The sequence below is a fragment of the Rana temporaria genome, chromosome 10, assembly GCF_905171775.1.
Source record: "Rana temporaria chromosome 10, aRanTem1.1, whole genome shotgun sequence".
In the NCBI taxonomy this organism is placed as follows: Eukaryota; Metazoa; Chordata; class Amphibia; order Anura; family Ranidae; genus Rana; species Rana temporaria.
Window position 1 is genome coordinate 68,566,831 of NC_053498.1, and position 72,089 is coordinate 68,638,919.

At 41.6% G+C, this 72,089-nt stretch overlaps 1 protein-coding gene across 1 annotated transcript; it reads right to left on the bottom strand.

Moving 5' to 3' along the window:
• Positions 1-3,958: 3,958 nt before the first annotated feature.
• On the bottom strand, positions 3,959-48,910 carry LOC120915131 (zona pellucida-like domain-containing protein 1). The gene is made up of 11 exons (XM_040325390.1): positions 48,847-48,910; positions 43,598-43,696; positions 38,860-39,086; positions 35,368-35,555; positions 29,137-29,209; positions 28,042-28,139; positions 27,246-27,326; positions 20,428-20,599; positions 18,681-18,807; positions 15,899-15,931; positions 3,959-4,397 (listed from the first exon to the last, which is right to left on the bottom strand). Exons 1-11 carry the CDS (start codon positions 48,857-48,859, stop codon positions 4,216-4,218), a joined length of 1,293 nt encoding a protein of 430 aa, XP_040181324.1. The 5' UTR covers positions 48,860-48,910; the 3' UTR covers positions 3,959-4,215.
• Positions 48,911-72,089: the final 23,179 nt, after the last annotated feature.

A 72,089-nucleotide genomic window follows, 5' to 3' on the forward strand; every position in this document is an offset into this window, starting at 1 on the left:
AAACATAGGATGACATATCAGAGGGTGGGGAGGTAGGTGACTTCCGCTCTGGATGTTGGGGTATATTATATGATTGAGAGTAATTCTGCCTAAAGGAGTCTGAGATGCCTTGAGTGTTACATACCCTCTGTTGGGAAGAGTTATGAATACGTGGTATGGGGCTGTGCAGCGGGCGTGGGTGGAGTACCCTGGCTAAATGTTGGCCACATTCATTAGCTAGGGAGTAATGATAGTTGCAAGGGAATGAGAGTCAAGTAATTGAAGTAAGCAGCAGGGTGCATTGGACAGATCCACATAAACAGCAGAATTCTGCTTATGTGTAGTCTCCAGTGAAGCAATAGTAGATAGCAAGCGCGTAATCTCCATCGTACGGGCAATCTTTGGTCTGGAACCATGCTGAATAGACACCCCGAATAACACATTTCAAGGCTTCCCACTGTGTAAGTGGATTAGTGTTGTCAGTCCAAAGGGGACCTTCAGGAGAATGATCTGGTGCACTTCTGCTTGCCTTGCCATTGCCATTGAGGAAAGAAGGGAAGGCCAGGGATTGTAGGGGAAAATGGCAGAGATACTTGAGGCAGTTCCAGTGAACTGTGATTTATAAGACAAAATAGAAATAATATATTTTTTTCAAAATTTTCAGTATATCTTTGCTTATATCACAAAAAATAAACACCCCCGTCATGATTAAATACAAAAGAAAGCTTTATTTGTGTAAAAAAAAATATTAAAACTTAATCTGCATACAGCAGTGTTTCTCAAACTTTTTTCAGTTGAGGCAACCTTTTAAATTATAGAGAATCTCAAAGCACCTTCCCAAATTATGGACAGTCTCAAGGCACCCCATTCTAAAACCTATTCTAAAAGCTTTATACTGTATAATGAAGCAACATCCACGCATGTAGGATACCTAACGTTAGAGGTGATTTATTCTTCCCAATCCAATACACTTTTGCACACTGGTTCTGACTAGTATTCCAGTGTTTCTCTTCTCCTTCAATTTCTATCCATCAGTCAGCTAATGTGACCCCAGTTCTGATGGAGAGGGTTACAGAGGGGTCAAACAAGGATGCTGTGGTGGCAACAGACATCCTCCTTATTAACTTGACGTCATTTGTGGGTAGGATGCCAGTGTCTATAAAGTTGTAATGGTGCATAATAAAAAAAAAACTGTGGCTTTGGGTAACTAAAGGGTAGGCTTGAGCTTCTGGCTTGAGCTTCTGGCTCTGGTATGAGCTTCTGGTATAAAATTGTCATAATTTTTTTGTCATTTTGCCAAGGCACCCTAGGGTGCCTGGGCACCCTGGTTGAAAAAGGATGGTGTACAGTATTGCATGAGAAAAAGAAAAAATGGCTGCACATCCAAAGTTTCCAAAAAAGCCATTTATTGAAGACGGTCAAAATAAATCACGAAAAACCAGGTGCTAGTCACGTAGATGTGTTTCACACATCTGATCTGTGCTTAATCATTAAGCTGTAATGATTAAGCACAGATCAGATGTGTGAAGTGCATCTACATGACTAACACCTGGTGTCCCTGGTGTATTTTGACCGTTTACAATAGAAGGCATTTTTGTAAACTTTGGATGTGAAGCCATTTCTTCTTTTTCTCAAGTTTTTACAGAGGCGGGCCAGGGCTAGCACTCCTACTTGGTTCCAATCAAAGTATTGCACACACCTGGAGCAGTGGATTCCTTGTTTTTTTGGTACAGTATTACATGACCGCTCAATTGCCAGTTAAAGTAGCGCAGTGCTGAATAGCAAAACAATGCCCTGGTCATGAAGGGGGTAAAATCTTCTGGAGCTCAAGTGGTTAAATAAAAAATCACATTACTCATGGTTTAGCCCCAGTGGGCTCTGTGTAAGAAAGCTTGCCTTTCAAAAATGCATCAGTTAACTTGTATCAACTCAAGATTGATAGAGGGACTTTTATTGACCACCAGAGAACACAAAATTACTGTAGTTTTATGCCTGTTATTTTACTACCTTTGTAAGTATTTTTTTTATTTTATTTAATAAAATATCTTCTGTATGTTTTTATTTTATTTAATAAAATATATTCTGTATGTTTGGTGCTGATTGAAGATTTTTACCATCTGCAAAGAGCAGCAAGGATGTAAACGATTCCATGTCATCATTGGAACTGGATGTGTATAAGAAGAATTTATTAGCCAAGTACAAGACTTATATCCTTTACACTCTAACAAAGACATAGTATTTGTTTTGAATAAATGTATATAGGGGTGGGCGTGAGGTGATAAGGAATCGAAAGCAATTAATTATGACTTTCTTTGCATCAATTTATGCCAGTTAGAAGAATGAAAGATGGCTGCTGATTAGTTACTGTCGGTTAGAGCCCTTTGCTTTTCAAAGTGACAAAACATAAATTGGTTTTGGTTTGGGTAAAGAAAAGTGAGTCATTTTAATTTTGGTTTAAGCCCCTGAAAACTGTATGCACCCTTTGCATCTAGGGACCATAAATTAAAAAACAAATTCTACTCAATTACCGGATATACTCGAGTATAAGCCGACGCGAATATAAGCTGAGGCACCTAATTTTACCACAAAAAAATGGGAAAATGTATTGACTCGAGTATAAGCCTAAGGTGGGAATTGCAGCAGCTACTGTAAATGGAAAAGAGGGTCAACAATGCCCATCTGCAGTCTCACTGTGCCCATCTGCAGCCTCACTGTGCCCATTTGCAGCCTCACTGTGCCCATTTGCAGCCTCACTGTGCCCATCTGCAGCCTCACTGTGCCCATCTGCAGCTTCACTGTGCCCACCTGTCTCATCAGTGCCCATCTGCAGCCTCACTGTGCCCACCTGTCTCACCAGTGCCCATCCACAGACTCACTGTGTCCATCTGCCTCATGTACCTTTAATCTATCACTGTGTCATGCAACTGCAATCGGCGGTGTTCTGTCAAACGTTCCAACTTATCAAATTCTCCAATCGGGTATACTACGCATGTGCGAGCGCATCCACGAGAACATCTTTCTGCTGCACGTCGTCAACCCAGGCCTTCGTTTAACGCGTGATAATCCCCTATCACACACCAAGAAAGATGTTCTCATGGATGCGTTTGCGCATGCGCAGTACACCCGGCAACGGCCACGGACTACAGTTAAGACAGCATGACACAGCGGGACCGAGGGGGGCTTTTTCAGCATAAAAAAAGTGCAGTACAGTGCACATTACATAAATGTAGGGCTGGAGATAAGTATTTCAAGGCAGAATAAAAAAAAAATCAGAGTGGGATTTAGTTATTTTTAATCCAAACTGAACCTTTTTTTAAATTATTGTTATGTTCTAGCACTGCAACCATTGCTGAACATCCCTGGGTCGGCAGCAGGGTCGGTACTGGAGGTTTGAATTGCTGCTGCCATACAAACTGCAGATCGCCAGTGGTCTGACATGTTCCCTGCACAGTTTTGCAATCAACAATGCTCATACTTTACAAGTGATGTTATTGATTGGAGCACTGTGCAGGGGGAGTATCAGAACACTGAAAATCCAGGGAACCGTGTCAAGCCCCATACACACTATCAGTTTTCCTGATGGTTTTCTCTTCAGGTTTACCAAAACCATCTAATATGAGGTCAAACCTTAAGCGTTTCAATTTGAATGCAATCAGGCAGGTCCTTGTACTACATGGTTTTGGTAAACCTGAAGAGAAAACCTGCAGAAAAACTGATAGTGTGTATGGGGCTTTAGAGTAATGATCTGGATCTCCAGCATGCTGCTTCCTGCAGCACTAAAACGGAAAAAATATTTAACCTAGCCGTTACATTTTAGGTAGTCTGACTGCATAATAACAACATGGCTTTAGTTTTAATGTATCTCAATCACATTCAGATTAACTGGTTTTGGATCTGCCTGGACAAACAGAACAATAAAAAAGCATGGGTTCAGCTGGGTTTTTAATAAGTGTTTAAATAATCAGTTTAAAAAAACAAGTAAAGTTGATCATATATTTTATTAGGCAAGTAACAAATAACCAATCCAAATCAAAAGTAATCATTGCAATATAGAAAAATAATTCAGACTAATATGCTCCATGTAATGAACAATCATAACTAAATTATATTATACAGATTACAAGTTTAAACGTTAATTTGTATCACCCTGAGAGATAAATTCAACACTTCCTTCAATTTAAAGTGATTTAAGGAGATAATTTCGGCGGAATATATTACTGTATTTTGTTAAAGTGCTTATTTTCCATTAAAGGTGAAGTTATCCACTCCCATCTTCTCATTCTGAGATGCCCGCTGTCTTGACATTTTATATAACATGAAACCAGCCATTACCAATACAGCCACCAATATTACAGCAATAACTAGTCCAACAATGAGTCCAATCAAAGTTCCCTCAAGCTTCTGTGTGTCTGCCCCACCTAAAAAATCAAATAAAAAAGAAATAAAGAGCACCATAATCATTTATCTTTTTACCTAAAATCCAAATACTAACTATAAATATGCCATTGCATTGTATTGTAGAAATGCAAAAAACATATGTGATCTGAAATTAATAATACAGTATGTTTAGTAATCATACATATTAAAATGATCTTTTTTTTTTATTCATGTAAGCATCAACTTGATAATATTAGAAATGTTCTTTGCAGAGGATTACATGTGGCACTGACTTTTTTATATGTAATTAGCGGATATTGACAGGAATGATCTAATTGCTTGCTTGCATTATGGTTGGTGTCCTTTCGCTGTGGTTTTATATACCATTCCTAAAAGTGTGTAGTAAAATGCTAAGCTTTTTCGTAAACAAACTTATTGCTTTGTCCCTTGGCTTGGATTTTTTTTTATTTTCAAGCCAGTCTGCCTCTGAAACATTAGTGATAACTATAAAGAAATCATAAATGTTAAATAACAGTGTATTTAACGTTTATGCTTGGGCAAAAAAAAATGAAGTATATTCTCTAACCTGCGCATATCCATGCATATTTTGCTGCTTTAAAAATGCTGCTAGTACAGTCTGTTGAACCAGTGAGATCCTAACATTGTGTGCTCTGCAGTAAAATCTAATTTAGTGTTTTCAGTCTTGCCAAGTTCACCTCTGTGGACAAAAGAAACCCTCCCTTCTGTAGACCAAATCAAGAGCAAATAGGCTACCAGTAGGATCACCCAATGAAGACAAAGGATACAAAAATCCTTAAAGGATCACTAAAGATATATATATATATATATATATATATATATATATATATATATATATATAAATGCTATACTTACCTCCACTGTGCAGCTCGTTTTGCACAGCGTGGACCCGAACCTGGTCTTCTGGGGTCCATCGGCGGCTGTCACGGCTCCCCCCCCCCCGCAAGGACTCAACACCTTCATGCGGGCGTGCTCTCATGGCGTTGACTTTGTGCGGGCATGCCCCCGTGATACAGCCGGCGGCAATAGCAGCTCACTGTATCACTCCCCCCGACGCGCCACGTCATTGGATGTGATTGACAGCAGCGCGAGCCAATGGCTGCACTGCTTTCAATCCATCCACTGTAACCAATCAACGGCCAGGCTGAGCGGCAAAGAGGATGTCGGGGGCGAGCACGGGACTTTCGAGGGGTTAGGTAAGTATAACGGGGGGCTCGGGGGGGTGGTATTGTCGGATGTTTTTTCACCTTAATGCATAGAATGCATTAAGGTGAAAAAACGTTTACCTTTACATCCCCTTTAAGAAAAGAAAAACTAATATAGTTACTACCCAGGTAAAATATCATATTTTGTTCTCAATTTTAGATAGACTTTAGGTTTCCACAGCTACAAGATTTCCAGCTATTTCTGCCTCCATTACGCCATTTTTTGGTCAGCTAATACTAACCTTCTTGTGCAAGTTGCTTGGTCTTTTCTGCCAAGGCAGGAATAGTTAAAATGTTTCCGTTATATGTTTGGAATGTTCTGTTTTTGTCTTTTATGAATTGTATGGGTACCTTAAATGTATTGATGAAACTTTATTTACCATAATAGCACCAATTGGCAAGGTCTGGGGCAGAAAAGTTTGGGAGATCCCTGGGTGCCACCAAACATCAAATTTACAATCTATGATGCATACTTTATTCCTTTTCTAGCCACTCGTGGACATCTGTGACTTTAAGTGCAGCAAAAAAACTGTAGGTATAAGGGAGTACAGTGGATGTTGAGAGGTGTCACAATGCTCTTTACTGTTTAGTAACTGAAACCATCTCTACGTATCTTGTTTGGTGTTTTTTAGGGTTTAATCGTAGTTCTAAATTGTTTCAATAATCTAAAGCAACTGTCCCAAACTATTGCCAAAAAGTGTGAAGTATTTGTTAGTTGTATGTTTTTTTAGACATTCTTTATTTAACCACTTACCGCCCGGCATATAGCAAAATGACGGCCGGGCTGTGGTTGCGTTATCCTGACTGGGCGTTATATGACGTCCAGCAGGATAACAGCTGCCGCGTACCAGCATCGCAGCGATCGGGTGTGCTCTTTACCACGTGATCAACCGTGTCCAGTCACGACTGATCACAATGTAAACAGGAAGAGCCATTGATAGGATTTTCTCACTCGCGTCTGACAGGCGCGAGTAGAGGAGAGCCGATCGGTGGCTCTCCTGACAGGGGGGGTCTGCGCTGATTATTTATCCAGGTAAGTCCCCCATGGCCAACCACATGTGCAAATTTATGCCCAACATATGCCAATCAGTGCCTACAAATGGTCACTGACTGGCACCATTATGGCACAAATAAAATTAGTGATACCCAGCAAAGCTACCAATAAGTGTCATCAGTGCCACCTATCAGTGACTATCTATGCCCATCAGTGCCACCCATAAGTACCCATCAGTGCCACCCATAAGTACCCATCAGTGCCGCCTATCAGTGCCTATCAGAGCCGCCTATCAGTGCCTATCAGTGCCACCTACGAGTGTCCATCGGTGCCTATCAGTGCCACCTCATCAGTGCCATCTCATTGGTGCCACCTCATCGGTGCCCATCAATGCTGCCTTATCAGTGCCTGTCAGTGTGCAGCCATATCAGTGCCCATTATTGAAAAAGAAAACGTACTTATTTACAAAAAAAAATACAGAAACAAAGAAAAACGTTGTTTTTTTTCAAAATGCTCGGTCTTTTTGTATATGTTGTGCAAAAAAATAAAATAAAATACTACCAAAAGAAAGCTCTATTTGTGGGAACAAAATTATAAAAAAATGTGTTTGAGTGCAGTGTAGCATGACCGCACAATTGTCATTCAAATTGCGACAGTGCTGAAAGCTGAAAATTGGCCTGGGCAGGAAGGTGTATAAGTGCCTGGTATTGAAGTGGTTAATGATCTACTGATTTATTGAATGTGAGGCCTCGTACTCACGACCAAACATGTCTGCTGAAACTGGTCCGCGGACCAGTTTCAGCGGACATGTTCGTTCGTGTGTAGGCAGTAACGTACAGAATTCCAGCAAACAATCGTCGGCCAGACCGTTTTCCAACGAACAACTGTTTCCTGGTCTTGCTTTAAAACAGTCTGCTGGAATCGTGTCCGTCAGACATGTTCGGTCGTCTGTACACAAAAGCAGCGTACAAAAACCCCGCGCATGCTCAGTCCAAATGAGGAGACGGGAGCGCTCGTTCAGGTAAAACTCGCGTTTCTTTGGGATATGGCACATTCGTCATTAGAAACCTTTTATTCTAGCAAGAGAACAATGTCTTAAAAAGGCGCACTAAACCACATTTTAAAGCCTCGTTTTATTAATTCTTCTCTTGCTAGAATAACCCCGTTCTCTTGCTGATGCAATTTCAATAGAGTTGTCCCATACTGAAATGTCACATTTCTTGCTTGTGATGTAATCCTTTAATAATGTTTTCTATGCCAGACGTGTGTTTTGGTTGGTGGTCCTCCATAATTTAGAGTAGTCATTTTTGTAAAGGAATGTGCATTTTTTTAATTTCTTTTTTTGTTTCTAGTTATGTCACCATTTAAACTTTTTTTTTTTTACATGTTTTTTTAAATTTTTTTTTTTTTTTGTTGGTGTTTCATTAGAGAATATTAAACCATGTTGGCACACCAAATGTCCCCCCCCCCCCCCCAAGGAGTGTGTCCTTTGTAAATTACCCATTGTATATTTATTAAAGGTTTGCTGCCTAATAATCCCCACAGTATATCAAACAATAGACATGTTTTCAAATGAAAGCAAAAGGCCTTTTATTCAGGCAAATGTCATCACAAAAAATAAAAAGAACAGCAGCACTAGAATAGATAGCAAACTATATGCAAACTTGCATTTCCAACATGGTGAAGGATAAACTTCCAAGCCTCAGGAGCCAAACACAAAAATATGAAGCAGCAGCACACAAACAAAGGAACCCAAACTGTGGTAGTACAAACAAGATGTCCTTTATGTGGAAGGAAATGGAAGGCAGAAAATCAACGTTTCCTCCTCTTTCCAGCCTTCCCTCCAGGCAGCCTTCCAGCGGATCGAACACGGGGTCTTGCAGGTGGGGTTGATGTGGCAGCAGGAGGATGGTGTTCCGCAAGCCGGGCCGGGTCACATAGCCCAGTGTCTGGGGTCAGCAGGCCCCTCTGCATCCACCAAAGGACCTGGTTCATCAGGGCCTTTGCCAGTCTTCTCTGGTCCTCCTCCCCTTCATTTAAATCATGGGCCAATGAGGCACTGAAGGCCTCTGTGGGGTTGAGGGGGGCCCTCATGATGGCGCTTGCCTCCTGGATCATGCGGAGGCTTGCCTCCTCCACAGGCCTCAACTGCCTCCTTCGGCCTGATGGCCTCACCTGGGGGGGAGAAGACTGGCTGGTGGTGGTTCTCCTGGCCGGGTGGACCTGCTGCAGGCCACTGGGCCCAGCCTCCTCCTGGCTGCCACTGACCCCGGCCTCCTCCTGGCTGCCACTGACCCCGGCCTCCTCCTGGCTGCCACTGACCCCGGCCTCCTCCTGGCTGCCACTGACCCCGGCCTCCTCCTGGCTGACAGACACCTGAGGATCTGCCACCTCCTGGCTGATCTCTTCTTCCTGTGTGGAAAAAAAAAGAATTTTTTTACAATTTCGCTAAATAAAACCACACTCATTTTCATGTTTTTCGTTCAGTATTTTCTGTTCATTATTACTTGAATACACTCTACTTCTGACCCCTGCAGTTGTCATCCCTGACACCTATTTGTCTGTACACCTTTTTGTTTGCTTTTTTCCAGCTTGGTTTTTTTTTTACAATATCTAATCATTAATCCACCAAGAATTATTTACGCCATAAATATAGAGGAAACTACTATACCTCCTCATCGAAGGGTGGCAGATCTGCATCTCTGTCAGCCAGGCCCTCTTCCTCCGACTCTGCAGGGCTGTGGTCATCTGGGGAATGTCCGCTGGAAGGTAGCATGGAGGAAAGGTTGGAAGAAAGACTGGACATCGTTTTCCTGCCTTCCATTTCGTCCCGCAAAAAAGCCATCTGTTTATAATACCACAGTTTGGGTTCCTTTGCTTGTCTTGCTGCTGCTCCCGATTTTTTGATTTTATTAGCTTTGTATGCTCTCCTGTATGTGCTTCTGAGGTTGGCAAGTTTATCCTTCACCATGTTGGCAGTGCATCCTGGCACCCAAGTTTGCTTTTAATTTGCTAGCTCTTCTAGTGCTGCCGCTCGTACCTCTTTATTGCAATATAACGAGTGTTTTGAATTCCACAGGATGGGCGTGTCCTGGTATTTTTGAAGTAAGGCCTCTATAGATTCCTTGCTTTGTAGGAGGTCCATTGCAATTTTTGCAAAATTATATTTCTTTTTGAGTCTAGATTACAAAAACATAAACCACAGAAAAATAAATATTCCAAAGGATCAGCGTTGACCTTGATCTAATATGTGTCTTCAAATTTATTACCTATATCTAATTCCAAACACAGTCTCTCTTGTTTAAACAATGATTGGCAGCTCGGCCGCATTGCTTGTACCAAACATTGATTTGCTAGATGCAGAGCCATTGTTCACATTGCAGTAAATATTTTAAATATATTAAATTAAACAATGCTTACAAATGACAGTTTTCATCTAGGCACTCTTTCATGTGTAAATCTCATACCCCTGACAATGGATGACATAAAAGACACTTCCTAATGACCTCTGTACAACCAACACTTGAACAATACTTTGCCTGATCTGAATACACCATTCAAAAACTTGTCAATGAGGTACAGCATTGTTCACATCTCTATTTTGTGAGGTGTCCAAAAGCATTTGGATACCAAAATAACATTGTGGTACCCCATAGACAGAATAGCTTAAAAAGGGTGCAACCAACAGCCCAAACCCCCATCCCATGTGTCTACATTTTCAAGGCCTCTGCTGATCACATTTTTAATTTCCTTACCTTCCTGTCTCTCGCTCCTCGTTTCTCACGCTCGCCTAATTACCGCGTAAGATGCGTAATCACGGCGTAAACCTTTTAAACACTCCGCGTATTTATGAAACCCCGCCCTCGTCACCTTTGCGAGGCCCCTAATCAATGAGTTTAGGAAATATGGCGTTAACTGTGTATGTTCTGGATGCGCTCGAAGATTCTCCGCGTAACGGACGTAAACACGTTGTTTGCATTCTCTACACTCCGCGTATGTATTAAACGCCGCCCTCTTCTCCGCCCATGGCGTAAGAATTCATCTTTTCCACGCCCATAATCTCTGTGGGAAAGGAAAGATGGCGATGTCACACGAGCGGGCACGATGCTCTCATGCCACAAGTGAAGGGACAGAGGCAGGGACGTCCCGATCAAGGAAAAGAAGATATAAAGCCACTAATATGCGGTTCCAGGAAATGGTGGAGTTAGTTTACATCATGCGAAAAAAGGACTATGATGGTGAATTAGGGCCATACAAGACCCCTAACCGCCGAAAGGCACATATTATGGACAAGGTGGCGAGGAGAATGCAGAGGATGTTTGGGATCACCAGGTCCAAGGAACAGCTGAGGAAACGCTGGTCAGACTTAAAATTGAGGGAGCCACATCAGATGAAGAAAATACTTAAAATTCTGCGTAAAAGTAAGTAAATATATATTGGGGTTGGGGGGGGGGGGTGGTGATTGTCTGCAATAATGTGTTGCCATGTATATTTCACCATCTGCCTCCTTGGCCTGCTTGTAATTTTAAAGACATGTTGTTATTTATTTTTTAGAACATAAATAACTACATATTTACAAACAGTGTTCTTAGTAAACAACGTAACATCACATAGTTTTTCAGAAAGGCTCGGTTATTCCAGGAACAACACACCTGGACATGGCTCACTGGCCAAAAACTTTGTTTGTAAACATTGTGTAAAAGCTAGTTCTAGAAATAATATGGTAATAAAGCAGATGTTTTCACATCTGCAATGCAGAGCACCTGTGTCTCCCCAAATCAAAAATGGGTTTTGGTAGGGTCTCCCAGAAATACAGTTTAGGGGGGACATCCATGTGTGTCACTTTGCTAAAAAGGGGCAGGATCAGAGCTTGCCATATAGAAGTAATTGCAAAATGTAGGTTTGGTGAAAGATAAAAGTAACTAAATGAAAGCATCTTCTAAGCAATGTGTGCGATTTATGCTCTCCAATATCTGTGTGCTGATGAGTCTACATTTTTTTTGGTTTATTTCAGGGGAAAGAAGTCGCCAGCATTTGGAGGAGGCAGAGAGGGCCAGACAAGGCCAAAATCTGCCATCTCAACATGTGGAGGAGGAGGAGGATGTGGAAGGAGAAGAGGATGTGGAAGGAGAGGAGGATGTGGAAGGAGAGGAGGATGTGGAAGGAGAGGAGGATGTGGAAGGAGAGGAGAATGTGGAAGGAGAAGAGGATGTGGAAGGAGAGGAGGATGTGGAAGGAGAGGAGGATGTGGAAGGAGAGGAGGAAGGAAGAAAGGAGGAAGGAAGAGAGGAGGAAGAAGTAATTTTGGACTTAGAAGTCATAGCAGATGAAGGGCAAGTGGCGGAAGAACAATTTGGCGAATTGAAAGAAGGTGGATTGATGGATGAAGGAGGAGTCCAAGATGATGGGGAAGTGGTGGAAGAAGGAGGAGTGATTGAAGATGATGGGGAGGTGGTGGAAGAAGGAGGAGTGATAGAAGATGTCGAAGAGGTGGAAAGGAGAAGCCCATCAGGTCAGTGTCACCCTAGCTTGATTCAAAAAAACATATGTAGATAGGCCTCATTGAAAAATAATATTGTAAATGCCATTTTTTTTTTTTGTTTTAGGGGAGGAGGATGGTGTGCCAATATTTTCACGTGCAAGTGCTGCTATAATTATTCAGCAGGTAATGGAGTGCAGCACTGAAATGCACAATATGCGTGAAAGGATGTTTCTCATGGAACAGAATGTAACAAATGTCCTTTTGGAATGCAGCACGGAAATGGACAATATGCGGCAAAGAATGATGGTCATCGAATCTAATTTTAAGAACATTATTGACATGATGGGCCGTGTCAAAGACTGAAACACCCCCCGCCCATCCCCCGCCCCCACAAACATTTTTACAGTTTGAATAATGAATACGCCAAAATTTGAAGATACACACACAGTGTGCCAACATGTGCTATCTGCCATCACAGAATATCTAATGTCTGTGCTTTGTGGGTCCAACCCCCTCCTCCATCCTCAAGTAGTTGAGAGGAAGGGTTTGCTCCCACAAAACACAGACATTGATCACCCATGATGTCAGATAGCACATGTGGCCATTTGTCTGTTGAACCAATGACATTTGGCGAGTTTGCACTGAATGTGTGTATCTTCCAATTTTGGCGTGTTCCAGTGTGAAAGCACACCATGACTGACTGCTGTTGTGAGTTTTTATATTTTTGGAATTGGATTTTGTTACTTTTTGACCATGTTGAACATTTTGGGATACTATAAAGTTTAGACCATAAAGAATAAACAACGCCAAAAATTTTTAAAAATATATATATAGAATTATAAATCTCTCTAATCACTGAATTTAGTGAAGTAGAGATTTGACTCCAAATTCTCACCTAAAAATTTTCTTTGAGAAAAACACACCAAAAACAAAAAAAATGGTTAAAAAATTATTGTTTTTTGTGCCTAAAAAATATGGCCAAAAAAAAATTTAAGGCGGTAAACACCCCACCAAATATAATCTATATATATATATATATGTAAACAATAAATCTAACTATATTTGAGTAAAAAAAAAGTGAACTTGTTAATAAATGTATAATCTGCATAATATTTTTGGTTGAATTACCTGAAAAAAAAAAAAAAGTTTAAAAAATTTTTGAAGACTCCTAAGTACAAAAGCAGGGAGTAATGAAAAAAATATAAAATTATTTTTGGGGTCATGAACAAGCAAAAATTAAAAAAACTTGACCTCAACATTTACAAATGGAGTTGCTTCTTATTTCTAGACTCAATACCCTGTTTGTAGATGAGTGAATACTGTGCAAAATGTGGTTAGTTACTAAAAGTGGAGAAATCAATTATGCATTACAATTGAAGAAGTTAGTTAGAGAACCAGGAAGACAGAAAAAGAGAAAAAGCATTAATGACAAACAACTGTATAAAGTCCAATGGTCTAATTATTTATTATTTTTTAGAATATTCCTTTCTTTGGGGGCCGAATTAGAAAGAAATATGATCTGGCATAGCAATGGCCCCCCGACCCATGAAGTACTCAACATATTTGTCGCGTACCTCACGAGCTGATTGGGGGGCCAAGCCAGCGCGACCAGTGTCCAGCCCGGGAAGGGGATCTGAGGGTAGTCTTGCCTCAGAACCGATGTCGGGTAGGTACGTCTGGGAGTGCCTGCGTAAAAAGTTGTGCAAAATGCAGCAGGCAAATACAACGGTGTCCAATTTATATTCCGCCAGATGTATCGATGTCCTGAACAGGCGGAACCGGTTGGTGAGTATCCCAAAGGCATTCTCGACTACCCTCCGAGCCCTGGCCAACCGAAAATTAAACACACTCCTCTCTGAGGTGAGGGTCCTCTGGGGAAAAGGCCGCATGAGGTGAGGACCAAGCCCGAAAGCCTCGTCCGCTAGGAACACAAACGGAAGTCCTTCCACATTATCTTCATCTGGTGGCAATGCCAGACCACCAGCTTGGAGACGATCATAGAAATCAGTCCGTGCGAACACTCCCCCATCAGACATCCGGCCGTTCTTCCCCACGTCCACATATAGAAACTCATACTGTGCCGACACCACCGCCATCAACACAATACTATGATAACCCTTGTAATTATAATAGTAGGACCCCGAGCGGGGTGGGGGCACAATGCGGACGTGTTTCCCATCTATTGCTCCACCGCAGTTTGGAAAATCACACCGCTGGGCAAATTGGGAAGCCACAGACTGCCATTCCTGTGGTGTGGAGGGTAGCTGTGGGGACAAACAAAATTAGAGATTTAGTACTTTGTAACAAATACATCCTACAAGCATCCTTGTGACAGTTCACAGTATTAAAATTGCATTAGAAAAATGTGCATGGAGAATTTGGGAAATGAAATATATAGGGCCACTTCATTAAGAGACTCCACAGCCCTCTGATGGGGACAATAAAAGTTTGAAGGGGGGGACACAAAAACCAAAAAGTCCTGTTTGAAAAAATGGCAAGGTGGGTTTGTCCCTAGGATAGCATGCTGGACAGGTTAATATTGGGTAAGGGACAAATATGCAGGTAGGCCAAGAATAAAACATGTAAAGCTGATATCAACATGCATAGGGAGAAAAGGTAACGTTAGTTAAACACACAGCATATCTGGGAAAATAAAAATAAAGTTAGTTGGCCACATTATTAGAGCCAGGAAACTTACCTTAATATACTCCTCATGCATAACTTTGATGATGGCAGCACACGTGTCCGGTATGATGACCCCAAGCGCCTGCGGAGAGATGCCTGTCGAGAACTTGAGGTCCTGCAGGCTCCTCCCAGTCGCCAGGTACCGCAACGTGGCAATAAGCCTCTGCTCGGCCGTGATGGCTTGGCGCATCACAGTGTCCTGCCTCGTGATATAGGGGGACAGAAGATCCAGCAGACGGTTGAATACGGGGTCCGTCATGCGGAGAAAATTCCTAAAGTCATTAGGATTATTCTCCTGGAGTTCCCTAAGCAGAGGCATATGTGAGAACTGGTCACGCTGGCGCAACCAATTCTTGGTCCAGAAACGCCTCCGCCCCCTGTTTCTGGCCAAAGTACTGGACAAATGAACATATCCAGCAGCCATCCCATAAACAGCACCAACTCGCGAAAATTGACGCTGCTGCTCCATCATGGCTTCAAACCGGCCGGCTGGTCAGTCAAGAACACACTGAAACAGAAAGCACTCGCAAATCCAGCACTACCTGCGACAAACGCGTGACAAACAGATACGAGCGCACAGGATGCAACTGCTAAAGCAGAAACAACCTGCTTGCCTATAGCCGAATGACAACTACGTTACCGCAAGCACACGCACTGAACCCGTGAATACACGCTGTCAAAGCCTGGAGACCGAGAAGCGCGAATCAGCTCTAACCAAACCTTCACTAACACGAGCAAACACGTAACTAGCAAAAGAGGAACAGAGGGCGGCGCCATTAACTTTGGTCTTCCCCTTTATAGTGACGTCGTACGTAGTTTACGTGCACGCGTTCCGGTACGACGGGAATTTGGTCCGCTGGTGTGTACACGCCAGCGGAACAAAACACAAATCAGCCTTGTACGCCGGAAACTGTCGGGCAGACAGTTTCCAGCGCACAGATCCGGTCGTGAGTACAAGGCCTGAAGTTCTAATTCTTAAGTTCATTGCTATAATAAAAAAAAATAGAATTCACTCTGCAAAGAGGAGTTTTTTAAAATGTGAATCATTTATAAAATAAAGCCAAACATGCATGTTTAAAATTGTTGGTATACAATTAACCTCAATAAAATAAGCAAACAACAAATAAGGGTACTCACTACTTGACTGACTTGAGATTAGGTCTGTTAGTGCTAAAAGGAAACCAACAAAATTGAAAATGATGTAAGCAATACAATACTAATTATGAGAACAATATATTTGATGAACTTCACAGCGAAAAGTTGAAATACAAACAGTACAGTATATAAGGATCAAATCACTATCCAAATGGTATGTTATCCAAGTATCCCTAACAGACACCTTCCTTCCCCAAGTCTGGACAGTAAAAGAGGACCAACACATTTTCAACTTTTAAGTTGACTTACAGCAACAACAGAGCTATCAATGACCCATTACTAACCCTGTTTGCAGTAGTGTTTACAAAAGCCTAATATCAAGACAGATTTATGTACCTATGTTAGTTTAAAGCAAAAAAAATAAAAAAACATAAAAAAAAATGTAATAAATCATGTTTTGTTTCTTTTATGAATACATGGCTAAATTAAAAATTGTGCTTTAACATTTAAATCTTCCTGGAGTTACTAATACGATTTGTATAGACAGAGTGGGAAAGTAATATTAGATCTAAAATATTATTACTGCCTTTTCCCATTAAGGAGGATTTCTTGCCTTCCTTTTTTTTATAAATTATTTTTTATAATTTTCATATTCACATTATAATTTTCACATTTTTATACCATCTCATTTTACCATTCTAAATATCATCATCTTCTGTACTCTTATCTCCTAATCGGTTCTTTATTTCAATGAGTTGTCTTTACCTCCAATGTCTTCCTTATTCCCACCCCACCCCCCCCTTGTTCCCTCCCCAAAAAAATAAAAATAAATCTAACTCTCTCCTCCTCCCATCCCCCTCGCTCCATCACAATTTCCCTCTGTTATCCCCTCACTATATCTTATATAGGGAGCCCATATCCTCCGGTACCTCTCATCTTGGTCTTTCATTGTCATAGTAAGATTCTCCATTTGTTGAATTTCAGTGATTCTAACGAGCCACTGTATGCTGGTTGGGGGACTCTCCTTTTTCCACATGGCAGGGATACATGCCCTAGCAGCTGTAAGAAGATGTCTGAGCGCTGAGTTTTTATATTTTTCCATTGATATAGGGATATCAAATAGTAAAATAGCTTCCGGTCTGTCTTCTAGAGACATTCCTGTTATTCTTTTGGTGGTTTCTATCACCGTTGTCCAGAATTCTCTAATTTTCTCACACTCCCAAAAAATGTGTATTAATGTTCCCTCTGCTGTTTTACACCTCCAATAGACATTTGTCGTCTGGGGGTAAATTCGATGTAGTACAGATGGTGTTCTATACCATCTGGTTAGAATTTTGTACCCTGCCTCTTGCTATCTACTCGCTACTGAGGCCTTATAGTTAATTGTTTCTTGCCTTCCTGTCTAAATCAGGGGTCTCCAAACTACGGCCTGGGGGCCAGATGTGGCCCTTTGCCTGCCTTTATCTGGCCCTTTGGGGCACACTTCATCCCACTGATATGAGACATTATTTTGCCCTCTGAAACCAAAAATGGGGTGAAATTTCTCCCACCGACACCAACAACGGGGTTCCTCCCCTAATAATTCCTCCCCCTAATACCAAAGATGGGGCATGGTTTACTCCCAATGATATCATATGTTATGTTATGTTTATCATAATATGAGGTGATCCACAGGTCATTGTATATTACCAGGATGTGTTATGTGGGAGAGGGGTGGATTTTTCACTTTTTGTACTGTGGATCACCTCATATTATGATAAACATAACATAACATATGATAAACATGTCCAAGCTAGATATGTAAATAACCTGTCACTCAAAGCAAGGAGAGAGGAATGGACTTTGTATTTAGACAGGGTTTTATCTGGAAGTCTGTTAATTTTCACTGAACAATAAAAGAGTATTGCTCAGAGCTGGATTAACTCTGTGTGGCAAGACTGGGCACAGATGATAGAAAATCTTATACTCTACATTGTGACATCAAAAAAAAAAAAAAATTGGGGTTTACATCCACTTTAACAGGCCGGGTGACACTCAGGTTCCACCCCCTGCTGACAGTCCAACCAGGACGTAACAGCGCGTACAGGAAGAGGAGCTTATGCACGGACGTCACCCACTGCCATCTCATCGCTGGATTGATATATTCAGCTTCCACGCTTGTTCGGTATTTTTGTTTTATCCCTGTACTACCATCAGCGTATACCTTTTTATATGTCCTCCTCCTTTTATTCAAATAAACATACGGAGGCCATTTAGATTGTTTCCTTTATTTTTTTTGGTCATGCATTCCAATGCGATTTCACCCAGCATCTTTTAGTGGAGACTGCAGACCAGCCCTGGCTTTGCTGCTCACCTGTTTGGAGACACTCCTGCTGCATGGATCATTTGGTATTATCCCTTGTTGGATACATGCTCACATGACCTTCTCCCACAGAGAGGTGCATCTTTTCTGGTAAGCACATTGTGTGTGTGGTGGAGGATTCTGTTGTCACACTCACCAGCAGAGGATTCAAACTCACCCTTTTCACGAGGGACTTTATCCTTACCTTGGTCTTACTATTGGGACTTTATATATATATATGTTGTGATTTGCATATCACTGTTTCATTTATTACTTTATTTGCGCTGCACATACCCATTGTTTTTGTAATTCATATGTTCTAAAAATTAAAAATGTACCAGTAATTTTTGTATAATATAAAAGTTATCAAATAGGTTTAATTACCCTTTGGGATTGCATCAGTAAAAAGTCCAGAACTGAAATTACATCTAAATCTAATGAACATTTTTTAACATTGATAAATACATATTTGTCTTATCCAACCTGCATCACTTAGGGTAATAGGTCCAGATGACACAGTGACCTGTTCTGTGGTTCCTCCGGTTGCGGCCCTGTCTGCATCTCTTCTCCTTCTTGCTCCAGGGGTTGTTTGGTTTACATTATTGCAAGACTGTATGTTCGGATTGATATAATATAGTTATTTTCTTCCAACTTATATAGTGTTATCATATTTGAAAGTGTTTACAGCAATTATAAATAAAAACATTTCCTTACGCATAATAGCTTTTTACCCAGAATACAGTCATGGGTTTTTAAACACAAAGGCCCGGATTCACAGACATCGGCGCATATTTATGCCGCCGTAGTGTATCTCTTTTACGCTACGCCGGCGCAGCGCACAGAGGCAAGCACTGGATTCACAAAGCACTTGCTCCCACTCGCTGTTAAAGATACGCTGGGTTTCCTCGGCGTAAGCCAGTGTAGGTGGAAGTGGGCGTGAGCCATGCTAACGAAGCGTGACCCCATGCAAATGATGGGCCAAGAGTTGTAGAAGTACTTAAAACGAACGGCGCATGCGCCGTCCCGTGGACGCACCCCAGTGCTCATGCTCAGAATCACGTCGGAACTACTCCCTAAGATACGACGGATCACTGCCTACGACATGAATGTAACCTACGCCCAGCACTATTCACGTACTACGTAAAACAACGTAAAATATGACGGCTGTGTTCCCTGGTCCATACCTTAGCATGAGTTGCGCCTCATATATGGGGAATTACTTTACGCCAGACGTACGATTTACGCAAACCACCTATATGATGCGCCGGGCGCAACTACGTTTGTGAATAGGCTTATCTTCCTCATTTGCATATGTGCATAGAAAATCTATGGGAGCGGCAAATGCGCCCGGCGTAACTATGCGCCCACAATACGACGGCGTAGGCAAGTTACGTCAGTCGTAGGAAGCCTATTTTCAGGCGTATCTAGTTTTGTGGGCATGGCGCACAAATACGACGGCGCATAGTTACACTTACGCAGCGTATCTCGAGATACGTCGGCGTAAGTGCTTTGTGAATCCGGGCCAAAGAGTACAAAGTTCAATTATATATTGTAATGTAGAGGTAAAGCTCAAAGTTTGGATTTCAAATATATAGCCTTATTTTTTCTTTTTAACATTACATAGTGATGCACCCACACAGGTAAAACAAATCTATATGTGTAAGCTGACATGCTGACTGTTGGGGCATTAGTAGGATGAGAAACAGAAAGATAGAAAGGTTATCTGACACTTTTTCTGTCGGTATCATTGAATGTGCTTAGTTTACTCTTATAAATATATGTTGGTTAATCCTTATGTACTAGTCAGTTTAGTTAAACTGTGCACATCGTAACTATGAACATGTTTACACCAAAATACCTTCTATGTGTCTTTGACATGATTTTAGTGTCCAGTGGAAAGGGTATGGCATTTCTCAATATCCTAGATGACATTTTTGGAGACTGGTAAAACTTGTAGCTCACCTTTAAACCTGTGCATAGCCTATTAAAGCCATGCTGGAGGTAAATGGAAATATAAACAGGCAGCAGGGCCAGCTGTTATAGAACCTAGCTCCACCCACCAAGAATGTAGAAGTTATTTCTGGATGTTTTTCTCTATTAAAAAGCCACATCGGCTCCTATTAAATCTACCAAATAACACAATTTAAACATTATTTCATTCATTATGTTAAGTTTCCAATTTGGGGGTAGTTGGGATTGTTTTCTGTATGTTGTAAATTAATAGACATACCTGCAAAAAGTTTTGACATGTCTGAGGTTGGCACAGCCTTGTTATGCAATGAATGTAGATGGTTGATGCTGGCAGGCCACTGTGCTGCAAAAACCGGAATGTCTGAAAACTGAATTGGGCTGATTTATCAGCACCATTTATAATTATTTTGGTCTTGTTGTCTGAAGAACACCTTAACAGAGTATAAAAAAAAATGTTAAAAGATTATCAAGGCAAACTGTAGTACTCGATCAGAATTCATCTTTGGTCCAGCTGACTATCTGAATAAAACCCTATTGGTTTCTTATCCACTTTACAGTGTAGCTTTGTTGTTTGCATTATTAAATATGCCATTGTAAGTCACAAGAGTTCATGCACACTGGACGCTCCCTAGACACTGGATGCTAGTAAACATATGTACTGCTTCTAGCTCAGTATACCCGTGTTTAGCAGGGCAAGCACTTGGGTGATAATTTACTTCATTGTCCAGAATAAATTATTATGGAAATTGAAATGAATTAATGCTTAACCTCCCTGGTAGTATGATTCTTTCTGGTTTAAGGTGCTGAAAGCGGTACCATTATTTTGCATGAAAATTTGGCGTTTTATACTGTAGGCCTGTAATTCTTAGGAATAACTCACTTAAATCTGTCCAAACAAGAGTCTAGTAGACATCTTGGGTATGATAAAGTTTGAAAAACAAAATCATAAATCATAATATAATAAATAACTATAATTAATTATAACAAATAATAATATAATTCTAATAAAAATTATTCAATAATGTAATCAATTCAAAAACACTGACATTTGCTCAGTTGCAGAATTGTCGCTGTCATTACTTTTATTTTTTTATGACGAATTTCCTCACAAATTGCTATCGCTCAATTCTGCAAGTGATTATAATTTATTATCGCTGTTTTCTAGCTGCTCTAAAACCACTTTTGACATAAAGGGACACTTTTTGGTTGCTATGGACAATCTACAGTTTGCAGGCAGAAAGAACAGTTTTTATTATACAAAAGTACATGTAGGACACTGGGCAGACCACTAGGGACAAAGGGGGTGTGTATTTTTTACATACAGTACTGTAATCTGTAAGATTACAGTATACTGTATGTAATGTGTTTATTTACTTTTTTGAATTTGGCGCCGTTCTCCACCCCCGTTCGTCGTAACGTCGCAGGGAACGGAGATCGACAGCACACAGGCACTGTGGGAATCGAGCGAGGACGCCGCTCGCTCACACAGCGGGGAGGCATCGCAGGATCCAGGGACAAGGTAAGTAACTTTTCCTGTGGCTGCAGCGAGGCGATCCCGAGTCTGGCTCGGGGATACCGCTTTTGGTAAAGAAATCTTACCCCGAGCCAGATTCGGGAATACCGCCAGGGGGGTTAAGCGCTAAATGCCCCTACCCTTACACATGAGTTTAGATGCGCTTACATGTGTTTATGCCACGTATAGCATTTTTCTGTCAAAACTCTCCTCTCCTGATTCTTCTGTGTTTATAAAAGTAGCTGCCTCTAAACACAGCTGCTCCAAAACTCTGGTAAAAGCCTATGTGTGCATGAACACATAGGGGTTGATTTACTATAACTGGAGAGTGCAAAATCTGGTGCATCTCTGCATAGAAACCAATCAGCTTCCAAAGCTTAATTGGACAAACTGAAGATAGAAGCTGATTGGCTACAATGTGCAGCTGCACCAGATTTTGCACTCTCTAGTTTTAGTAAATCAGCCCTAGTGTTTTTTTTTTTGAGTTGTGTTAACCCCCCTGACGGTAAACCCGAGCGTGACTCGGGGTTGGTTTTCAATGCTAAGATTGGTAACCCCGAGTCACGCTCGGGGTGGACGTGCAGCGGCGCGGCTTACCTTTCTCTGGATCCACAGGCAAGTTACTCACCTTGTCCCTGGATCCAGCGATGCCACCCCGCTGTGTGAGCGAGCGGGTCCTCCTTGCTCGATTCACAGTCCCCGTGTCCCGCCGATCTCCGTTCCCTGCGACGTTACGACGCACGGGGGCGGGGAAAAGCGCCAAATTCAAAAAAGTAAACAAACACTTTACATACAGTATACTGTAATCTTATAGATTACAGTACTGTATGTAAAAAATACACACCCCCCTTGTCCCTAGTGGTCTGCCCAGTGCCCTGCATGTACTTTTATATAATAAAAAATGTCATTTCTGCCTAAAAACTGTAGATTGTCCAAAAGTGTCCCTTTATGTCAAAAATGGTTTTAGATCAGCTAGAAACCAGCGATAATAAATTATAATCACTTGCAGAAATGTGCGATAGCGATTTGCGGGGAAATTCGTCATAAAAAAAAAAAATAATGACAGCGACAATTCTGCAACTGCAAATTTCAGTGATTTTGAGTTGATTACATTATTGAATAATTTTTATTATAATTATATTATTATATGTTATAATTATTTATAATTATTTATTATATTATAATTTATAATTTTGTTTTAAAAAACAAAAATCATACCCGGGATGCCTACAAGACTCTTGCTTGGTCAGATTTAAGTGAGTTATTTCTAAAAATTACAGGCCTATAGTATAAAACGCCAATTTCCTTGCAAAATAAATGTACCGCTTTTGGTACGTAATTCCAGACAGAATCATACCGCCAGGGAGGTTAAGGGGCTTTGGCAAAAAACACCAAAAGCTCAAAAAACTTGGGTTTAGGAGCAGCAGTGTGCATGAGGCCTAAAAGACCTTTAGGGGCAGATCCACAAAATAATTACGCCGGCGTATCTATTGATACGCCGGCGTAATTTTAAATTTCCTGCGTCGTATCTTTGTTTTGTATCCACAAAACAAGATACAACGGTATTCTCGGGTCGATCCGACAGGCGTACGTCTTAGTACGCCGTCGGATCTAAGCTCCAATTTTTCGGCGGCCGCTAGGTGGCGTTTCCGTCGAATTCCGTGTCGAGTATGCAAATTAGCTAGTTACGGCGACCCACGAACGTACGTCGGCCGGCGCATTTTTTTACGTCGTTTGCGTTCGGCTTTTTCTGGCGTATAGTTAAAGCTGCTGTTATGAGGCGTACTCAATGTTAAGTATGGCCGTCCTTCCCACGTAGAAATTTGTAATTTTTACGTTGTTTGCGTAAGTCGGTCGCGAATAGGGATTTGCATAGAATGACGTCACCGTCGGAAGCATTGGCTTGTTCCGAGTTAATTTCGAGCATGCGCACTGGGATACCCCCACGGACGGCGCATGCGCAGTTAAAAAAAAACGTTGTTTACGTCGGGTCACGACGTATTTACATAAAACACGCCCCCATCACAGCCATTTGAATTCTGCGCCATTAAGCCGCCAAAAATACACTACGCCGCCGTAACTTACAGCGCGGATTCTTTGTGGATTAAAAAAAAATAGGTTACGGCGGCGTAGTGTAAAAATGCGCCGCTGTACGAGGATATGCCCCTTACTATTAAAGTTTGTGGATTTTGCTATTTTTATAAGTATGGTATAGCTAGCTTATCCATGCAGTATCTTCAGTTCTAATAAGTGCACTAGACTCAGCGCATACCACAGTATTTATAGCCACATGGGTAACTCAGTCATCTTTATTCAGTCATGATGGTACAGGTCACGGTAGATGTTGATTGTCCAGAAACATTATGGAAGATCTACATATCTGTGAGACAACCATGCTACAATTACACAACCCCATTCCCTGGTGTCAGAGGTTTGGGTAAGCTGTGAAATATCTTCAACAATACAGAATAAGTCAATGTGAACCTTAATAACTACTGCTAGCTTTACTACTTAGCTAAAAAAAAAAAATCATCCAGACAACATGGGCTATTGGAGTGCATTTTACTGCACTGCCATAAACAATATAGTGGTGCACCATTTGATTGCCACATTTAGTAAGTGCCACAGCAAACAGCCCATTCAACTGGTGGTGGGGGTACTAAGCCATAATGAAATAGTTATGATGGAAGGAGTGATATGTCTAAGAACTGTCCTGTTGCTTTAAATGACATACAACATAGTAGTAAAAAGAAAAATCTAACAGCGGTTAGTAAAGTATTGCAGCCATACAGTAAACCTAAATGACAAACTTGAAATAAAAACCTGTAGTAGCTCAACCAACCCTGTGGTAGCCCATATCTATGGAACTCACTCACCATACAAACATAATGATTAGCAAAAAATGTTTTATTGGTGTCAAAAATAAGAAAAAGACATTTAAAAAACATCATACATACATTAGCATTGAATCTATAAAAACAAAAGGACCATCTCTGGACACGTGGTGCAATTCCACCCAAGTTGCAGGAGTTGTAAAAAATGCTGTGGTACAGCTGGGATTATATCCCCAGGTCTAAACAACCTATGAACAGTGACCCCAGTGTTAAATCAAGGTTGAACTGATTTTCAAAAAAGGGAGGATGAAAGAAGTCAAACCACAAAAGTGGAAGCTGTAAGATGATATCAATGGTTCTCCCTATCTGCATTGGGAAATCTGTGGACTAGTAGATGATTGTATTAGGGTAGAAGGTAGCTGTGAAGAAATGGGGGTGCATTACTGGGTTACAGTGGTCAAGAGGAGGTGTGCCAATGCGGGCTCCAGCCTCCCCAGCCTCTGACGCAGCCGTCAGGGATCGGTGAATACTGTCAGGCCAGCACGTCCTATCTCTGGACTACATGCTTTTGACCCATATATGGTTCTGCATACTGCTGTTTTCAAAGCGATCTTGGACCTGTGGACATGATCACATTCATTCTTGGGAAAGGACTATTACTTTCTGGAAAGGATTACGTCTTCACTTTGCTGTTTTATTTGGGGTGTGAGAGCAAGTCTTCATAGGGACTCTGATTGGTACAGTGAGAGGGAGGTCAAGGAGGACTATGTTCTTATGGTTTCAGTGAGCCATACATATCTTTATTGGACACTTATACTCATTACCATTCCACTTGCACATCTCCTTGACCACTGTAACCCAGCAATGCTCCCCCGTTTCTTCACAGCTACCTTCTACCCTAATACAATCATCTTGTTGTCCACAGTCTTTCCAATGCAGACCGGGAAAATCATTGAAATTATCCTATAGTTTCCACTTTTGTGGTTCGACTTCATTCATCCTCCCTTTTTTGAATATCATTTCAACCTTGATTTAACACTTGGGTCACTCTTCATAAGTTCTTTAGACCAGGGGATATCATCCCAGCTGTACTATACTACATACGTTTTACAACTCCTGCAACTTGGGTGGAATTGCACCACCTGTCCAGAGATGGTCTTTTTGTTTTTATAGCTTTAATGCTAATGGATGTTTTTTTAAATGTATTTTTCTTATTTTTGACACCAACAAATCTTTTTTGCTAATTATACTTGTATAGTGAGCGAAGTTCCATAGATATGTGATACCACAGGGTTGGTTAAGCTACTACAGGTTTTTATTTCAAGTTTGTCATTTAATCTTTATACCGTGAGCTCCCACCCTCTCCTTCTCCCACCTGTTTCATTTTGTCATTTTCAAGGGTATCCAATCCACACATGTTAGTATTGTTTCACCCCTTTTGACATATTGAATAGGTAGGTATCATACAGTAAATTTAGCACCCAGTTCTGAGGCTTTAAAAACTTAACAGACATTTTTGCAAACAAAGAACATGCATTAAAGGCTTGGAAAGATGATCAGACAAGACACAATCTATGTAGTGAACAAATTGCAGCTTAGGCTATTGCCAGCCCTTTCCTCCCTCTAAAGCTCCCAAATTGCTGTTTCTGGTAGAGCACATTCTCAAAATGTCTGGACTGAGCTGATGGTTAGGTCATGGAGCATTTAAATGAGTCTTCAAACCCTCTTGCCAATATACAGTACTTGTGTACCTAACCTGTGCATTGTGTTCACTTCACCTAAAAGGTAAAGTTACAAATCATACCCCATACCTGTTATAAAGTAGTGGGTGCTCTAGTGACTGGGGGCCAGATTCACAAAGGAGATATGACGGAGTATCTCAGATACTCCGTCGTATCTCTCCGAGTATCTATGCGACTGATTCATAGAATCAGTTACGCATAGATAGCCCTAAGATCCGACAGGTGTAATTGTTTTACACTGTCGGATCTTAGGATGCAGTACCGTGGCCGCCGCTGGGGGGAGTTTGCGTCGTAAACCAGCGTCGGGTATGCAAATTAGGAGTTACGGCGATCCACAACGGTTTTTCGCGTTTGCTACGTCGCTGCTAGTCTAGTTTCCCATTGCAAATTTAGTCATCGTTTTGGGTGCCCTAACTTTACACAGCACACGTATGTGCTGTATAAAGTATGGCCGTCGTTCCCGCGTCGAAATTTAAAAATTCACGTCGTTTGCATAAGACTTCCGGGAATACGGAAGTACGCTACGCACGTCGCCGTTCGAATAAATGACGTCACTTCGCGCAAAGCACGGCGGGAATTTCGAAACGGAGCATGCGCAGTAGGTCCGGCGCGGGAGCGCGCCTAATTTAAATGGCACACGCCCCTTTAAATTACGCGGGCTTACGCCGGAGGCCGCCAGCGTAGGTTTTCATTGCAAGTGCTTTGTGAATCAGGCACTTGCGATGAAAACTTGCGGCGGTGTAGCGTATCTACGATACGTTACGCCGCCGCACTTCTACGTGAATCTGGCCCTGGATAATGAATGCCATGAACAACTCAAAGAACCCCTTCAAGAAAGGCAACAGTTCAGCAGACAAGAGAACTCATGGGCATCACTTTACTGAACTAGTCATTGCTTCCATACAGTTGAAGCTATAAGGAGCCCGCTTATTGTGAACATACACCTCTACAGCAGGCCTTTGGCTGAAGCCACTGAAGCACAACTTACCCGGTCAATAAGCTAAATTTGTCAGTAGTTGTTGACAGTGGTGATGGAGTTGCAAAACACTCATCCAGGAGAACGTTGAAGCTAGATGAAAAAGCGGAAAAAACATAATTAGAACTTGATTTTCAGTTATATGTTTAGTGTGGAACATATAAATACATATTTGAATTTGGTGCTAGTATTTTCTAATTAATTTATGCTAAAATTATAAATTAGGTATGTTTAGGATCTCCTAATCTGCATGATGGTTGTATAGGTGTGCTTCAGTAACCTCTTACAATCCTAAAACATATAGGTGGCTGAAAGTGACTTTGTCACTATGAGGTTCAAATTAAAATAACCCTCCCCACACACACACATACACCCAAAAGCAGATACTTTGTACATACTGTTCTGGAAGACTTATCCATCACATAGCATATCCATGGCTAATGCAGGTATGTAACACTTCTGATGCCTGGTACACACGATCGGGTTTCCTGACGGGAAAACTGGCCGTGTGTACGAGGCTTGGAGTGTGTTGAATAGCTGCTCCTCTGTGGTTCCTCCAGATGGAGAATATGTCTTGTCTTGTAGTGGCATGGATAGTGGAAAGTGTACAGCAGGTATTTGACACAAATCAAAGTCTCGGATACCTGCACTGGCAGAGGATCTGCTACACAATGGGTTTTAAAGGCATGGTCCACCAAGTAAGTATACAGCATCTCCTTATAAAGGGTGTTTTTTTTTTTTTTTTTTTTGTACTGGGGGGCATTATACTCGAAACACTTTCAGGGTAAGCAGCGAAACAAAACCTTACTTTGCTGTTAAATTTGTGGCTTTCACTTGAACATATACATTCTGTTTTAGTGGAAGTGCCGTTCCATTAACTTGCAGTGGTACGGTAAAATTTGCATCCTGTAAAAAACATATTCCTTTAAGCAACATAGAAATATAGATGTGTATACTGAATTGCTTTTATTTTTACAAGCATAGCGTTGCACTTAATGGAAACGTAAAATAATTAATTATTTAATTAATTCATTAATGGAAACTTAATGGAAATAAGATAAATCTGTAGGCTGCCATTGCTAATTTTCCTTATGAAATGCTAATTGCCTGGCCATCATAATGATGATAACTTCACCAATCTCTGAGCTACTCACATGTTTGTTGCAGATAGGTGACACAGAAAACATAAAAGTCAATACCAGCCAGGCAACCAGCATTTAAAAAAAAGTAGTCCAAAAATGGCAGCCTGTGTGCTTCTTTCATTAAGAATAGGAGTAGTTGCTTTTATTGGAAGCAACTATGGGATGTTGCACTTTGCAAGGGAATTTGCCCCAAAGCTTAGGGAATGAAGTTCTGCCAACTTTGATCATCCAATCACGTGCAAGCAAAAATGTTTATTTATTTTTTACTTGCACATGATTGTATATTTTTTACAAAGTAAACTTCACCACATTTACTAAGCTCTGGGGCCAATTCTCTGCAAAGTAAACTGCCTATTTGCCTTAGTAAATAAACCACTATATTAGTCTGATAATGAGAAATAGGATCAGAAGGATTGCACTATTTTGTGCCTTGGGAAGCAGCAGTGGTAAGCCCTGCTCTTTCTGGTTATTATTGCTTCTATTACCAGTTCCAGAATGGGAATTGTTCAGACAATACAGTGCAGACAATAACAGGAGGCACCCAAAAGGCCAACAGATAGGGAGCTCCTTATACTATTATCAGCCTTCAATATTAGACCAACACCAAGTAGAATTATAAATTAGCCCACAATTAAATACTATTTTACAAAGCAAAAAAATTACAGTTCTAGACTTCCATATACAAATATAAATATTGCTATATTATATAGTATAGTATATTATATAGCTTAAAATGCACTGTTTATAATAAGAATACTTACAGCATATAGTTGCATACTTAAGGTGCTGATGAAGCTACCATTATTTGTGTTGACAGCAACATTTGCTGAAGATCTGAAAGTAAATTCATGTTGATATAATTAGTTAAATAAATTAGCTTATATTTTAAATTACAGCATACTAATATTAACATATTTTATATATCAATAACAGATTTTGTCTGCTTTTAATTGAATTTCTCAGGATGCTGTACATTTTCTATATTTTGGGGGTGTAAAACTGTATTACTTGACAGAATTACATTGGGGAAATCTTTTCTAACCCCTGAAACCCCAAACAATATTGTGGAACCCCATTTGCAGTCCCAGCACAGATGTTGTACAACCGCAGTCTTGACAATTTATGCTACCAGGGCTGTATTTAAAAGGATAACTATACTTTTAAAACATGTTACATTTTAACATATCCAAGGAAACAATGCCATTTTGCAAATACAAATTCTAATGTTCTTTTTTTTACATACAGTTATAAGTGGGCAGCCCCTGTATGTGTTTATAGTGATGATATTATCCTTGTTCTTATGTGATGTCTAAACTCATGTAGAGGACGCCTGCTTCTTCCAGTGTTTGATATCCTGAGATTACTGGAGTATTTTGCAAAACAGAAATAATCATACAGTAAATGTCTCCTGGCAATAAAGGCATTGAATCAAATAGGTGTGTGGAGCAGATGCCTCCTTTGTTCTTATTGCTTGTCTACAGGCACATTGCAATGGGCACAGAGCTCCACTTCGACTCATATGCCAGTAAGCTGGAGGTGGGATACTGGTATGGGCTGGTATTAATACAGATGAGCTAGTTTGACCTTTTCGGGTTGAAGATTGACTCAAAATCAACTCCCAAACCTACTGCCAGTTTTTAGAAGACACTTTCTTCAAGCAGTGGTACAGGAACAAATCTGCATCTTTCAAGAAGACCATGATATTTATGCAGGACAATGCTCCATCGCATGCATCAAAGTACTCCACTCCACAGGAAACCAGTACACCTCTCTGAACAGTGTCTGGGAGGCTGTGGTTGCTTCTGCACAAAAAGTTGATTGTCAACAGATCAAGAAACTGACAGATTCCATGGCTTATTCCATGATTTATGGCTGTTATTGAAAAGAAGGGTGACTATATTGGTCAGTGTTTTTTTTTATGTGAAATGTTTATTTGACAATTTTGAGCTGTTTGTTATTCTCACTTTAACAGATAAAAAAAAGTGATATGGGATTTTTTTTGTTTTTCATTAAAGTGCATAATAATTGTGCACACTAAAAGTTGCCCAACAATTGTACACACATTGATATCAGTGGCGGCTGGTGCTCAAAATTTTTAGGGCACAAACATGCTGAAAAAAAAAACATCAAATGCAGCCATTGTGCCTATCAAATGCAGCCACTGTGACATCAATTGCAGCCAGTGTGCCCCTCAAATGCAGCCATTCTACCATCAATTGCAGCCATTGTGCACATCAAATACAGCCACTGTGCCCATAATATGCAGCCACTGTGCCCATCATATGCAGTCACTTGTGCCCATCAAATGCAGTCACTTGTGCTCATCATATGCAGCCACTTGTGCTCATCATATGCAGCCACTTGTGCCCATCAAATGCAGCCACTTGTGCCTGTCATATGCCACTGGTGCCCATGAAATGCTACCACTTGTGCCCATCATATGCATCCACTTGTGCCCATCAAATGCCACCAGTTGTGCCAATCAAATGACACTGCTGTGCCCCCCCACCCACCCACTGTCTGCCCAGCACTTACCTCATCTTAGTGGCAGGTCAGGCACCGGGTGACGGCAGCGAGCTGTGGGATGGCTCCTGTGTCCTCCATGCTTCCCCCTTCTGTCTTCTTCCATTTTGATAGGCGTCCAATCGGAGCACCTCTGTCTTCAGCCAATTAGGTTAAGGGGTATAAGACCCAGGCTACCTTTTTGGCTGAGAGGCGGTTCAGTGTTATAATAACAAATAATTATACGCTTTTCAAACACACCGTGGTTGAAAGCAAGGGGAATGCTCTGCACTTGCAGTCCACCTTTTTTGAAGCCTATTAGAGCCATAGGCTCTATGGCTTCTATGGCTCTTATCAGATGCTTCAAAAAATACCCCGCCTCTGCAATTCAGGCACCCGACATCAAAAAAGGGGCTGAACGCCTGAATAGGGTTTGGCAGCGGCAGCCATGGATAGATTCATGCTAACCATGGCTGCGGTCATGGATATCCATCTATCCATTAGTTATAAAGGGGGTGGCTGGAGAGAGGGGCTGGCCAATACAGCCCAGGAAGAATTGGCTGCTCAATGACCAGGCCATTTTTTTGCAATACAGCACTGTGATTAACTGACAATTGCATGGTCGTGCCACACTGTACCCAAACAAAATTTACGTCCTTTTTTTCCCACAAATAGAGCTTTCTTTTGGTTGTATTTTATCATCTCTTCGGTTTTTATTTTTTGCACAATAAACACAAAAAGAGTGCCAATTTTGAAAAACACACAATATTTTGTACTTTTTGATATAATAAATAGCCCCAAAATATTTTTAAAACCAATTTTTTTCCTCAGTTTAGGCTGATATGTATTCTTCTACATATTTTTTGTAATAAAAGCCGCAAAAGGCGTATATTGATTGGTTTGCGCAAAAGTCATAGCATCCACAAAATAGGGGATAGAATTATGGCAGTTTTGTTATTTATTATTATTTTTTTTCCTAGTGTAATGGCGGCGATCATTTTTAACCACACATTTAAACATTATATACTCAGTGACCCCAAAGGACTTCAATAACATCTCCAACATAATTATATGTAATAAACTAAGTTGGTACACTCATAGAATACAGGTAACCAATATGGCATCCAGTGAAGATGGAATGCGTAGAGAAGTTGAATCACAAAATGAGGTCGCACAGCAGGTTATCTCTACATGTTATGCGCATAAATGAGCTTCTTCAGGAGCTTACAAATCTAGTTAATGTATAAAAATACATAAAATAAGTATATTACATTATACAAAATGGAAAAAAACGTAGTTAGATATATGTAAATGAATGAAAACATTGCTTTGACAACATCCAGCAAACAACCCACATCCCACAGCCACGTAAGTATCCCACGATGTATCAATCAGGCTGTTCATTTATATATGCATATTGCTATATTGCAATTCCCTATAAATGATGTTTATACACATGTATGTATATATGTGCCCCTGCAGAGGGCTCTGCTTCCTGCCCCCAGTGGCTGTGGGATGTGGGTTGTTTGCTGGATGTTGTCAAAGCAATGTTTTCATTAATTTACATATATCTAACTACGTTTTTTTTTTTTTTTTTTTTTTTTCATTTTGAATATTATAATATACGTATTGTATGTCTTTCTATATATTAACCAGATTTGTAAGCTCCTGAAGAAGCGCATTTATGCGAGTAACATGTAGGGCAAACCTGCTGTGTGACCTCATTTTGTGATTTAACTTCTCCACGCATTTCATCTTCACTGGATGCCATATTGGTTACCTGTATTCTATGAGTGTACCAACTTTGTTTATTACATATAATTATGTTGGAGATGTCATTGAAGTCCTTTGGGGTCACTCAGTATCATCTGTTTTAATGTGTGGTTGAAATCATTTTTTAACTTTATCCATTTATAAACCTTAAAATTTTACATATCTTAAATGTGTGCCTATAAAGTCCATTCTTCTTTAGTTCTATTTTTTTGTCCTAATGATATATATTCTCCTAAGAAAAGAAAAATCTCACTTTTACTTTCTTAAATATTCTGGTTTGAGGTTTACTAACAATTTGGATTGACCGAGAGCACTGTAGTTGTTCAATAATAAAATTAATCCTCAAAAATACAACTTGCCAAATAATTGTCAACAGTGTGTATATATATATATGAAAAAAAAACTAGCGACAAAAATGTATATAAATATCGTGCTACTAAATCCTAGTGTTAATAATCTATAATAAACATGCGCAGCTGCTAAACATTCTAAGGCCCCGTACACACGTCCGAGGAACTCGACGGGCAAAACTCATCGTTTTGCTCGTCGAGTTCTGTGTGAAGCCACCGAGGATCTCGGCGAGCCAACTTTCCTCATTGAACAACGAGGAAATAGAGAACATGTTCTCTATTTGGCTCGACGAGGAACTCGTCGGCTTCCTCGGCCGAAAGTGTACACACGGCCGGGTTTCTCGGCAGAATTTAGCTCCGATCGATTTTCTGGCTGAATTCTGCCGAGAAACTCGGTCGTGTGTACGGGGCCTGAGTGATACACCACACTGGTTGCAAAAATTAAAGTGAATAAATGTAGCGCTTTGTGTATAAACCTATTAATATCTAATAAAATAAAAGTGCATATGATCATGAATCATAACATGAGTGATAAATAGTCCATAAATTAAATAGAATAAATAAAGGCTCTTCTTATGATCAGTGTTTCAACGCTAATCCACCACTGTGATCGTTCATCCTCAAAAGGAGTGCACACCACACCACCACCGATAAAATTGTGCGCTCACCTCCCAGATGAGTTATAACTCATGAACAGATCTCCCCTCGAGTTCACACGATCTCCTCCTTTAAACAATCAATGGCAGGTAATTGAGCTATTTCTTATTGGAAACTCAGCACACTTGCTTCCAGGGAAACAAACAAAAAAAAGCTTTTGCTCAAGATTCCAGGGATTTCGGGGCATGTAAATGATAAATAGAGAGACTATAGTGTTCTCTGTATTCAAAATGTATTTAAAAGCCCCCAAAAACAAATCACACTTAGGGCTCTTTCACACAGAGCGGATCCGTAATTGATCCGCCCCGTTAGCCCGTTTGGCTCAGCGGGGATTCCTCCGTAAATTCCCGTTAAGCTGTCGGCGGACAGGGCGGTCCCCGCACACTGTGCAGAGACCGCCCTGTCTCTCCTCCGCTCTCCCCTATGGGGAATCGGATGAATACGGACCGTGTGTCCGTATTCATCCCATCCGTTCCGCCGGACAGAAGAAAAATAGGGTTTTCTTCTGTCCGCAAAGCGGATCTTTGCGGACGCGGACGGTTGCGGACGTTAGCGGATGCATCATCCGCTAACGTCTGCAATCCCATAGGGACTTGTAATAAATGGACCGTTTGTCCGTATGTGTGAAAGATCCGCTTTTGCGGACGGAAGAAAACCCTTTTTTTCTTCTGTCCGGCGGAACGGATCGGATGAATACGGACACACGGTCCGTATTCATCCGATTCCCCATAGGGGATGTACGGACAAACGGTCCGTTTATTACAAGTCCGTTTACGGACTTGTAATGGTTCCCTATGGGATTGCAGACATTAGCGAAAGATGCATCCGCTAACGTCCGCAACCATCCGCGTCCACAAAGATACGCTTTTGCGAACGGAAGAAAATCCTATTTTTCTTCCGTCCGGCGGAACGGATCAGATGAATACGGACACACAGTCCGTATTCATCTGATTCCCCATAGGGGAGAGCGGAGGAGAGACAGGGCGGTCTCTGCACTGTGTACGGGGACCGCCATGTCCGCCGATAGCTCAGCGGGGATTTATGGAGGAATCCCCGTTGAGCCAAACGGGCTAACGGAGCGGATCAATACGGATCCGCTCCGTGTGAAAGAGCCCTTACAAGATAAAAACTTTAAAAACACATGTATAAAACCCACAGTAACGCCGTCATCTTACATACTCACGGTGCCTGTCTAGATGTTACGTTATCAGCTCCTTCCCTCTAGACGCAAATCGGCCAATTACAGGCCTTCCTCAGTAGATCTAGAGGAAGAGAGCTGAGAGGTTGTTTGTTTCCCTGGAAGCAAGTGTGCTGAGTTGCCAATAAGAAATAGCTGGATTACCTGCCATTGATTGTTTTAAACTCGAGGGGAGATCTGTTCATGAGTTTTAACTCATCTGGGAGGTGAGCACGCAATTTTATAGGTGGGGGTGTGCACTCCTTTTGAGGAGGAACGATCACATTGGTGGATTAGCGTTGAAACACTGATCATAACAAGAGCCTCAATTTATTCAATTTAATTTATGGACTATTCATCACTCATGTTATGATTCATGATCATATGCACTTTTATTTTATTAGATATTAATAGATTTATACACAAAGCGCTACATTTATTCACTATATATATATATATATATATATATATATATATATATATATATATATACTTTTTAAAATTGTATTTAAATCTATCATTTATATACTCACGTTAGCAATTCAATGTTGCTTAATAAGTACTGTAGGGGGTAGTAGCAGGAGAAATTGTAGTTCAGGTTAGTACTATAGGAAATGAGACCTGTCTCTGATGTCGCTGGAGTGTTCACATATCCCGAGATTACCACTGTCTGTACGTTTGAGAATTGCATGAATTCTCCAGCTCCAATATTGTTTTCAATCTGTGAAAGAAAAAAATAATCTTTAGATTTTAAACGTTTAGGCTGGGTTCACACCATTGCCACATCCATCTCACAGCAGGGGTGCGATGCATCCTGGTTCACTGTTTTAGGTCCAATTTCAGCCCAAATTTTGGTCTGAATTCAGACCTGAAATGGACCTAAAGACGTACAGCGTTTTTTAGCAAAATGCACCGGACCTGCTGCGGAGATATGTGAAGCGGCTCTATAGAGAGCAGTTCAAAATCTCCTGCTATTGCGAATTGGATGTGGAGAACCCATTCGCATTGGAGTGAACATAGAAAAGAGATATCAGGGGTTTAGACCCCTGATGGTTTACCAAATCCTCCTCCCCTCCCCCCAACTTTTATTTATTTTTCTAAACATTGTATAAAAATAACAAAAAAGAAACATAGTAGGGCCTCATTCACATAGTGCATACTACAGTGTACACCAGTGTGAAGCCGTGTTTACCTGCACAAGGAACATCTGTATATCCCCATGTGGGCAAACACAGCCTCACACAGGCATATACTTTGGTATCCCCATGTGAACAAGTAGCAGAAGGAATCTAGCAGTAATTTTGGATGTTGTATTTATGTATGTTAATAACGATTTTAGTGTATTTTTTGTGAAAATATGGTTGTGATAAACATTTGGGCAACTAGCGGTGCCTAAAAAATCAGTAGCATCTTTTTTGTTCTGCGGGTCTTGTGCTTTCAGAAAATGTATGATTTGGGGATTTTACAAAACACTAAAAGCTTTATTAAAAAATTATAACCTTCAGTTTTTTTGACTAAATTGCTGAAATACAGTTTTGTGTACCTTTGATTTTCACTGTTTCACAAAAAGGTACAATTTAAAATTTACAAATATTTGCTATTTATTAACTCAATACAGTTTTTTAAATATTTAGTAGAAATTTAGGCAGATTTGTGTAAGTTTTGCTGTCTTTGTGTCTGCTAATAATGATTTTTTTTTTGTTCTATAGGTCATGTGCTTTCAGAAAATCTATGAATCGGGGTTCTTTTACAAAACTCAAAAAGTTATAAATGAAAAATTATAACTAAAATTTTGTAAGTTTTGATATCTTTGTGTCTGGTAATAATGATTTGAATGTATTTTTAGTGAAAATATTGTTTTGATAAACATTTGCTCAAGTATCAAAAGGCCTAAAAAACCCTGAGGCCCCGTACACACGACCAAGTTTCTCGGCAGAATTCAGCCAGAAACTCGATCGGAGCTGTATTCTGCCGAGAAACCCGGCCGTATGTACACTTTCGGCCGAGGAAACCGACGAGGATCTCGTCGGGCCAAATAGAGAACATGTTCTCTATTTCCTCGTTAGTCAACGGGGAAACTTGGCTCGCCGAGATCCTCAGCGGCTTCACAAGGAACTCGACGAGCAAAACGACGTGTTTTGCCCGTCGAGTTCCTCGGACGTGTGTACGGGGCCTCACTCATTTACTCATTTACATTTAAGCAGGTACTTGGCTACAACAGTTGTTTCAAAATTTGTATATTATCCCGACATGTAGTTTCGCCTGGTAGCTTCATCAGGGGATATCTGAATCAATCAAGGATTTTACAACACTATACAAGAATAAAAATAAACAAAATGAGTGACAGGATAACCACATCTAGACAAAATATATCATTACAACAATGATATATTTTGCCTAGATGTGGTTATCCTGTCACTCATTATTATTTGCAAGCACCGTAAAAATCCCTTCTTCCTTCCCATCTGATTCATCATTTTTTTTTTGTTTATAATAGGAGTTTTTGTCACATTTCAAGGTTGTCAGTAAAAAATGCACAATGTCGATACATTTTTCATATTTTTAGTCAGTGAAAAAAATTGTGTGGGGGGTTGGCAACCCAGCCAGCAAGGTGCTGAGTGGGAGCCAAACAGCCACACAAGGCAATTAACCCCACAACCACTGGGTATCTTGACTTTACTATGTAACAAAGGCACTGCTTAAAGTTACTGAAAGCTACAGAAAACCACACCCAATTTTTGCCACGGTACGTTGGGCACGCCACACTTTTTTTTCTTTGGCAGACAGGCCCATTGCTCATAAAAAACCCCTGTCCTGCATCATGTTAGCCTTTGGGTACTTATATCTCAGATGCCGCGTACACACGACCGTTTTTCATGATGTGAAAAATGCAATTTTTTAAAATGGTCATTAAAGGCTCCAGAGCATTTTTCTCGACGTGAAAAATGAGCAATAAAAATTTAGAACATGCTCTAAATTTTCACGTTGTCGTTTTTCACGTTGTCGTTTTTCACGTTGTCGTTTTTCACAATGTCGTTTTTCACGTCGTGAAAAACGGTCGTGTGCAGGCTTTAACGACGTGAAAAAAATGCACATGCTCAGAAGCAAGTTATGAGACGGGAGCACTCGTTCTGGTAAAACTAGCGTGTGTAATGGAGATAGCACATTTGTCACTCTGTAACAGACTGAAAAGCACGAAGACTGAAAAGCGCAAATGGTCTCTCACCAAACTTTTACTAACACAAAATCAGCAAAAGCAGCCCATCTGAATGGAACTTCCCCTTTATAGTGCCGTTGTACGTTTTGTACATCACCGCGCTTTGTTCGAACATTTTTTTTTTCACGATCGTGTGTGTATGCAAGGCAGGCTTGACAAGAATCACGTTGAAAAAAACGTTGTTTTTTCTAGGACATGGTCGTGTATACGCGGTTTTAGAGATTTCTCTGAAACAGATTATGAAGATTTACTGGAAGTTTGTATGAAGAGTATACAACAGATCATAAAGACAACAGAGAAGACTGGAGAACATAAACAGGTACAGGGATTCCATAAAAGACACAGGAATATAGAGGTCAGAAATTCCATTAAGCAGATTGTGGAGAAAATAATACTAGCTCTGGTGACTCTGGTGACACCCCAGGATTCCTCCACTTTGGGACAGGAAGTGAAGGATAATCTCCCCCATGTGACACAGATACCTTCCCCCATCCCAAAAAAACGGACAGGGGTTATAACTTTCCCTTACTCTATCCAAAAAAAAAAGAAAAAAGTTTTGCTTTTAAAATCACCCACCGCCCTCCATTTAACAAGAGTCTCTCTATTGGCCATTGAGCTACTATTATTGGACAAGAGGATGGCAGTTGGCAGGACTTGTAATGTCTGTATTGTCCATACTTGGGCAAGATGCTACTTTTAAACGTATAAACTAAGAAAACATTAAAGATCATATTCAGTTTTGCTTTTATTACTTCTATGACAAATACCAGCTTAATGTGTTAATAATAAACATAATATTAACGCTTACCGTGATAACATTTCCACATGAATTTTGTGTGGTATCATTAATTGGGAAGTTAAAAGTTACTACTGGAGGCTCAACAGAAGTGTCAATAGTTCCATTACAATAGCCCAGACTATGGTTTCCATTAAGGGCCAGCATCGCAGGGTCAAACACGGCGTACTGAATAGGGCAGGCATTAATAGACAGTACAATACTGGATGGACCACAAGTGACCGTCATATCACTGTTTACTGATGAAGAAAGAAGAAGAACATAAAATACATCTGTACTGAAAATACATTTAAAATGTTGCTTGTAAGTGTTTCAGATCTTTTCCCCTTTCCCAAGAAAGTTCATATTACAAAGATTTACAAGAAAATTCCTATTACAAATATTATTATGCTAGGTTCACACTATTAGGCCTCGTACACACAACCAGTTTTCTCAGCAAAAACCAGCAAGAAAACTGCTTCTTGCCGAGAAAGCTGTTCGTGTGTACCTGCTCTTTTTTCTCGTTGAGATTCTCGTTTGCCTGTTTCCAGACGAGAAACCCGAGAGTGTATATACTTACCTGTCGCCGTGGAAACCCGGGCATGCTCGAAATGACTTTGACGCGTGCGCGGTAGCTTCCACGGCATAGGTAGGGTGAAGCAAGATGGCGGCGACGGCATCGAATGTGACGAGCGCATTCTCGTCGTACGCGATGACGTCACCTCGTTCTTTCCTTTCAAGAGAACCACGATTCTTTTGAAATGAAAGTCAGTACACTCGGGGGGCAAGAATTTCTTGCCAAGAATCTCGTCAGGGAAGACTATGGGTTTTTCTTGACGAGATTCTTGGTCGTGTGTACGAGGCCTTACGTTTTCCCTGCCCCCTCGTTTTTATTGGCCTGCTGTACCTGCGCAAACACAGGAAAAAGGTCCCTGCACCTTTTCTAAAATGGCAGCCACAGGGAAACCATATAGTACTATGCATTTCCCAGCATGGCAAAGCATACTGTAGTGCGTGGGGCTGTCATTAAGAATTAAAGTGATGGTAAAGCCATTCTGTTAAAATAACAAGCATGTCATACTCACCTGTTCTGTGCAATGGCTTTGCACAGAGCAACCCTAAACCTCCTCTTCCCCCACCAGTGCTCCTGGCTCCTACCCCCCACTGAGTGCCCACCATAGCAAGTCACACAAAGTATGGCTCAGACCCACTCCCTCCTCATTGGCTGTGATTAACAGCAGTGGGAGCCAATGTCAGGGCATAGGCCAGAGAAAATTGGCTCAGAAACCTGGCACTTTTGCCAAAATCCAGCATGTTCGCGCCCGTTTGTGCAGAAATGCGCACAAACGTAATGGAAATGAGCCATTGGGTGCACGCTGTGTGCGATAGATTCTGGCACACTCTGGCCTATATAAGGATGACATATGCTTTCCAGTCTGCTGACTGGACTTTAGTTCCCTGTTATCTGTGTACCTGTGTGCTTATACTTCTGGATTTCCTGTTACCGACCCAACTTGCTTCTGGACTTATCCTTGCTTCTCTCCCAGCTCTGACCTCAGCTTGCTCAATGGATCTGTTCCTGTCTGCTTCCTGTGTATGACCTCGGCTAGCCCCTGACTACACTCCTCTGACTACCGTGTTTCTACCCTGGCACTTGCTCCTGGCCCCAGGTCTTGCCCTGCCTGCTATGACCTGCTTGCTATGATCTGCCTACTGCCACTCTTATGCTGTGTTCTGCCTGCATGATCCAGTATCCTCCCCAGGACCAGCTGCCCTCTACATCTGGTTCCCATCTGCAGAGGTCTCACTGCTACAGCACTACGTATCTTCAGTACAGCTGGCAACCCCTGCTTCTTTGGGCTCAGTATCCCCTGTCACCATCCTCAGGGGTGTTTTGCACTGAGCCACAAGTAGAAAACCTCTCATCATTTTGGCATCAAGACCAGGTATGTGATATTCTGCTGTCTCTGAGCCTATGAGGAGGGAGAGAGCAAAAAAGCCTCTTATGCACAGGCCTGGTTCGAGGTCGGGCTCAGGTTAAGTATAAGGGGCACTGGGGGGGGGAGCTGCACTCAGACGATTTTTTACCTTAATGCAGAGAATGCATTAAGGTAAAAAACATCAGACTTTAGAAACACTTTAAGAATTAATGGCACCCCATGCGTCTGCTAAAGGTAGCATATTTTTGCTGCAGGTCCAGGAAAGGGTAAGATTTACATGTAGTCCTGAACCCACATAGATGTGTATCCAACCTTACTTAATATTTATGTATTGTTTATATCCTTCAGATATCCATCACAATTAAAAATACACTTTCACACTTGGTTTATTGGTAGAGGGAACTCTAAATAGAGATTTTTTTTTCTTTTGGACTTCATTATTAGTCTTTATTATCACTTGTGGTAAGTCTACTTGATATGTTATTGAACTTGAAATAGAGCTTTTATCTGTAGAATTTTTGTATCTTGGAACTTTAAGGGGCCCTTAGGGGGTTATTACAGCAATACATATTGCTAGAACATTTATGTCGGGAGCAGTATATGTGTTTGGTTTAAGTCAATATGGTGGCGATTGAATCCAGTAGAAAACTAGCAATAATGACTTGTAATGCCTCGTACACAGACAGACTTTTTCCATCGAAATTCCGACCGTGTGTGATCCCATCAGAATTTTTCCATCGGATATCCCAAAGGAATTCCATCAGAGTTTACATAGAGAACATGTTCTCTTTTCCTCCGATAGAATTCCATTAGAATTCCGATGTGAGTTTGGTCGGACAAAAGCCTGATCGTGTACGAGGCATTAGGTGATTCTTATAAATATATATCTGTCAAAATGTAGACATCATAAAAGATATGCTATAATTCAGTATGTACTATTGCAGTATACTGTACATTGGGTGGGTAATATGGCATGATTATGGACTACAACAAGACAAATGGTAGCTGGAATTAAATTAAACTGACGGGATCAACAGAAAAGTCAGTAATTCCCGCACAATAACCCAGACTGTGCCTTCTATGTAAACTCTAGCAATTAAAGTGAAACTAAAGCCTAACATTAAAGTGGAGTTTCACCCAAAAAGTGGAACTCTCGCTTATATGCCCCACCTTTCCGGTGCCACATTTGGCACCTTTCAGGAGGGAGGGGGGAACGGGGGAAATAGTTTTGACAGGTCCCCTTCCCCACAACCACGATAAATATTCCAGTTGCACACCTTCCTGGAGAATGGCCAATGTGAAAAAGAGGGTGCTGAAGCGAACACCAGAAGGGAACTGGAACAGCAATCATGTGAATATATTCGCCAGCACACCAAGGATCGTATAAAAAACGTCCAAAAAATGTATTGCAAAGAAACCATCACAAAAATAGCAACGTTTCGAAGTCACACAGGACCTCTTCGTCAGGCAACCAGAGACAGGCTGTTTCCCGATCCCCCGGAAGGTCCTCATTACCCCACCACCGGGCCAATTATAAAGCGCAGAACACTTTGCGCATGCACAGTAGGGAACCAGAAGTGAAGCTGAAAGTCTTCACTGCCTGGTTCCCTTACCAGCAATGGCAGCGGCAGCACCCAGGAGTCGATCCAAAGATCAACTGGGGGGCCGACATTGCGGGCTCCCTGGACAGATTAGTGCCCTTATATTAAAAGTCAGCAGCTACAGTATTTGTAGCTGCCGACTTTAAATTTTTTTGACCCAGGCTGGACCTTCTCTTTAACTACTCTTACAAAAGTTAATTCCCCTTCCTCATGCCCATCCCACCTACCCTGTGTAATAAAGATTTGTATACTTACCTTTTTTTAGTCTGCTCTGGTCACATGAACCTGTAGCTTCAACTCCCCTGTGTCAGTAAGCTGCAGTTACAGGGCAGAGGAGGGAGTGCTGATAATGACTGGGCCATGGGAGTCTATGGGGGACATCTCAGCTCGGTGGTGGTGTGTGCAGTTTGTGATGTTTCTCTTATCATGGAAGAAATAAAGATCGGGAAATCAAGGACTTTTATCTAGTGATACATACGTGTGGACTTTCATTTTTTATTTTTAGGGTGATCCTTGTCTATTTGTTTTTTTATAATATATGGTTGGTATAGTGCAGCACAAATCATTTTCAGCTTATATCTCGGCTCCCAGGATTCCCAGCTCTTGTCAAACTTTCCATGACACAGGAGAGTGAGAGCTGCAGGATCATGTGATCGAACCGAAACAGACTGAAATAAGGTAAGTATACAGATCTATTTTTTTTTTTACACAGGGTAGACCGGATAGGTAGGAGGAGTGGGGAGGGAACATTTTTAAAAAATAGTTAGTTAGTTAGTTAGTTAGTTAGGCTTTAATTTTACTTAAAGATATTTGGGTCAGTTAAACATATAAAAGTACAAAACATATAAAAAGTACATAATATTTGAAAATATACTTATACAAATATACTTATGCAAAACAGAACACATATTCACTGATCTTGCAAGCAATTCAAAGCTGTCCTGTGCATCTATTTAATTTATTTCATTTCCATATTGTTCTTATAACTCAATATATGATATGTAAGTTTTCAACTTTGAATAAAATGATTGTACTATCGAAGCTGTCCTTTGCAAACTTTTGTGATATCTGAAGGGGTCTAATTCACCTTCCTAGTTCTTTTCCACCAATAAACCAATAAAATATACAGGTTTCAAAATACATATTAATACATATTAATCATTTTCTTATTATTCTTACATAGCTATATACAGAGATAGATTGATAGATAGATATGTAGCTAGCACATACCTGGATACCTGTTATAGAGGGATGAGCAATTTAATGTCACTCCCAGACACTTTTGTGTCATTAGACACAATAGAATTATAGCAGCTGTGTTCATTACACCTAAAAGAAAATAATTAGTTTAAATTAGTAGTGTATTTAAAAAAAACTGTGTAGAGAGATTGTTGAGGGCTACTATTAAAATAAGAGATGTGTGCCTCACTCATTAGTGTCTATCTTTCTTCCTACAGATGCCAGTCATATCCACTGCCTTGTGTCATGACAGAGATAGTAGGGGATTGCTGCAGGGGCCCATTTAAAAAAGAACATTTTGACAAAATTAAATACCGTTTTCATACAGTTCAAATGTTAGTGCTACTGTTTTTCCTAATCCTAGTTTTTGCTAATCAGCTTGGTCTGTATGTAGTTGTGGAGAATAATATACACTATGGGGGTTATTTACAAAAGGCAAATCCACTTTGCACTACAAGTGCACTGCAAATACACTGAAAGTGCACTTGGAAGTGCAGTCACTGTAAATCTGAGGGGAATATCTGAAATAAGGGGAAGCTCTGCTGATTTTAACATCCAATCATGTGCAAGCTAAAAATATGTTTTTTTGGTTTGCATATTTGTCCCCCTCAGATATACAGCAACTGCACTTGCAGGGCACTTGTAGTGCAAAGTGGATTTTCCATTTGTAAATAACCCACTATATTTGGCCACCTTGATATTACATCTATATGAACTTGTTGGACATCCCATTCCTAAACCAAGTGACAGTTCGGGAATTTCCAGTAAAGGGAACTGTTAAGGCTACAACATATACAAACATTTTGTGCTTACAACTTTGTGGGCTCCACAGAGCCATGACCTCAACGCTATTGAATACCATTGGGATGAGTTAGAACATGTGTGAGACAGATCTTCTTGTCCAACATCAGAACCTGACCTCACACATGATCTTTTGGCTAAATAGGCACAAATTTGTAAAGACAAACTTTATAATATTGGGAAAAGTCTTTACAAACGGGAAGAGAGGGGCGTAATTCCATACTACTATCCGTAACTAAATACATCTGTCAGAATACATAATTACATACACAGTCTGATTATACTCTAATATATTTGCAGTTAAACATTTTAAATCTGAAGATGGAAATCTGCAGTATGCTTTCCATATGGTAAATCATTTAATATTTTATCAGACTGGAGCATTTACTTTGGTTGGTAAATATGTGCAATCTGTGTGCTATCACTTAATGAAGGTTTTAATATGCAGCAAGTCAATAGTCAAAGTACCATATTTTCACTGTCTGCCAGTATTCACACAGACATTAAAAACATGCTACCATTAGAAACAAATTTTTTTTTTTTTTTTTGTGGGATCTGAGTTCCTGTTTAAAAGGATGTTTATGGTAACAAAAAAGCTAGACGCTAATGCTGGCCATACACTATACAAAAAATCAGCCGAAATTCGGTCATTCAGTCAGTTCGTTCGTTTATCGAACAGTTAATGGGCACAAAATCAATAATCGTTGGGACGTTTTGAGCCAAAAACGAAGAACAAGTTTGGAAATTTTGGACGAACTAACGATAAATCGGAAGGTTAATGTGTTTCCCGTCCAAACTTTCTGCGCTAGGTATATGTAAAAAAAAACGAACCAAATTTGTTTTAATTTATGCCCACTGAACGATTTATTGGCCATTACATGATGGCAATATTGTTTGCGCTCACGTTCATTTTTCGAAAGTTTGTTCGGACGATTTTTCGTGTATGGCCAGCATAAGTCTGCTATTCCTTTATCTGTTATAAGTGTATGCAGGTGGGTTCGAACCCTTACTGGCTCAAAGTTCTCAGCAATGTCTGCTGTAAAAAAAAATATATATATTGGGCCAAATCCACAAAAACCAGGCGTAACTTAACTTTTGACATTTAAGTTACTCCGCCGCAAAATCTCTACCTAAGTGCCCGATCCACAAAGCACTTACCTAGAAATTTTGAGCGGTGTAACTTAAGTGCCGCCGTCGCAAGGCGGTCCTCATCTCCGGGGGGCGTTTAAAATTTAAATGAGGCGCGCTCCCGCGCCGGCCGTACTGCGCATGCGTGTGACGTAATTTTCCCGACGTGCAGCGCGCGAACGTAATTGACGCCGGGCTTTGTGGATTGCGATGGGACACTAAAGTTGCGATGGGTGAAAAAAAATATACGCGCCGGGAAAACAAATAATTATAAAAAAAAAATGACAGCGTCGCTCAGCATGCATTCCTGAGAGGGAGAACTCCATGCCAATTTTCAAAGAAAAAACCGGCATGGGTTCCCCCCCAGGAGCATACCAGGCCCTTAGGTCTGGTATGGGTTGTAAGGAGACCCCCCCTCCGCCGAAAAATCGACGTAGGGGGTCCCCCTACAATCCATACCAGACCCGTATCCAAAGCACGCTACCCGGCCGGCCAGGAATGGGAGTGGGGACGAGCGAGCGCCCCCCCCTCCTGAGCCGTGCCAGGCCGCATGCCCTCAACATGGGGGGGTTGGGTGCTCTGGGGCAGGGGGGCGCACTGCGGGCCCCCCCACCCCAGAGCACCCTGTCCCCATGTTGATGAGGACAGGACCTCTTCCCGACAACCCTTGCCGTTGGTTGTCGGGGTCTGCGGGCGGGGGCTTATCGGATACCGGCCCCCCACCCTAAGTGAATGGATATGGGGTACATCGTACCCCTATCCATTCACCTGGAGGCAAAAAGTTAAAGTTATTAAACACACAACACAAGGCTTTTTAAAATAATTTATTAGTCTGCTCCGGAGGCCCCCCTGTCTTCTTTATTAGCTCTAATACCAGGGGGGGCTTCTTCTTCCACTCTCCGGGGGGGGTTTCTTCTTCCGCTCTCCGGGGGGGGTCTTCTCCGCTCTCCGGGGGTCTTCTTCTATTTTCGCCGCTCTCCGCTGTTGACTCGGCGAACCCCGGTTCTTCTGCAGCTGTCCGGTGCCTTCTCCTTCAGCGCTGGCTGCCTGCTATCTTCGTGTGTTAGCTCAATTACTAACAGGCAGCCAGCGCGGTCTTCTGTGACGTCACCTTCTTCTCTTCTGTTCTTCTTCCCTCTTCCGATGTTGACACGTCGCCTCTTGTCACTGCAATGATGGAAGCGCGCCTTGCATCCCATTTATATAGGCCTCACCGTCCCATCATGCTCCGGTAGGTACCCACGTGGTGGGTGCACGTGGGTAGGCACCCACCACGTGGGTACCTGCCGGAGCATGATGGGACGGTGAGGCCTATATAAATGGGATGCAAGGCGCGCTTCCATCATTGCAGTGACAAGAGGCGACGTGTCAACATCGGAAGAAGGGAGAAGAAGAACCTGATGTCACAGAAGACCGCAATGGCTGCCTGCTAGTAATTGAGCTAACACACGAAGATAGCAGGCAGCCAGCGCTGAAGAAGAAGGCACCGGACAGCTGCAGAAGAACCGTGGTGCGCCGAGTCAACAGCGGAGAGCGGCGAAGATAGAAGAAGACCCCCGGAGAGCGGAGAAGACCCCCCCCGGAGAGCGGAAGAAGAAACCCCCCCCGGAGAGCGGAGAAGACCCCCGGAGAGTGGAAGAAGAAGCCCCCCCTGGTATTAGAGCTAATAAAGAAGACAGGGGGGGCCTCCGGAGCAGACTAATAAATTATTTTAAAAAGCCTTGTGTTGTGTGTTTAATAACTTTAACTTTTTGCCTCCAGGTGAATGGATAGGGGTACGATGTACCCCATATCCATTCACTTAGGGTGGGGGGCCGGTATCTGGGGGCCCCCTTATTAAAGGAGACTCCCAGATTCCGATAAGCCCCCGCCTGCAGACCCCGACAACCAACGGCAAGGGTTGTCGGGAAGAGGTCCTGTCCTCATCAACATGGGGACAGGGTGCTCTGGGGTGGGGGGGCCTGCAGTGCGCCCCCCTGCCCCAGAGCACCCAACCCCCCCATGTTGAGGGCATGCGGCCTGGCACGGCTCAGGAGGGGGGGCGCTCGCTCGTCCCCACTCCCATTCCTGGCCGGCCGGGTAGCGTGCTTTGGATACGGGTCTGGTATGGATTGTAGGGGGACCCCCTACGTCGATTTTTCGGTGGAGGGGGGGTCTCCTTACAACCCATACCAGACCTAAGGGCCTGGTATGCTCCTGGGGGGGAACCCATGCCGGTTTTGATTTTACAAATTGCCGTGGAGTTCTCCCTCGGGAATGCATACCAAATGCCGTCGCTTGAATGTGCTTTTACATGGTGTTACTAACTTTACACCATGTAAAAGCAGCCCTAGTTTTACACTTGGCAAACTAAAACTTACGGCAAAAAAAAGAAGCTGAAAAGCTTTGTGGATCACCCTAAGTGCTAATTTGCATACCAGAAGCGGCATTTCGACTCGAAATGCCCCCAGTGGCCGATGCGGTACTGCATCCTAAGATCCGGCAGTGTAAAGCCCCATACACACTATCAGTTTTCCTGCCGGATTTCTCTTCAGGTTTACCAAAACCATCTAATATGTGGTCCAACCTCAAGAGTTTCAATTTGTATGCAATCAGGCAGGCCCTTGCACTACATGGTTTTGGTAAACCTGAAGAGAAAACCTGCAGGAAAACTGATAGTGTGTATGGGGCTTAAGTCCCTTACAGATGTCGGATCTTCTGCCTAACTTTGGAAAACTGATTCTGTGGATCAGTTCCAAAGTTAGAACCAGGGATACGACGGCTTACGCCGGAGTATCTCTTTTGAGGATTAGGCCCTCAGTGTCTCGCAACCAATAGTTTTGATTGTTTCACATTGTTCATAGAAATGGCTTGAAAATTGCTAAGTTTATCACCAGCAACATCAAGATCCTCCTGTCAGACATCCAAGTTCCACATAATTACAGATTTTACCAAGTCAGACAGGTGAGTCTTGCTTTTACTGCTGCATTTACTGTAAGGTAAAATACTGAAAAGCCAGTAATGGGTGTAAAAAAAACCTATATGTGCCAACGCAAATGGACAGAACATTTAATAATCTTGCTGTTGGAGTATTAAAATTTGCAATAGCACTGTGAAAGATTTATCCACTCAATAAATACATACCAAATTTACTGATTGTGGATTTACCATATTATTGCAGTTGTGTCTATATATATATATATATATATATATATATATATATATATATATATATATATATATATATATAAATGTAATAATAAAAACATACAATAAAATTATTAACTGTTTACAGTATCTCAGAAAACCTAAAGAGAAAAAATATTCCTTACCTGCCATGGACATTTTGGTGGCTGTGGATCGTAAGTTGGATATGAATATGAGTCCTCGTAGCTTTTTATACTGTGAAGATGGGATTGTGATTTTTTTCAAGCATCAGCTCATATTCTAACTGGGGGGCTGTAGGCATTCTGAGATTTCAGTCTCAATAGCTCACCCTTCACAAGTACAATAACAAGAAAACAGATTCGTTTTCATATAGGAACCATCACAATAGGCATTGCTGCAATGTAATGTTAGTTAAATGGGAACATGGCTCTGAGCACTTGGATGGATTTCTTCATGGACTAAGAAAACACAGACATACCACGCTATACATTTATTTTATGCATCAGTTATGTACAGATATTGTTATGAACAAATAGTTGAAATGACAAAGTAAATGTTAATTCTCCCTTAAGGACAATACCAAAAAAGACAAACTGTATTTGTTTCTAAAGACGTAATGTGAGCATTTATTAATCAGAACATTAATAACACAACAGAACATTATATTTTCTGTGTTAGTATACATTCTTTATCCCTACAAAAGTGATATTTCATTTGTGAATCTTTATGGAGGTAGGTGAGAAACATGGGGTGTAAATATAAAGTATTGGAAGCTTCAACCAGCTAAAGGACAACAATTAGCTGAATACAAATGCACCGTGGTACCAACTGGAAAAAAATAAGGTGCGCAAAAAAAAAGTGCAGCAGAAGATGCAACAAATGGTATTTTTAATTAAAGTCAGCCAAATGGCTACTCACACTAATATAAAGAACAATAGGTATATAACAGTACTTGCGGTCACTCAACGGGTCTCTGGTGGATGGTGGTGTGTAGATGTCAACATGAGAGGAACAACCGGCCGGACATCTGTCTTGTTGTCTCGGAACCAGTATGGAACACACTCTGAGTCGCATCGGAAGTGACATCAAAGCATAGAGATAACGTTTCAAAGCCTCCGCTTCTTTATCTCTAAATGGCTATTGATCAATAGTAACCCTACTAAACACTAAACACTAACCACGAGTGAAAGAAAAGTTTTTGGGCCAGATTCACATAGAATTGCACTGGCGCAGCGTATCAGAGATACGCTACGCCGCCGTATCTTACCTGGCTCTAAGTCGAATCCAGGAAGATTTTGCGCCGTAAGTTACGGCGGCGTAGTGTATCTTTCGGCGCGTATTGCAAATTGGGCGGGTAGGGGGCGTGATTCATTTAAATGAAGCGCGTCCCCGCGCCAATTGAACTGCACATGCTCCGTTTTGAAATTTCCCGCCGTGATTTGTGCGAAATGATGTCGCACCGACGTCATTTTTTTAACTTAGACGTGAATTACGTCCTTTCCTATTCACGGACGACTTACGCAAATAAAAAGAAAAGAAAAATTTGATGCGGGAACGACGGCCATACTTTAACATGGCAAGTCTATCTATACGCCACAAAATAGCAGCTTTAACTATACGCCGGGAAAAGCCGACTAGCGACGACGTAAGAGAATGCGACAGCCGCGCGTACCTTCGTGGATCGACGGAAAAAGCTAATTAGCATACCCAACGCGGAAAACGACACAAACTCCACCCAGCGGGCGCCGAAGTATTGCACCTATGATCCGAAGGCGTACGAAGCCGTACGCCTGTCGGTTCGAAGCCAGAAGACGTTGTATCTTGGTTTGAGGATTCAAACTAAAGATACGACGCGGCAAATTTGAAAGTATGCCGGTGTATCAGTAGATACGCCGGCGTACTTGCTCTGTGAATCTGGCCCTTTGTGTTCTCATTCATATTCTCTGAAAAATGGCCAAGAAATCATACATTCTTCCAGGGTATGTAAACTTATGAGCACAACTGTAAAGATTGGCATCCACAATGGGGTCATTACAATAACTATTATACTGAAGGTGGAAATAATTATAACCACTCCAAACCCCCTCCCCTCAATGGGGTTATTACCAAACTGGTGGTAGAAATAATTATAACCTCCCCCCCCCACAAAGAGAACAACAACCATCCCAGAAGAGGGATTCCTTCAGGAGAGTTGGATGGGAGGACCAAAAGGGACACTATGGACAAAATAATAGGGGTCCTAGGGGTTATTGCCAACCACAACCTTTAACTTCATATCAATCACAAGCAGTGGCGACTCTAGCTTTCATATTTAGGGGGGGCACATGGGGGGACAAGGACAAAAGTAGGGGGGCAACCATAAAACGTATATATATATATATATATATATATATATATATATATATATATATATACACTCACACTTGTATTAAAAAAAAATCAAGAATAGAATGCACTCCAGAGGTCTTGTTACAAATTCACATTTGTTTTATTTGTGCAACATACAATACACTTTGACGTCAACATTTCAGTCCAACTGCGGACTTTTATCAAGTAGCAAAAAAGTGCCTAGGCATACTTCCGAGAAGGAAGCTGGAGAGTCCCTTTAACGTGACCCATAGCCATAGCCAAAAATTTGCATTATGAAGGGCCAACTATAATGAGCTGGCTTGTCCTGTTAAAAAAGCAGATTTAGCCCTACTTCCATGAAAAACTACTAAGAAGGTTTGGCCTTTCATAATGCTATTTTTTAAGTCTATAGTTGAAATGTACATAATAATTTAAAATCCCCTACAAAAAAACACTATTAAACGGCATAATGGTAAACATTGCAAAATGAACTGCAATACCTATTTTGAAGCATAGGCATTAATAATTATAATTTTTCCAGGTATGTACCAAAACATATTCAAGCTATAGTTATATAAATGAACAACAATAATTGTAACTATTTTTGTTAAAGGGACACTATAGTCACCAGAACAACTTGAGCTTAATTGTTCCTAAACCCACAACAGTAAAATCAGTCTGTATATGCAGTAAAGCATGTTGTTATACTCGCTTTAAAGCCTAAGGGGTTAAGCCTCTGCATTGTGTAAAAAGGCTGTTAATCTTCTCTGATTCTCCCCTTCTTTCACAGTCCCCAATTCAACTTCTGATAGTACAGTCTTGGGGCAAGCTGTACATGCTCAGTTTGGTGTGTATTGCTAGAGAGGTTTTTTTTTTTCTTGGGAGGGTGCATGTGGTCAGCACAGGGCCAATCAGCACTGTCCATACAGAGGGTAAGGGGTCCTGTAGCCTCATAGGACAGACAGAGGAGAATAAAATTAACCAGTTGGTATTCCTGACCCTATAGTGTCCCTTTAACTCTAAATATCGAACTTTCAAATAGCAATTCTTAAATAGGGAAACAAGTGCACGTAAAATAAAGTGCAACGTCACAACAAATATGCTTTTATAGTGCACAGCATAAAAAAATGTAACCTAAATTTTGTCGTTCACGCTAATATAGGCTTAAACGTGAATTCTTATGGATTGATGCAAACCTGCTAACTACAAGTTCCATATTTATTTGGGATGCAAGTCTGGCCTCAATTGACAATGTGGCAAGATCTGTAAGCCTTTTCTCAGTCATTGTTGTGCGTAGGAATGATTTTATTAACTTTAGTGCAGAAAAGCTTCTTTCACATGAGGCACTACTGACTGTCAAAACACAAGCTATTTTACATAGCCGATAAAGTTCAAGAAATGGAATAGAGTAAGGCTCCAGAAAGTTAGTGAACTCAAGAATTGTGTCCACCTTAATGGCATCTGAAGATTTTTTTCTGTGTAGGGTTAGTATTGCCTGTTTCAGCTCAATCTCCAAGTTTTCTATGTTGCAGGAGTAGAATTTTGCCATTGGTAGCAATTTTTCAAAATTAAGAAATGAATCTGATCGAGGATTCAGAGACTGTACGCCTTCCATGATTTCCAGACAATCTTTTGAAAATCGAGATTTTAGCTCTGAAATTATTCTGTCAAGAACAACATACATGAACATTTGAATGAAATCGTCTTTTTTGAGCAGTTGTTTTCGATGCCCTACAGTTTCCAAAATGAAGGCATTTCTTAAGTTGAGAGGAAGCCGGCGATCACGCTTCTTGGAAGGCGGTTAGGTAGAATCATCATTTGGTGCTGATATTCCTCACTTGATGCTCAGTTGGATTCCTTCTGTCCAGACACTTTCTATTGTTCCAGAATTAGCTTCAGGTCTCCTCTCTGGATTGCGCACTTCTTCAAGCTCTTGTATAATTGTTTGCACAAGAAGGACAGCTGATGCCAAGTCAATATCTTTGGCTTGTAACATGTTAGAGAGTGTCTGGGTCCTTTTTAGTATGTTCTCAAAAAACACCAGTGCCAGAATGAAGCCGAAATCAATGAACCGGTGAATGGATTTTGCCTCAACTGCTCTCTCAGTATGGTTCCCTTCTGCCAAAATATTGAGAGTTTCCAACAGAGGGCCAAGCGTTTTAAGAACAGCATTGCAGGCTGCATGTTGGCATGTCCACCTTGTGTCACTTAATTGTTTAAGCTGGATAGCTGGTTTGCCTGACATTTCTTGTTGCACATTAGCAAACACAGAGTGAACAACAGATGTACTGCAAAACACATATAGCTTTTCGAGTTTTACAAAAAATTCATTTACTGCCTGTACATTCTTCACAGTGTCCACGATTACCAGGTTGAGGCGGTGACTCATGCAATGAATGTAAAGTGCACAAGGCACCTCCTTTTTAATGCGTGCTTGCACGCCATTAAGCCGGCCACTCATTACAGAGGCTCCATCATAACCTTGTCCAACACAATCATTTTTATCAATGCCTAGAGATGCTAGGACCTGGAATATGTAGCCTGTTAGAGATTCAGCATCAAGGCTATCTGCTCTGTAGAATTGTAAGAACCATTCATGGACCATCTTATCATGAAAAAATCGGACTACAACAGACAGTTGTTCTGATTTACTCAGATCCTTAGTTTCATCCGCAATGATGGAAAAGGGACTCCCTTTAATGCTCTGTGCGATGCCTTCTCTAACAAGATCAGCCATAATGGACAGAAGTTCATTCTGGATAGTTGGTTGCATTCCTAGGTCCTGTCATTTTTTTTTTTTTACAACGCTGTTTTTTTCTGCAATTAAATAGAGAATTTCACGCACATTTCCATGATTGACATAGTCTGAGCTGCACCGATGCCCTCGCTGGGCAATTTTAGTCTTGGCTGTTAGCAACAAAACTTGGGCAATTGTCTTTATGTAATGTCTATTCTCATTGACCTCTCGTGTATGAGCTTTAGTGAGATCTTTCAGGATGGATGTATCCTGGCTTACACTCCTTTTGAAATCCTCCCATCTGACATGGCAATCCTTGTGTGAAGCAGACTTTGCATGCTGTATTATTCCTTTACCTGTTTCAAGTGCATTTTTCCAGTTTTTGTACCCTATATTGACAAACGGTACTTTTTTAGAATGCCCATGGACATATTTTGATGTTGAAAAAAAACGACACGGGAAACAGTATGCAGCATCCTGGGACAACGAATATTCCAACCATTCAAACGCTCCAAACCACTGTGGACGGAATGACCTTAAGCGTGCCCCCATTTTTTTTACTGGTATTTCAACTTTTATCATGACTGCGACATTATGGCGGACTCATCAGACACTTTTGACACCAATATTTCTTAGGCCCGGTTCACACTGGTGCAATGCGAGAACCCTGCGAATCCACTGCAGGTTCCCGCATCGCACCCGACATGCATGGCAGTTCACACTGCCATATGCGAACTGCTAGGGAGTATCATTATATGTTAACGACACCCCCAGTTCAGCTTGCGTATCGCGCTTTCAACTGACAGTTCGGACTTGAATCGGATTGCATATGTGTGAAAACAGATGTGATCCGATTGTGGTCCGAACTAGACATGTGCACACTGAAAAATTTCGTTTCGTAATTTCGTTTTCGTCCAAAAAATTAATTTATTTAGTTACTCCCGAAATTCGTTTTTATTTATTTCGTTTTTCGTTAAAAAATGCATTCGTCCGAAAATCCAAATTAAGGTCGAATCTGTCTCTCTATGTCGAATCTTCATGTCTTTCTATGTCGAATATGTCATTGAAGGCTATGGTGTCTGTCAAATGTTATAATAGAAAAAAAAAAAAAAGATTCGATAGAATCTTAAAAAAAAAAAAAAAAAAATTGAAGGCTTATGGTGTCTGTCTAGAAAAAAACAAATTGAGGCTATTGATGTATCATATCATATGTAATGGTCATGTGGTTCAGTCCTTAACTGCATATATAAACACATATCCCAATAAAAGAGAACTGGGAACAAGTAGGACTATTATGAACACACTGACTAATTGGTTATGCAAAAAATATAATATTTATTATCAAAAAATGATGGCGGAAAGATACATTATAGGGACTAAAAAAATATTTCTGTGGGACCTGATTCCATAAGAACTTAGTACAGGTAGCCACATAAACATACACACATGGACAGAACAAATAACATAAAAAGACTGTGCGGACATCGAGAGGTTAACGAAGGGTGTCCGTCTCTTGCTGGGAAATCCCAAATTAGATACAGCTAGCTGTAAAAGAGATAAGCTCTCCTCCCTGACCTCCTGAGAGCGAGCCACAGTGAAAGGGGAGAGAGATTAGATAGAGAAACTAGTTGCAGGCTTTCTACAGATATTTGACATATGTGTCCGTGGAGAAAAGGGAGAGAATCATTTGTGGTTTAAATATTCAATTGTATTCACTCCTATTAACACGCTTCCTTGCAACGGGCAGCAGTTCATCAGTATATATAGTTTCAGAGAAAACAGTGATTCAGGCGTTGTACATTACTGCTCCTGAAGTTTTGCAGTTTTCACATAACAGATAAATGAAGGAAGATGTGAATTGGTGACAGCTCTCCGTGTAGTATCTGCAGTGCACTTCAAAGGCTTGCACTCTGTGTATAGAAGGCAATAAAACAACACAGGCTGCTGTCATATTGCAGGGGGAATGGATATCAGAGCCGGTCTGATGAATGGATCACATAGTAGTGTTGGAAATCCCGAGAATTAGTACAGATAACTGCACTGCACTTCAGTGGGTGTATGCTGTGCTCGGACGCCGACAAAGCGGCACGGAATGCTGTTGGAATGTTACTTGGGAATGAATGAGATCCACGGAGCCTGTTTAGTAGAAACACATCAGTGTAATAGCTAGTATAGCAACGGGTCATTCCATGGATGTTCTCTTATATTCTCAAGAACCATCTAGTGGTTCATCTCCTCAAAGGCTCGGCGTCTCTTCTAGTCGGGCAGTCATACAAACGTCGATTAGATGGTTCTTGATGTGTTTCTACTAAATTGGCTCCGTGCGTGGATCTCATTCATTCCCCTGTAACATTCCAACAGCATACACCCACTGAAGTGCAGTTATCTCAGCGTATTAATAAGGATGAACCTTAAGTAGGTAAAAAGGATTGTAGATTCAGTTCATTGTTTAAACCTTGTGGCATAAGGGAATTTAGGCGATATATTATTACCATTTTATGGTGTCTGTCAAATGTTTAAAAAAAAAAAAGATTCGACAGAATCTTTAAAAAAAAAAAAAAAAAAATCGAATCTTTTCTCTCTATGTAGAATAGCACATTCGACCACAAAACGAAAACGAAAATAAAGCATTTGTTTATGTCGGATCTTTCGTTTTTCGTTTTCTGTGCTTTCGTTATCGTTTGTTAAAACGATAACGAAAATAGCTGAAATTCGGACGAAAATGCATTCGGACGAAAACGAATGCACATGTCTAGTCCGAACAGAAAAAAGTCACACCACACAGACATTGCATGTAATGTGAACAGCAGTGCGCTGCAAATTACATGCAATGTCTGGCATCGCACAAGTGTGAACCTGCCCTAACATATGATTGTGGTTCATCAGGCTCTATCTCCCATTAAATGTATAGGCCTCATATTGCTCATATTCATGCACAAACTTAAAGCGGGAGTTCACCCGAAAAACAATTTTTAACATTAGATCAAGGCTCATTTGTCTAGGGGAATCGGCTAGTTTTTTTTAAAATCGAAGCTGTACTTACCGTTTTAGAGAGCGATCTTCCCTGCCGCTTCCGGGTATGGGCTGCGGGACTGGGCGTTCCTATTTGATTGACAGGCTTCCGACAGGCTTGCGATGGTCGCATACATCGCGTCAGGAGTAGCCGAAAGAAGCCGAACGTCGGTGCGGCTCTATACGGCGCCTGCGCACCGACGTTCAGCTACTTTCGGAAAATCGTGACGCGATGTATGCGACCGTCGGAAGCCTGTCAATCAAATAGGAACGCCCAGTCCCGCAGCCCATACCCGGAAGCGGGGGAGAATTTCTATCTCTAAAACGGTAAGTACTGCATCGATTTTAAAAAAAACACCCGATTCTCCTTCACAAAATGAGCATCAATCTAATGTTAAAAATTAAGATTATAATATATATATATATATATATATATATATATATATATATATATATATATATATATATATATATATATATATATATATATATATATATATATATATATATATATATATATATATATATATATATATAATATATATATATATATATAATATATATATATATATATATATATATATATATATAATTATATATATATATATATATATATATATATATATATATATATATATATATATATGAGCTCTCATGGAGGTAACATGGAGGGAGGGAGCTAACAGAAAAGAAAATTGTCCAGACCATCACCACCAATAAAATCATGGTGGTATTGCCATCAAATTACGTTTTTTCCTCAATCCATTCCTGACCTACCTTGTGGCAGCAGGGCGAGGCAGGCACTGTAACTGAAGTCGGCGGGCAAATGGGAGGTCGGGTCTAGCACGCGGCCTCACAGTAATTGACTGACTCGTCTCCACGGACTCCACCCCCCGGGAGCAGGCTGAGCTTGACTCAACAAGCACGTAGCCGACGCGGCGCCGCCCGCACCCGCACGGCCGGCCGCAGAGACTACAACTCCCATAATAATTTGCGGCACTGTGGCGACGTCACATGACACAGTTATGATTCCGTCATTCAGCGCCGCAGACGGATCGCCGACAGCCGCGGCGGCGGTATTGTTTCGCGGTCTGTCTCTGTCTGCACAAACAGACAACATTACTTGGGGGGGCACATGGGGGGGCACACAGTAAAATTGGGGGGGACGTGGCCCGCTCAGGCCCCACCCGGGAGACGCCCCTGATCACAAGAAAATAAAGGGGAGATAGTTTTATAGGTTGAAGAGAATAAAGGGGGAGATTGTTTTTTAGGATGGAGAGGGTGCAATAAAAAGAAGCGTAACAGACATAGAGGAAAGAGAACCAATTGAAACAAAGAAAAGGAAATCCTATTTTTTATTTCATAGGTTTTCATTGACAAGAACTAAAGAGTTAAGACTTAAGTCAGAGAGGCAAGTACTGTATTCACAAAGCAATTGCCTCCTAACTTACGGCGGCGTAGCGTAAATGGGGCCAGCGTAAGCGCGCCTAATTCAAATGAAGATGGGGGGGCATGTTTTATGGAAATGATTGGTGACCAGACGCCGTCCGTGTACATATCCCAGTGTGAATTGCTCCAAAGTACGCCGCAAGGACATATTGGTTTCGACGTGAATGTAAATTACGTCCAGCCCCATTCACGGACGACGTACGCAAACAACGTAAATTTTTCAAATTTCGACGCGGGAACGACGGCCATACTTAACATTGGCTAGGCCAGCTATTTGTTGGAATAACTTTACGCCAAAAAGCGCCTTACGTAAACGGCGTATCTTTACTGCGACGGGCGCACGTACGTTCGTGAATCGGCGTATCTAGTCATTTACATATTCTACGCAGAACTCAACGAAAGTGCCACCTAGCGGCCAGCGGAAAAATTGCACCCTAAGATACGACGGCGCAAGCCATCGTATCTTAGCTAGGTTTAAGTGTATCTCAGTTTGAGTATACACTTAAACTTACGACGGCTTAGATTCCGAGTTACGTCGGCGTATCTACTGATACGCCGGCGTAACTCTTTGTGAATCTGGCTAATAATGTATACCCAAACCCTAAAAATAAAAAAATTGGATTTTTATAACAGCTTACCTGTAAAATCCTTTTCTTGGAGTACATCACGGGACACAGAGTCTTAATCATTACTATGTGGGTTATATTCCACCATCAGGTGCTGGACACTGGTGTAATCAATTAGAACAGGAAGTTCCCTCCCTATATAACCCCTCCCATACTGGGAGCACCTCAGTTTTTGTCCCAAGCAATAAGTGTCCCAATATCCCCAAACAAGAGGGGTGGGGACTCTGTGTCCCGTGATGTACTCCAAGAAAAGGATTTTACAGGTAAGCTGTTATAAAAATCCTATTTTCTTTATCGTACATCACGGGACACAGAGTCTTAATCATTACTATGTGGGATGTCCGAAAGCAATGCTTACTGAGGGGAGGGAGACACCAACAATGCAGACTGCCATCAGACACGAGGACCTCTAATGCTGCCTGCCGCATATTGTGCCAACAAAAAAAGGCTGCATCCTCCTGCCGTCTTATGTCCACTTGATAGGATTTAGTGAACGTAAGCACAAACGACCAAGTTGCAGGTCTGGCAAATCTGAGTCATAAAGGCTTGGTAATGCACCCCGCATGAAGTGCTTACTATCCTGGTAGGGTGTACCCCAAAAAGAAACAGGGGGAAGCCCTCTCTATAAACCACAAGCCTGAATAATAACCTGATGAATCAACATTTGACAATAGTTGATTTAGACGCTGCCTGCCCCTTGCTGGGGCCTCCTGGTAGCGCACCAACATCAGTCTTCTGTATCCGAGCAGCCGCTCCAGATAGGTCTTGACCTCTCTTACTATAACGAGAGAGCGCATAGCCATTTTAATAGCCGATCTGAACACTGCCCGCCCCATCTAGGGGCTTTCTGGCAACAAAACGTTAGGTTTCTATATCTGAAGCCTTCAGATAGATCTTTAACTGCTCTTATCTTTATTAAGAGAAAGCAATAACCTCTCCTTCCGCGGATCAAGGTCCTGAAAAAAAGGAAAAGGAAGGCAAGAATATCTTAATTCAAATGAACACTGGATCCTTCTAGCCAATAAGGTTGGGTGAGTATTTAACATCACCCTTCTTGTACAAATAATTAAGTATGGCTCTATACAAAGAAAGTTGCCAATACTCTCTTGCGGAGGCAGCCGCAACCAAGAACACCAATTTCCTCTTTAGAAGGATAAAGGGAAAAGTTTATGGTGCATCAGCCCAAGGTGCTGACTCTGTAAGCCAGCATACTGGATCCAATCCTCCGAGCACAAGGGCACCTTAACTGGCGGACTTATACCCGTCACCCCTTGTATAACGGCCCAGATCAAGAGTGCGCCGAGATCAGAGGGGGCGTGGCTTGCGTGAGTCCGAGATGGCCGCTTGAGTGTGCAGCTCCGTCAGACACCCGGGGATATCGGCCAGCTGATCGGTTCACCGGCGACTGCGGGAAGAAAGAAAGGTACGATCGTGCAGCTAAGATTGGTGCCGATGTTACCGCGAAAAAAAAAGAAGCCACAGAAACAAACGAAGAAGTTAGTAGACTTCTTTGCAGCGCCGGAGCAAACAGGGACCATGTCGCAGGATGGCAGCGGTGACGCAGTCAAAATAAAAACAGCGCCATATACAGACCTGCCTGACAGTGACCCTAGCCCTCAGATTTCAACGATGCCTCATGATAGAGCACTAGACTCTCCTCACAGCAGCCCTTCCTCTCAAAGCCCGGTCAAAGCAAAAAGGAGGATAGATGACACAGTACAGAGTCAGCGGTCAGTCATGACAGTAGCTAACCAAGGAGCATCAGGCCCCATAACTGCGTCATCAATATTTAGCTACCCCACAGCTGGCCTGCCAGTAATGGATACGACAATGAAGGAAATGCTTATTTCCTTACAATCATCCCTTATGTCTAACCTGTCAGCTATGATGAACAACTTCTCTATAGAACTTAAAGGACTAAATGACAGAGTGGATATTGTGGAAAATACACTGGATAATCAATCTGAGGTGGTTAGTGACCTAGTTGGGACCTGTAAGGATCAAATGGAGGAAAATCTATGGGTCAGAGCTAAGTTAGCAGACCTGGAGGACAGATCAAGACGCTGCAATGTGAAATTGAGAGGGGTCCCAGAGTCTGTTGTCCCAATTGATCTGCACAAATATGCAGACGATTTGATCACCACTTTATTACCGGAAATTTCACACATTGAAAGATTAGTAGATCGGATACATCGTATACCTAAACCCAGGTATTTAGATGCATCAGTCCCTAGAGACATACTAATGAGAATCCATTTCTTTCCTACCAAAGAAAAGCTACTTGCTAAAGCCAGAATCCTGAGAAATTTGCCTGAACCGTATAAGGATGTTCAATTATATGCCGATCTGTCTCAACACACCCTGGCTATGAGGAGGCAGCTGAAACCTATATCTAGAACTTTGTTTGACCACAATATAGCTTATAAATGGAAACATCCTGCAACGCTATTAATTACAAAAGATGGAACGACAATTGCCGTGTCAAAACATCAGGAAGGAATGAGACTTTTACATTCTTGGGGGCTAGCTCCTGTGCTTGATCATGAGGTGCGGAGGAATGAAGAGAGGTCTAGACCTGATAACAACATCGTACGCGACAACTACCTACTTCCCAGAAGAAAGTGAAGATTACAGGAGGCTACTCTGTCTGAATGTCTATGCATTATTATTACTTTTAATACTACGCCTTCTCTTTAGGAAATATCTACTTACAACCCCAGGTGTCTGTAGTGCACCTTGTCATTCTTCTAGTCCAAAACTTTTCCCCACTATTAGTCGGATGAACTATATACCCGACTTGTGTAGACACTATTGAGTTAATCCTTGATAGGGATTATAATACTTTATTTATTTATTTATTTATTTATTTATTTATTTATTTATCTATATATTTATTTATTTATTTATTTATTTAACTTTTGGTCATTTATCTATTTCTTTATATACTTTTTATTTGATTTGTTAGCTATGTTTATTTATTTAAATCTATTTCCTTTTACTTAATTAATTTGTTTATTTATTCTGTTTTTTTTTTTTTTGTTTTTTTTTTTGTTTTATTTTTAGTTTCTCTATTTTATTTTCAACACAAAGATCGACAGATAACATCGGTGTCAATTGTTTCTATTCTCGCATCAAACAACGATTTCATAAAGTATCGCACTCTACCACTGTGAACCTATTCACCTGTGAGTATTTTTTGTCTAAAAATCTGAATCTTTTTTTTTTTGTCACCATGTCCATCAACTTCCTTTCTGTTAACGCCAATGGTTTGAATCATCCAGCCAAAAGGTCATCCTTGTGGAAAACAGCTCATTCAAGTAAATGTGACATTCTATGTGTTCAGGAGACTCATTTTATTGTTGATAATGCTCCTCAGTGTAATCATAAAAGTTTTCCCCACATTTTTAGGGCAGACTTTACATGCAAACAAAGAGGGGTATTGATTGCGATACGAGAATCACTGAACTTTGGCTTGCTCAACTGTTACACAGATCCTGGAGGTAGGTATATAATATTGGTTTGTACCCTGAACAATATTAAATATACCATTGTAAACGTGTATGCACCTAATGTAAGACAAATGCAATTCCATAGGAAAGTTCTGAAAAGGTCAGAGAATTGCAGCTGGGTCTACTACTAATATGTGGCGACTTCAACCTGGTTCCAGATGTGGATATTGATTCCTCATCTGGCGCTAAAAGGTTTACTTCCCCACTGTCTAAATTTTTTTCTGACAATGACTTACATGATATATGGAGATGTTACCATGCGGCTGAGAAAGATTTTACTTTTCATTCTTCGCGCCACAACACATATTCCCGGATAGATCTCTTCATATCTGACAAATGGTTGCTCCAAAATGTGACAGATGTGCGTATCCATGATATTACTTGGTCAGATCACGCCCCAATTAGTGTAAAACTGACAAATACAAACTCTTCTCAAAAGTCTTATCTGTGGCGCATGAATAATTATATTCTGCAGCAACCTGATAATATAGAGTATTTACGTAAGAAAATTAATGAATTTTTTTTAGACAATGTGGGTTCGGTATCTGACCCGACGATTATCTGGAACGCGCATAAATCTTTTGTGAGGGGTCTTTTTATACAACTAGGGTCACAGGCAAAAAAGAAACGTAACAAGAAATTTGAAGATATTACTGATAAACTGACGAAGTTAGATGCATTAAATAAAAATAGCCCCACTCCCTCCCTCAAAGCTGAAATATTCAAATTGAGACATGACCTACGCTCCATGCTTATGGAATCTTACGACTTCAAGCTCCGCAGATTAAAAGCAAATGCTTACTCCACTGGTAATAAAGCTGGAAAACTTATGTCTGGTCGTATCAAAGGTTTTAGATCTAAGACTACAATTCCTTATCTCATTGACCCTGTCAATCAGGATAGGATATTGAACCCTCAAAAAATAGCAGATGAATTTAATACATACTATGGCAGTCTTTACAATCTTGATAGAGATAGCACTACCCATCAACCATCAATTGCTGAAATTCAATCTTTCCTATCTAAAATTGATTTACCAAAATTATCGATAGAAAAACTTGATATGCTTAATGCTCCCTTTAATGACTTGGAATTATCTAACACCATTGATTCACTCTCTAAAGCCAAAGCACCCGGTCCAGATGGTTTCACTGGTGAATACGTCCAATCATTTAAAAAAATACTAATTCCTCATTTAAGAGATGTGTTTAACCACTCTGCCTCTATATCTTCATTCCCGAGTGAAATGTTATCCGCACTCATAATAACTCTACCCAAACCAGGTAAAGATTTGACATCCCCCTCGAATTTTCGCCCTATTTCCCTACTTAACATCGACGTCAAAATATACGCTAAAGCAATTTCAAATAGACTGGTGGACATACTTCCTAGCCTCATTCATATGGATCAGACTGGTTTCACCAGAGGACGTCAAGCTTCTGATGCGACCAGGAGACTGATAAATATCATACATCATGTGAACATCACGGGAACGCCTTCTCTGCTTCTTTCCTTGGACGCAGAGAAGGCGTTCGATAGGATAAATTGGAATTATATGTCATTAACCCTTCAAAAATTTGGATTTGAGGGACACATTCTAAGATCTGTATTAGCCCTCTACTCAAACCCAAATGCGCGAGTTTTAGCTTCCAATATGTTATCTCAACCTTTTTCAATCTCCAATGGTACTAGACAGGGCTGTCCATTGTCCCCCTTAATATTCAACTTATTAATGGAACCCTTAGCAGAACACATACGATCTAACGCCAAAATATCGGGAATTTCTATTGGATCTCATACTCATAAGATAAGTCTATTTGCGGACGACGTGATTTTAATGCTGACATGTCCGTTCACTTCCCTACTTGAAGTTCAAGAAACACTACTGAAGTTCGGTATGATATCTTATTATAAAGTTAATGTTACTAAATCTTCAATCCTTGATATAGGCATAGACGCAGTAACAAATACTCTTTTGCAACACCAATTTCCCTATTCCTGGGCGGATTCTACCATCCCATATTTAGGTATTCATTTGACCAGGTCTACTAAAATGTTATTTCTACATAACCATATACCACTTAGAAAAAAATTGCACCTAGATCTGATAAAATTAGAAAAACATGAATTCTCATGGTGGGGTAGGCTCTCGGCGTTTAAAATGATCCATCTCCCTCAGGTCTTATATATATTTCGATGTCTTCCCATTCCGATACCCTTAAGTTTTTTTAAAACGCTTCAATCAATTCTCTCAAAGTTTATCTGGAAAGGAAAGAGATCTAGATGTGCTCACCAAAAACTGATAAAGCATAGAATGTGGGGAGGTGTTGGTTACATTGATTTCCAGGACTACTTTCATAGCACGGTGTTAACACAATTAAAGGAATGGTTTCGCTCATCCCCAACTACGACATGGGGGTCGATTGAATCCTCCTATTGCCTCCGTACACCGACTAAATTCTGGTTATTTGGTGCACAAATAGGATTTAGAGTCCCTTCACACCTTCCGCCAACTATGAAGGTTTCCATTTCAACTTGGCTTAAATTCTTAAGGTCCACAGAAAACTGTAATCCCAGGGTTAAAATAATTATCCCTTTTAGTGTCTTACAGCTTGTTTTAGACCATATATCTCCAGATCAATGGGAATCTAGAGGTATTATACTTATCCAAGATCTTTACAATGGCAATGATATTAAATCTTTTGAATGTATTAAGTCCGAATACTCTATTCCCCAGACATGCCACAGTCAATATAAAAAAATAATACGCTGTTTGAATAACCTAAAATCTTACGACCTTTACATTTGTACATATGTATGGAATTTTTTAACGTCTCAAATGGTAAAAACTAAAGGAATTTCACTCTTTTACAATTTACTACAGGACAAAAGAGTCTTTTCTAAATCCTCGTCCCACTTAAAGTGGGAGGAGGATTTGGGACGTCAATACACATGCGACCAATGGAGGGCTGCTTGTAGATTGAACCAATCAGCCTCCAATTGCACCTCCTTGTGGGAATTGTCGGTCAAAATAACGTTAAAATGGTATTACACACCCAATATTGTATCCAAATTTGGTAATCAGCACTCGGACAAATGCTGGAGAATATGTGGAGCTAGAGGAGACATACTCCACATTTTCTGGAATTGCCCTAAATTGAGGGTTTACTGGAAACAAATATTCGAGATTTTATCAATTATGGTAGAAACTGAAATAAAACCTAATCCAGGTTTAGCATTGCTATCCCTGGGTATAGACAGTTTTCAGGTCACCCAACGCAATTCGATGGTCCACCTGTTACATGCAGCCAGATTATCGATCACCAGAAAATGGAAAGATTCTTGTCCTCCATCTGTAATTGAAGTTATAGATCTTACAAATCTACATATGACCTATGAACGTTTACTAGCCATATCCCAGAATACTTTGCATAAACATGAGATTAAATGGGCCCCTTGGAAACTATGGTTCAACCATACTGACTGAATATCGTAGCTGGTTTTTGTTTCCTGGAAACTTTCTTTTTAAATGAGTACTTAGTTTTGATGTATGACTTTGAAAAAAAAAATGGTCATGATGATAATTCTTGCTTGATTTGTACCTATCTTGAATGCTCACTGTTTTAATAGAATACTAGTTCTTGAAAAGCAAATGAACAGATAAGTTACCTAGTTACTTCACAATTTTCTGTTCCCTACGAATTGTTACAGACTAATTGATTTATAGTATCTCTACAAAGTTCACTGATGACGGTTGATGTTGTTATTTATGTTCATGTTTCAAACAATTCAATTGTACGACATTCTTCTGCATTAAACTTGAAAAACCAATAAAAACTATTGAAACAAAAAAAAAGAGTGTGCCGAGATCGGACCCTTGATGGAACTTAAGGCCAGCTCCATCTCTTTTCCAATGTAGAAAGGTAAGAATTTTACCTATGACCTACTACCAAGGATTCCACCCCTTGGTTTCACACCAGGAATATGGGCCTTCCATATCCTAGGATATCTGGTCCTGGAGGCCAGCTGTCCTGTATGAATCAAGGTAACTGCCGCTGATTCTGTACGCCCCGATCCTCAAGAATGCAGGCTATAACAGCCAGACCATTAATACCCATGTATGCAAGACAGGATGTAACCCTGCAAAGCAGGCCTGGACAAGCTGTAAGGGACCCTGGGTCCTCTACGATCAGTTCTGCTGTCCCTGCGCAGTAAGGTTGTATGGGCTATGCTGGAGCAATTAAGCCAGCTTCCGTTCTCTTCTGATGTAGCATGGAAGCCACGAAGGTTGCGGCCCTGGGGGGAGATAACACATAAACCAGCGACAACTGGGCCCCCAGGGTCACTAAAGAATCTGTCCCAGACACAAAGTTGTTCAATTTCTTGTTGTTGTTTCACATACTATTTATTTAAACAGCAGCTAGGCGCTTCAACTTCTTTCCAATTGGCGCAGTAGTGGGTTATCAGTCGGGCGCAGTTTTTTGATACCCCAATCATTACAATTTCTTGTTGAACCAGGACATCAAGACCCTTTATGTGCAGGGTAACGTAACATTTCTGTGACATTTAGTCAGAAAAAAGTCGGGGTGTAGAGGCCAATCTCCCGGACCCGAGTTGATGGCTCCAGCGAATCGCCTGCCAATCTAGCATTCCATGAAATGACAATTGACAATAGGCAAGGCACAAGCTCTTCTCTGGTAACCAAAGTAAACCACTAGAGAGGCATAGTCAGATTGTATTCAGACAGAGCAACCCTGTAACCTAAACGTTCAGGTCCTTAAGCCGGATGCTCCATCCGTAGCTCTAGAAAGCTAGCAGATAAGGCTCCCTAGGAGCTTGACCACCTTCCCTGTGTCGTGGTCTCTTCCAGGCCTGGATTCTATCCCTAGAGGCCAGTCCTCGCAACCTGCTCCCAGGTAATGGGTATGAAGGATATTCCCTTCTGCCAATCATTCAGTTAAGAACCCTAAACTGAAATTCCAGCATATCCCTGGGACAAGACTAATAGGATAATGCTAAGTTAGGATCCACTCGTTCCAGGCCGACAGAGCAAAGTTTATATCAGCCTAGGGAACTGAGCATAGGGAACTGTGTTTGAATAAAGACGGCATATTCCCTCTAGACTGGGATCCCAACCCAGGAGTTCCAGATAATTAATCATGCTGGACTCCCCTAGGCCCAACCATGCTACTACTGTCAGCACGGGCTTGCCTCGGAATGACATTACTGTTAAACTCTGGGCCTTTAGCCCTGCTAGAGGCGGGCCCTAGCAGCCTTGTAAATAAACACACATGCAAATAGCTCCCCCTATGTGCATGTGGCAACCTTTAAAGCCATATGCCTCTATGGAAGCGTGTGTTCATAGAAGCGTGAGTTCATAAGAATATGTTTTCCGCAAACACACAAAAAAGGGGGCGTGCTGTATACACGCATACATATAGCATGTGAGCTATGAACAAGCATCCTGCAAGCAAGTATGCGTCTATGTAAGGCCAAGGAATCCTGTATAATTAAGGAAACCTAATTATAATGCCTCCTAAGTCAAACTCTAGGCAAACATGCATTCTTATGCGATTCAGCAAATTTTCATGCGATCCAACATCTATGAATCTTAAGCACTCTTGTGCGGACAAGTACCCTTGTGGGACCAAGGATTCTTGTATGATCGAGCACCACTGTGCGATCCAGCAATTTTATGCAATTAAGCCTTTTAATGCGATTTTTGGCATTTTTGCGGACACAACCTCTGTGTGACCAAATATGCCTGAGTAATCCAGGACTCGGGTGATCAGATAACCATGTGTGAACCCGCATCTTTATGCACTCCAGCATCTTTATGCGATTTCAGACCTTTTTGTGGAAAAAAGCCTCTCTGTGTGACCAAATATCCTTGGGTAATCAAGGATTGCGGTTTGTCAGGTAAACCTGTGTGATCCCGCATTTCTATGCACTCCAGCATCTTTATGCGATTTTAGGCATTCCTGTGGAAACAAGCCTCTCTGTGTCACCAAATACCCTTGGGTAATCAAGGATTCGGGTTATCAGGTAACCATGTGTGATCCCGCATCTTTATGCGATTTCAGGCACTCCTGTATAAAACAAGCCTCTCCGTACGACCAAATATCCTTGGATAATCAAGGACTCGGGTTATCAGATAACCATGTGTGATGTCGCATCCTTAAGCCCTTAAGCATTTCCATGCGATTTTAGACATGCCTATGGAAACAAGTCTCTCTGTGTGACCTAAATAACCTTGGGTAATCAAGGACCTGGTTTATCAGGTAACCATGTGTGATCCCGCATCTTTATGCACTTAAGCATCTTTATGCGATTTTAGGCATTCCTGTGGAAACAAGCCTCTCTGTGTGACCTAAATAACCTTGGGTAATCAAGGACCTGGGTTATCAAGTAACCATGTGAGATCCCGCATCTTTATGCACTTAAGCATTTTTATGCGATTTTAGGCACTTTGCTGTGATTAAACACCCTTATGTGAACATATAAAATCATACGAACAAAATAACATGTCTCTTTATGTGATCAACAATAAAACATGCTTTGTTACCGGTTTTTACCCCACATGCACAACTAATGTACAACTCATGTACTTCATGCAATGCAAACATGTGGACTGTAAAGAGGCAGTTATGCTCTGCAGATGTGCGTCTCCGCAAACCTGCAACGTTAGCCATGTGCACAGCAGCAAATGTGCACCCCCCCTGTTGTGCATTCGGTTAGCCTGAAGCCAACACCAGGATGAGGACTTTAAAGAGACAGAGGCTCTGGCCGTCTAGGCTAAGTGAAGTTATATGCAGCTTGGATCTCTGAAAAGACTGCAGCTGCAACCAGAGCTTTTGGGGCTTCTGATAGTTTTCTCCTCATTAACACCTGTTATCTGTACTCTGACAGTGAACCTTCATCCTCAGGTCTTTCAATCCCTTGTTTGAGGATTTAGAGCAGGGAAAGGGACACACCCTGTTTTCTGCTTGTGAGGCTGCTGTGAATATAGCAGTTAACCTCTTATAGACCTATACATGCAATGCAACAAAACATATGCAGAGTGCTGCAATGTTGGGGGAGGCTCACGCCTGACAGGGCTGATAGCCAATTATGTGAGCTATCTTAAGTCTCTACAGGGGAGGATAGTATCATGCAAGCATGATAAAAAGGGCCACCAGATTTAGGTGGTGATACCCCTTCCTACCCCTGAACCCTCTTTTACGGGGAGACAAAAGAGTCCTAAGCAAAAAGCAGAGGAACTTTAACCCTGGTGCATCAACACCTGAACTTAGTCTAGCAAATAATGCTTGCTAACACAGCTAGATGCCGAGTAGGTGTCTTAAATGAATCTGTATCCAATTTCCACAAGGTGCTTACGTGCTCAAGCTACCGTGTCCCCCTGGCTTCTCTGACGTCTGGGCCTTTTGAAGGGGCCGCCCTGCGTCTGCACCATGAGCCGGCGCACGTGCGCCAGCGGCAACCACATCGTCCCCCCCGCCTTCAAAGCGCACCCCTCTCACGCATGTGCGCGTAGGGGAATGGTGAAGGCGGGGGGAGAGGGAGATCCCCCAAGGAGCCGTAGAGACTACGAGGGACCCCCCCCCCTATCGTGGCAGAGCCTGAAGCGGAGGCAGTAAGCCGCACCCTAGATCAGCTAACCTTGAGCTTCCGTTCCTGGAAAGCATGGCAAGCGAAACACCCGGCATGTCCTCTTAGGGCCCTTCGTGGAAAACAGATAAGACATACTCATGTAGGGGTACCAACCTCCTGAATGGGAGATCTATGGGTATTACAGCCATCCTGTCTCAACAGACATAGTGGTTTCTTTGCCAAGGCACACATGCATTATAGGCAAGACCCAATAGCCCCTTCAGCGGAGGACTAGGACCCACTAGGGAAGGTATATGGGTGCCAGAGCCATCCTGTCTCAAAAGACTTTGTGGTTAAGTTGCCCATGCATAGAAGCATAAAATAGGCGAGACCCATAATCCCCAATGGAGAACCCACTGTCGGACCAAGTCCCGTAGGTACCTCCGCTTACCTTTCCACGCTGCAGGGTATTGCAAAGCAAGAGGCCCAGCCTTCACCCCTCAACGCGGGCTTCGTCTCAGACCTTCAGGGACTGGGGTCCATAGCAGGTCACCTCTCCCCTGGACCTATATAGCACCCTGGCAACAGAAAAAATATTTGGTCTTTGACATCGACCAATGTACTGGAACCCAGGGTCCAGCTCTCAGAGAGAAGCATTATAGGCAAAACCTCGTTCTTCATACCGAGGCCCGGGTACCGTCCACTTTGGCTATGAAGCACCTTGGACGGATCCGGATTTTATGGAGGCTTTTTACATCCAGCATGTGTCATGGATCTGCCACTTAAGGGTTAACGGTGCAGACTGATTTCAGTGATTAACAGCAGGCTGCCCTATTTAAACACTTCAGCAGCACAGTGTCTTCGCTGCCTGATCTGCAGTTCTGACGTGGATACTATCTGAGACCTGTTTGCTATCTGAAACCTGATTTGAACACTGAACCCGGCTTGTTTGACCACTCTACCTGAAACCTGATTTGAACACCGAACCCGGCTTGTCTGACTCCTCTCATCTCTCCTATCCTGACCCGGCTCTGTTTGACCATCCGCCTGCTTGACTTCACTGCTGCCAGATCCACCTGCTTGTTTACCGACTATTCTTCAGCCATCTTTCTGCACGATCACCTGTTATGACCCGGCTTGTCTGACCCTGCTTTCCCGGTATACCTGAACTGTACTAAACTTGTGCCGCTGTAGTCGCAGCTTCTGTGCGGGTCGCTGACCCATCCTCCGCTGTACGTTCAGCATCTACTTGCCAGAGGTATTCGTCCACCTGCTTCTACACTTCACCACCCGGCACTCCTACCCCTCTGTGCTCCGAGCCCGCTGTCTCATATCCAGTGGCTCGCGAACCAGAGTCGTAAGAGAGGCTACCCTGCATCAGACTCTATAAGACCAGGTACGTGACAGTATCAGGCAGCCATGACAGAGTCTGCAGGTGTAGTCCCAGCCATGGAAGAGGTGTGTAAACATCTAGCATCTCTTACCCAAGCCATGAAAAATCTGCAAGATGGCTACTTAAGGTTGGAAGGACAAGTAACCTCAGATTACCTTACCCTTCTAAAAAATTGGCACCTAGGTTTTTGGGTCCTTTTCCGGTCAAGAAAAAGATAAACTTAGCTTCTTATGAACTGTCTTTACCTGATTCGTTAAAAATACATCCTGTATTTCACGTTTCTTTACTCAAGCCCGCAGTTGCTGATCCTTTTCCCAACAGAGGGTCCAGACCTCCTGAACCCATTCAGGTTGACGGCTGGGAAGAATACGTGGTGGAAGCTATTTTGGACTGTAGGAAGCGACAAGGCCAGAATCAATTCCTAGTCAAATGGAAGGGGTACGGCCCAGAGGATAATTCTTGGGAGCCAGAAGGTAATATACATGCCAAGAGGTTGTTGCGTGCTTTTTTCCTTGCTCATCCTGACAAAAAAGCCCGACTGGGCATCCGGAGGCTGCCCCTTGGTGGGGGGGCAATGTCATGGATCTGCCACTTAAGGGTTAACGGTGCAGACTGATCCTGCATCAGACTCTACAAGACCAGGTACGTGACAGCATGGATCCCTCCAGTGGAGCTCCTCAGAGCACATGTTAATTCGTGACCAACACCTTAGACACTGGTGAAAAAACTGAGGTGCTCCCAG

Excerpts from the sequence above, each read along its gene's own strand:
- LOC120915131 (XM_040325390.1), bottom strand. Across the intron at positions 29,210-35,367 it reads AGCAACATTGAATTGCTAAC|ATCTTCAGCAAATGTTGCTG; the intron begins GTGAGTATATAA and ends ATTTACTTTCAG. Across the intron at positions 27,327-28,041 it reads GCCACAAATTTAACAGCAAA|CTTCAACGTTCTCCTGGATG; the intron begins GTAAGGTTTTGT and ends TTTTTCATCTAG.